This window comes from Danio aesculapii, chromosome 18, assembly GCF_903798145.1.
Source record: "Danio aesculapii chromosome 18, fDanAes4.1, whole genome shotgun sequence".
Lineage (NCBI taxonomy): Eukaryota > Metazoa > Chordata > Actinopteri > Cypriniformes > Danionidae > Danio > Danio aesculapii.
In genome coordinates this window covers 7950519-8022607 of record NC_079452.1, presented here as the reverse complement: position 1 = coordinate 8022607, position 72089 = coordinate 7950519, and the positions used below count along the sequence as shown (strand labels likewise).

The following is a 72089-nucleotide window of genomic DNA, read 5'->3' as shown; positions in this document are numbered from 1 at the left end:
GATGACAGGGTTTAAATTCAGTGAAGAACGGTTCCAGAAAGCAGGAAAGACAAAAACAGAAGGCAAAAATTAAAATAAACAAGTAAATAACAGGGTGAGAATGTGGTAAAATCTGAAAACTTGGTAAAAATCAGGCAAGGGTGTTTATTTTTCTGAATTGCTTTTTAAAACACTGCGGTTGGGTATAGGGAGTGGGTGGGCGGGTAAGTGGGTGCTTTTCAAAATACTATTGGTTGGGTTTAGGGAAGGGGGAGGGTGGGGGAATTGGTCGATTGGTCGGTCAGTCAGTGAGTTAGTCAACAGCAGCATCTGGTGGATTTACGTGAAAAAAGCATGCGCGAATGGCACTAGTGAGAGATATTTGAGATCTGAAAAAGCATACACAGCAGCCTCTGGCAGATTCGCGAAAACAAAAACTGCAAAAAAGTAGCTCCTGGTACGTATTTTGCTTTCTCCAGAAATGTATATAGGGGTATGTAATCAGAATGAGCCTGGGTTGTATTTCAAATGAGCTGAAACAACACAATTCTTTTTTTTCGTGACAACATAATTGTCTTATGTTCAATCCACTTAAATTTGTAAAAACTTAATAAGCTAACTTAATTCCTTAATGTTGTCCAAACACAAATCTACTGTCTTGAACCTAGCATTTTTAACAGTGTAGTTGCCATCCATTACCTTTTTGTAGGCAATTTTACATATATAAGTTCTTATTCAATAGTCAAAGTGCTTTCCTGTGAAAGTGATCTAGAGTTTATTTACAATAAGAGGAAAGGATATCAATGAAAAACAAATGCAAGTCTTAACAATAGACACATTTGAATGTACAGTATGGTAATACAAGTTGGAAACAGGGTTACTACCATTCTCATTCTACACGATTATCTTGATAATCAGAGTGCATGTGTTACATTCTTGTTCTGTTTTTAGACTGTCCGAGTTGTCTCCTTGATTGTTAATTACCTCACAGCCTCAGACATATTCCTTTTCTTCATGATTACGTGATTAGTGGCTTCAGTTACAAGTACAGTCTCATTTATATTGAAATGTAATTGTTGTTTTGATTCTCGTGCACATTTTCTCCAAGCATTAAAGGTTTTTGGACTGTTTTTGTGCGTTTTCTTACACAGCCCTTCCTCTTCCTAACACTCCCTGTTCATTAGTCTTAGCTCTGGTGGTTCTTATCGGTCCCTTAGGTCATTTTCATTCTGCTCCTTCCTGTGGTGTAAATCCATCTAGGTTTGCCAGCTTCATCTTTGCATGTGGGGCCCCTGTATCAATCTCCATCCTTTTGAGGCCTTAAACTCCATGTGGGTCCCCTAACCTGACAGTTCTTATTCACATTGGCACATTGGCTTCCCCTCCTCCCTCCATCCCCATGGCTTCACCAAACTCCTCACCTTTGCCACCACTGTTGTTTGCAGGCACTTACTCTGACTCCAGTCTCCCGGGTGCCTGCCTCCACTTCATCCAGCTCTACCAGGTTTTTACCTCTGCTTCATTTAGCTCTGTCTTGTACCTGCAGTGTCACCCTGGCAAATTGGCTCTCTTTCTGTGCCTCAACCCCCATTGGCTCTCTTTCTGTTAATTGTCCCTGTGGTGTTGTCAACAAAATCTCCACCATGCCTTATTCATCACTTGAGTCCACTGTAGGTTTATGTCCTCTATGTTGCTATGTTGGTCTCTATCTGGCTCTGTCTTCCTGCTGCGTTCCCTGGTCGCCCCTGCTCAGTTTTTTTCTTGATTATGAGTGTATTCACACAAGTCTTGTTTGGTTTGATTGAATCAAACTCAAATTTGTTTTCTGCTTACCTGCAGTGTCACCCTGGCTAATTGGCTCTCCGTCTGTGCCTCAACCTCTATTGGCTCTCTTTCTGTCATTTGTCCCCATGGTGTTGTCAACAAAATCTTGACCATGCCTTCTTCATCCCTTGAGTCCACCATTGGCCTATGTCCTTGTTGCTATATTGGCCTCTATCTGGCTCCATCCTCCTGCTGCCTTCACTACCCTGGTCGCCCCTGTCCCTATTACCAGTTCCCTGTCCCTGCCATTCTCTTCCCATTTACCTGTCTGATTTATTTAGATATTTTCCTTGGTTGATAATTCACTCACACTTGCTCTTTTTCTTCTTGATTATGGGTGAATTACATCTGTCTTGTTTGGTTTGATTGAATCACACTCATATTTGTTTTCCACTTAGTTTTTCTTTTTCTGACTAGATGTGAATACAGCAAAGTGCTCTCTGGGGTACAAATGAACCAAGACCCAGTTGAAAAGGTAGTCTCAGCTTCGAAGTGAACACTGGAAGGGTTAGTTTAAGGTGTGAATATAATCTTACTGTGTTTGTTTACAATACACATCTCATGACGCCCTCACTCTAAGTTACAGCAAGAGTTTGGTCAACCAAGGGTTTGTTTCCGAAAACCATCATTAGCCAACTAAGGTCAAGCTTCGCCGTTACAAGCATAGTTCGTTGATTTGTCGTTTCCAGAATCCATCGTTCCAATGAACATTCGCAAACTGCGTAGCAAACTTGTGCTTGCAACTACATCTAGAGCTGTAGTTAGAAGCATAGTTCCAGGGTGTGTTCTATTCCCAGTTATCCCCCTATGCCCTGTTTATTTAGATCGTTCCAACATTTAAATTCGGAATGATTAAAAAAAAAAACATTAAAGTCATCTCTCATAGGTGTAATTTGCTTTCAATTTTTTTTCTACAGTTCAGTTTAAGCGATCTTCATATTGACTATTGCGTTCCTTTTGTTGTGCACTTTGAAAACATTTATGCCATTTTGAACACAGCCGTGGCTCATGATGAAAGCTATGGCTGACCTATTATTTAAAAGCAGAATTTAAGCTATGCCTTCAAAGCTTGTGAAAACAAAAACATAAAGCATACAATAATAGTTTTAATATAAAGTAGGTTATTTATTAAGAAACATATCTGTATTGTACATGACATGATCCTTTTGGTTAGAACATTTCTGCAGTGGATTGAATGTGTCAAGTTCTAAAAGTAGACTTTCAAAATAAATAAATAAACAATATCCTACCTAATGATAATAATAAATAATTAAATAATAATAATAATTAATATTTATTAATTTATCATTATTATTATTATAAGGGAGGATTTTTTTCTTTTCTTAATAAAAAGCTGTATTTATGTATTATTTACAATTTATATGATTTATATATGAGGTTACAACATGTGTCAGCTAACATTTTTTAGACAACATTTTGAATTTGCAGGTTGATTACACATTATTGTGACAGATAGGACATGAGGTACTAAAACTTGCTTGTAATCAAATGGCATACAACACTTTTCCAATGTTTCTTGTTTAAGATTTGTCTAAGACCAAGTGATTTGCTTTGATACTCTGCCTCTCCTTTCCTCTCCTGTCATGCATCCAAAGTCTACAGGAACAATCCCATGAGATTTCAAAGTAGGCTACGAAACCAAACAGCCCTCTTTGATGCCCTAAACTAGTGTTACCGCACTCTTTTGTAACCAGAGCTTTGTAATATTTGTGTCTCTGATAAAAAGTCAATCTTTTTCAGGATAACAATATGTGTGTGTTGCAAAACCAGAAGGTTATTATGCCCATAATACCTTTTTGTACGTCACGCAGTATCACAGTTTAAAACCATCATTCACATCAAACAAAGGAGCAACACTTTTTTTAAATGAGTTTCCTAGAAGTGTGTTTCAAATGACACCGTTACGCCAACGTTTACTGATGATTAACAAACGTTATGCAACTTTTTTAGACAGTGTGTATTATTGCTGAAAACAACTGCTGCTAGCGGTCACCTAGCGGCTCAGCCCTGGTCATTTCTTTCAGTGATTACAATCAGTGTGAATCAGGGGAAAAATGTTTCCATGTTACTGCATAAACACTGTGAAATGAGAGCCAGAACAATCTCTGCATCTGACATACTCTGTTATATCACAGAGTAAAAGAAGTCAATAGGTCATCTGGAGTGACACAACCTGGAATTATGTTGTATGCATAAACCAAAGAAAATGAGGACTCAAAGTTTGGGGCTGGTTAAATTCATGTTTAAGTGATTGTGTGATATGTTTAGGTCATATAAAGTGATTGTAAAAATAAGATTATTTAAAAAAAATTAATAAATGTGGTTATTTTGCCTGTTCTATTTACCAAATTTATATATATACATATACATATACATATATATATATATATATATATATATACATATATATATATATATATATATATATATATATATATATATACATATACATACATATACCTGCCTCCCCATCCCTTCCAAGCTCCCGCAAGCAGTACGAGTGTGAGGACGCCTCAGCTCCCTGCTCAAAACCCAGCTCCTCTAATTCCTCCTCTTCTTCCCCAGGTTTTTTCAGGCCCCGACGCAAGTTCCAGCTTGAGGCCGCCTCCGCTGATGTCACTAACGTCGGCAGCCCCTCCTCTCTTCTCTTTTTCTCCCACCGGTGATCCTAGGGCCAGCAGCAGTGCTAGCATGCCTCCGCAAGCGGCCCTAGCTTACAACTTTCCTCCAGGCCCCGACGCAAGTTCCAGCGTGAGGCCACCTCCGCTGATGTCACTAACGTTGGCAGCCCCTCCTCTCTTCTCTTTTCCTCCCACCGGTGATCCTAGGGCCAGCGGTAGCGCGAGCATGCCTCCGCAAGCGGCTCTAGCCTCCAACATCCCACAGCCACTTCTTCACACTAAGTCTTTTTCTCTGTCCACAGCCACGCCTCTACCCATTCCACCCAACGCCCTCGCCCTGGATCCTCCACCCGTCTCCAACACCATCAGGAGCCAGATCCTGTCAGGTTCGGATGTAGATCTTTTTTCTCTCCTCTCACCCATTTCACCCACATCGGCAGACCGCCAGATAGATTGCGGCCAATTTTCAGTAACCTTAAAAAACACAGCTAACATTCAGTCACGCATCTTATCATTCGCAGAATTTACAAAAGCATTCTCAAGATATACAGACGTCATTTGTTCAGTCTATCCCCACAGGAGGCGTGAGCTCAATGATTATCTCGCGATAGTCGCTGAGCTCGCGCTCTCATACGGAGGCTCTCATTTCTATACGTACCACCGCCTTTTCTCCGCTAAATGCGCCATTCGCATTTCACAATGGAACCAGACCCCATTCTGGGGAGCCATAGACACAGATCTCCATAATAAAGTCTTTCTCGGTTGCCGCAGTATATCTTGCGTGGTCTGTCGATCCACCACCCACCACAAAGAATCATGCCCATTCATAAATCCCATCCCTCCTCCCCTCCCCGACCCAGCCCAGCCCAGATCTACCAGTTACGTCCCTTCAAACCCAAATATTCCGCCCCTTTTTTCTGATCACCGCTCTTCTGTCCCAGCCTCCGCCAGCCCATGCACCGGCTTCAGTAGCGGCAGGTGCTGGAGACAGAAATGTCGTTTTTTGCATGTTTGCAATTTCTGCGGCGGCGCTCACGCCCGCACAGTATGTCCAGTGAAAAAATCTGTAAATAAAAATGCTAGAAAGTACCTATCGACTCCTGTGAATGTTTCTAGCCTAAAATCGGAATTGCTCCAACATCCCGATCCCAAATTCACCGAATTTTTATTAACGGGTCTGTCTTCAGGTTTTCATCCAGGTGTCATTAGCCTACCCACCTGTAGTTTTATTTGTCCAAATCTTCAGTCCGCTCTCGCCGAACCCGACGTCGTCGACCGTCTAAAGTAGACGAAAATTTCATGATGGGTCCTTTCTCTGCACCTCCTTTCAGAGTTTATCGCGTCAGTCCTATTGGCGTTGCCACTAGGAAATTCTCCGATAAAAACAGCTTAATAATCGAACTTTCCGCTCCGTTTCCTAGTATCAACAGTCTCATCCCTCTCAAAGAGTACTCAATGATTTATCATGACATCGACCAAGCTATTTCATTAATTAAAATCGCAGGTCGCAGCGCATGGATGGCTAAAGTCGACATAACATCCGCCTTTAAAGTCATGCCCATCCACCCTGGCTTTTGGCACCTTTTCGGCATTCTTTGGCGAAAAAATTATTATTTTTCCGTCCGTCTAACCTTGGGTTGCAAAAGTAGTCCAAAGATTTTCGATACGCTGTCGGAAGCAATCTGCTGGATCCTTTCCAACAACTTCGAAATCCCGCATCTAATCCATCTACTAGATGATTTCCTAATCATCTCACCACCAGACGCTATCCCAGCCGCGCACCTTTTGACAGTTCAGAAGGTTTTCGCTGAACTCGGGATTCCCCTCGCCGAGGGAAAAAACCGCCGGTCCAAGCACTTCAATCGAATTGTTGGGCATCAAATTAGACTCCAATAAATTCCAAGCGTCCCTACCAAAGGAAAAAATTGATCGAACGATCCTGGTAGCTTCCTCCCTATTAGACAGCCCCACCTGTTCTAAGCGCGAGCTATTATCAATTCTCGGCCATTTGAATTTTGCAATGCGCATAATTCCCCAAGGCCGCTCGTTTATTTCTCATCTCTTATTTCTCGCGTCCTCAGCTCACGGTCTAGAGGATAAAATATCCATCGATGACAATAGCCAAAACGAACTCCGTTTATGGATACTATTCCTCAAACAATGGAACGGTCTCTCCTTCTTTTACAGCGTCCTAATATCCTCCCCAGCAGACATTAATTTATTCACCGACGCTGCACCGTCAATCGGATTCGGAGGCTACTATTAAGGATGCTGGTTCGCATCCAATTGGCCGCCCCAGCTATTAGACCTGCCGCAACCACTAAAATCATCGGCGCTATTCGAGCTATACCCACTAGTCGTCGCTGCATCCCTATGGGGTAAAGAATAGTCCTCTTCCCGCATCATAATTCACTGTGACAATGAAGCAACCGTTCACTGTATAAATAAAGGCCGTTCAAATTCGCTAGCATTAATTCCCCTACTAAGACGCCTAACTTGGATCTCAGCATGTGACCAGTTTATTTTAACTGAAAATCACATTTCTGGGTCCAAAAACCAAATTGCTGACTCTTTCTCTCGTTTTGCCTTCCAGAAATTCAGACATTTGGCACCAGATGCGGATTAGTTTCCAATCCAAGTCCCTCCTTATTCAGAGCTGATTTTCCCATAGATCATCCTTTAAAAAACCTGCTTGGAGCCTCTCTCGACTTTATCCTTCAGGCAGTGGCACCTAGAACCCTGCAGTCATATTTAACAGCATGGAAAAGCTTTAAAACATTCCATGCATGTTATAACATACTGTTTCCTGATTTTTCCCTACTTTCCATTTCATCTTACATATCCTACCTCACAATTATCAAAAAACTCCAGATCAATTCCATTAAAGGCTATTTGAGTGGAATTCAATTTTTCCACAAACTAATTTACGGCTCCCCTGCACCTCACATAGCTAATTTGCAAACAACTCTTCTCTTGAAAGGCATACAGAGAACCCACCCCACACGTCAAGACACCCGACAACCCATAACACTGAAAACACTCACTAAATGCATATCCACTCTTCGCAAAGGATACGAATCAATCCACACAGCACATACTCTCGACGCCATGTTTATTTTAGCCTTCTTCGGATTTTTAAGGTGTTCAGAACTCACCGTTACATCCTAGTTCAACCCAAACATTCATCCCACCATATCCGATCTAGTAACGCTGGATAACGAAACCATTTCTTTTCTCATTAAACAAAGCAAAACTGATCAAGCAAAAAGAGGCCATTACATTTACATTTTCAACCTTCAATCACCTATCCATCCATACCAAACACTGCTAGCATTTTCACATATCAGGAGATCACAAGCAACTTCCCTTTCAGACCCCCTTTTTACAGACGATAGCAATCGCCCAGTCACTCGTTTCTGGTTCCAGAAGCATCTTAAATGCGTCCTAATTAAGTCGGGCTTTCCAGCCGACAATTTCTCTAGCCATTCCTTCAGAATAGGCACAGCCACCACTGCAGCACAAAATGGTCTATCAGAGCAGCAGATCCAAACACTCGGACGCTGGTCCTCACAGGCCTTTAAGTGCTACATTCGAGCCGACCGCTCTCACATTAGAAAAGCCCATCAAACTCTTATTCAAAAACCCCTCTAGGATAAAAAATTTCACATCCACTAGAGCCCATCCCACCACATCTCGCAACACATTCCTTCATTGACAAGACACTTCCTTCGAAATACACTTTTATTATGCACCACCGCTAGCGCGGTGACCGCTCCTACGGGAGACGTACACCTTTATAATTATGCACCACCGCAATTGCGGTGACAGCTCCCACGGGAGACGTACATCTTATGCACCACTGCAAGTGCAGTGACCGCTCCCACGGGAGACGTACATCTTATGCACCACTGCAAGTGCAGTGACCGCTCCCTCGTGAGACGTACACCTCATTATTATGCACCACTGCTAGTACAGTGACCGCTCCTACGGGAGATGTACACCTTTATAAATTATGCACCACTGCAAGTGCAGTGACCGCTCCTACGGGAGACGTACACATTTATAAATTATGCACCACTGCAAGTGCAGTGACTGCTCCCATGGGAGACGTACACCTCATTATGCACCACTGCAAGCGCAGTGACCGCTCCTACGGGAGACGTACACTTTATAATTATGCACCACTGCAAGTGCAGTGACAGCTCCCACGGGAGACGTACACCTCATTATCATGCACCACTGCTAGTGCAGTGACTGCTCCTACGGGAGACGTACACCTTTATAAATTTTGCACCACTGCAAGTGCAGTGACAGCTCCCACGGGAGACGTATACCTCATTATCATGCACCACTGCTAGTGCAGTGACCGCTCCAACGGGAGACGTACACCTTATAATTATGCACCACTGCAAGCGCAGTGACAGCTCCCACGGGAGACGTACACCTTATTATGCACCACTGCAAGTGCAGTGACAGCTCCCACGGGAGACGTACACCTTATTATGCACCACTGCAAGCGCAGTGACAGCTCCCACGGGAGACGTACACCTTAATTATGCACCACTGCAAGTGCAGTGACAGCTCCCATGGGAGAAGTACACCTTATCACCACTGCTAGCGCAGTGACCGCTCCTATGGGAGACGCCCGTCTCCTGTGGGAGCGATGACTCCTGCTGGAGACACTTAATGCATCACCATCAATACAGTAACTGCCTCCTCCCGAGACACACACCTTATAAAGCACAACCATCAACTCAACAGCACCCCTCCAAATTTTTAAGATCAGCAAATTTTGGGGGGCTCACACACTTGTCTGGCTGCTGTCCTGTAACCAAATAAGCAATTTTTGGGGAGCGTTCTGGGGCCGGGCTAGATACTTCGCTCGAATCCCTATTCCTCTTTGTTTCCTGATAAGAGGAATAACTCGAGTTTGGGTGTCTTCCCCGAGCTCAGAGCCCTCTCCCCGGACAGCATGCCAAATACGCTTTATTCTGAAACTATTGCAAGTGTGAACTCGTGAAGTGATGTTTTATAAACAAATTTCGGGAGGAACACGCGCAGAAGTTTCAGTATCAAATACGTCATTGACAATTATTCTATTATCCAATCAGTTCTTGACCAAACCCCTATATATACCAAAGCTGTCTTACCTGCAGCATCTTACGACTTTAGCATCCCTCCACCACCCCGTCACCTCACCTCTTAAGCATTACAATCCCGGGGGGAGCGTTCTGGGGCCGGGCTAGATACTTTGCTCGAATCCCTACTCCTCTTTGTTTCCTGATAAGAGGAATAACTCGAGTTTGGGTGTCTTCCCCGAGCTCAGAGCCCTCTCCCCAGACAGCACGCCAAATACGCTTTATTCTGAAACTATTGCAAGTGTGAACTCGTGAAATATATATATACTTACAAGCCACTTTATTAGGTACACAAGTCCAACTTGTAGTCCAACTCCAACATGGCAGCAACACAATGCATTTAGGCATGTAGACTGGGTCAAGTTCAAACTGAGCATCAGAATGGGGAAGAAAGGTGATTTAAGTGACTTGGTTTGAGTGTTTCAGAAACTGCTGATCTACTGGGATTTTCACGCACAACCATTTGTAGGATTTACAGAGAATGGTCCGAAAAGAGAAAATATCCAGTGGGTGGCAGTTCTGTGGGCGCAAATGCCTTGTTGATGCCAGAGGTCAGAGGAGTATGGCCAGACTGGTTCGAGCTGAGTAAGGCAACAGTAACTCAAATAACCACTTGTTACAACCGAGTTATGCAGAAAAGCGTCTCTGATAACACAACACATCAGACCTTGAGGCTGATGGGCTACAGCAGCAAAAGACCAAACGAAGTGCCACTCCTGTCAGCTAAGAACAGGAACTGAGGCTACAATTCTTACAGGCTCACCAAAAATGGACAATAGAAGATTGGAAAAAACGTTGCCTGGAGTCTTGATTTCTGCTGCAACATTCGGACGGTAGGGTCAGAATTTGGCATCAACAACATGAAAGCATAGATCCATCCTGCCTTGTATCAACGGTTCAGGCTGGTGGTGGTGGTGTAAACGATATTTTCTTGTCACACTTTGGGCTTATTAGTACCAACTGAGCACTGTGTCAATGCCACAGCCTACCTGAATATTGTTGCTGACCATGTCCAGTCTTTTATGACCACAGATTACCCATCTTCTGATGGCTACTTCCAGCAGGATAGTGAGTGGTGGAACGGAAGATTTGCATCATGGATGTGCAGCCGACAAATCTGCAGCAACTGTATGATGCTTTCAAGTCAATATGGACCAAAGTCTCTGAGGAATATTTCCAGTACCTTGTTGAATCTATGCCATTAAGGATTAAGGCAGTTCTAAAGGCAAAAGTGGGTCAAACCCGGTACTAGAAAGGTGTACCTAATATAGTGGCCGGTGAGTGTATATTTCTACAAGAAAATATTAGTCAGTGCAGTTGTTTTCAAGACTGATAATGATTCATTCATTCATTCATTCATTTTCTTTTAGGCTTAGTCCCTTTATTAATCAGGGGTCACCACAGCGGAATGAACCGCCAACTTATCCAGCATATGTTAAAGCAGCGGATACCCTTCCAGCTACCCATCACTGGGAAACACCTATATATTCTCATTCACACTCATACATTACGGACAATTTTGCTCACCCAATTCAGTTATACCACATGTCTTTGGACTGTGGGGGAAACCGGAGCACCCAGAGGAAACCCACCGGAACACGGGGAGAACGTGCAAACTCCACACAGAAATGCCAACTGACCCAGCCGAGGCTCGAACTGACCTTCTTGCTGTGAGGTGATCGTGCTACCCACTGCGCCACTGCGTCGTAAATCATAAATACCCAATAATTTTTAAATCATTTCTAAAATCATTTCATAAAAAGATTATCTTTGCAATTGTTTAATATTTCACAGCGGAATGAACCACCAACTTATCCAGCATATGCATCCTTCCAGCCACAACCTAACACTGGGAAACACCCATACACTATGGACAATTTAGCTTATTCAATTCACCTATAGCACATGTCTTTGAACTGTGAGGGAAACCCACGCGAACTGGGGGCTTGAACCAGTGACCTTGCTATGAAGCGATTGTGCTACATTAATTATCCTTCTATATTACTAAAATATATGTTTTATGTTTTATGATAAATGATCTTAAATAAAACAAATACATTAATACACATGATATAAGTATATCATTTCACTCACCTGGGAAATGGAGGCCACTTGAATGGTTTGTAAACACAATTATGTGCATACAGCATGCCATATCATCTGATAATTGTGAGAAATAATTCCAAAAAGCAGCTGACTGTGTAAAGCCACATAAAAGATAACAAAAATACAATGTATATGCAGAGTTCAGCAGCTAATCAACCGGAATCAGCTGAGGTGAAGTGACGGAAACCTAGCTGTCACTCAAGTGGCCACACCCTTAATTATGCAGACTTAATATAACTTAATTTAAACTAAACAGATGAGTTATAAAAAAAATTCACCCCCTCACAGTTGTCATGAATGGTAATATTAGCTACATGAAACAAAACCGTTCTTTATACCAGGCTGTAAATACCTTTTTTCTGCTGTAAAGTTGGCCATATTAACAGTGGGGTCAATAAAAATGTACTTATTATGGAACCAGGACTAGCGGAATTTGGATGAATTGTAGTTTCAGTTACTTCCGTATTAGCTTCTTAAGGGAGAGTGGGAGGTTGCCACTTATTAAATGCAAGCTTAGTTACAGCTGTTAATTTATACTGTTGCAAAACGTGGCAAAAAGTTCTACATGATGGTAATAGTTTGATTAAAGTGTTTATATGTCTGTACTTCACTTCCATAATGCGACTAAAATCGGCATACTCCACATGTCTTAATTCGATTTCTCTTTAGTTCGATTATGACCTTAATCTGTAAATCAAAAATCGCTGTTTACATGGTAGACTCTTAATCAGAGTTTTGTCTTAATCGCATTAGGATAAAATTATTGGTGTCCATGTAAACATACTCATTGTTTTCAACAGCACCAATTGACCCACCCACCCTCTTCCCGAAACTAAAACGAAAGTGTTTTCAAAAGCAATCAAGAAAAAGAAAAGCCCTTGCAGTTGCATGGTTTTTACCACATTTTCACTTGTTTATTTTATTTTTTAGCTTCTGTTTTACCTGCTTTTTTGGAACCGTTCTTTGTTCAACTCAAACCTTGTCGTTGCAGTCAACTCCATTCTGCCTTCCAAGTCCATTGATGTGCATGGCGAGCCACTGGGCAAACCGATAACACCAGAAAAGCAGTCCACATTGAGGCAAGCGGTCAGCTGGTAGTGTGAAAAGGAACAGAAGCCTTTGGCGGTGTCATACCACCCCGTAGCATTTGTTTTAAATACATACCTCTGGGCTATGGGAATGAACCTCCAACTTATCCAGCATATGCTTTATGCAGCGGATGCCCTTCCAGCTGTAACCCATCACTGGGAAATCCATACACACATACACTATGGACAATTTAGCTTGCCCAGTTCACCTATACCATGTCTTTGGATTTGTGGGGGAAAACAAAGTACCCGGAGGAAACCCACGCGAACATGGAGAGAACATGCAAACTCCACACAGAAATGCCAACTGACCCAGCCGAGGCTCGAACCAGCAACCTTCTTGCTGTGAGGCGATCGTGCTACCCACTGCGCCACAGTGCAGCCCAATTACATTTTACAATGTATGCCAAAACAAACTTTAAATAGCTGAAAAGAACACACAATTTCTATATAAAAACACTAATAAACAGGCCTTTCATTTTACCATGGAAGAAGTTCAGTTGAGGCAGATGAGCATTTACATCTGATATTAACATATATCAGAATTTTTGCTTGTATGTTTTTTCTCCCAGTTGAACATTTAATATACTAACAAGCATTATGAGAACTCGCAGTGGGGACTAGTCATGAGTCATGAAAAACAAGTGCTTCTGTCTTCTGTGAGTCAGAATGGGCTAAAGATAAGAGCCGGAGGTTAGATGAGTAAGTCTGACTTGTAGCAACTAGCTTCGAGTCATTGACCACAGCTAAATTCATGTCTCGCTCAAGACAATGAGCACAAGTCAATGACTTGATTCATATAATGTAAGATTCTACATTCTATAATAATATAAAATTCTATAAGTCCTAGAGAAGATTCATTGTGAAAATATGAAGGGTTCATCTAAATGCAGCCTGCTGTGAGTGAGTTGTTTGTTGCACCAGTGACAATATGTTTAATTCTAATACATTCTTCAGTTGCAATTTTGGCGGTCCCCTTTTCTGGTGACTAGTTAATTATCAACTAGATTTCAATTAAATGTTATTAGGGTATTAGTAGAGTATTGGTAGAATGTAAGCTTGGGGCTAGTAGAATAAGTTGGTATGCTTGCAAAGCAACTTATAGTCTGCATTGGGGAACCATGAAAATAAAATGTTAGCAGATACCATATAAGGTAGGCAGCCTACTCATAAAAGTGGACTATTAATATATAATTTTACTGATACTTCTTGTAAAGTATAGCTTAATTAGATCTGTGACATCACATAACTTGTACAGGTTAAAAGCAAATAAAACTCCAGGATTGTGATGTACTCATGGTAAAGCCTTGAAGATTTGAACAATCTGATAAGACAATCACTGCTAGTGGAGAGCAGGTAGACAAGTATGGATCACCACAGCCAGAAGACCTCCAAGAGCTGTGGACTTCCACCATCTGCCACAGGTAGGTTGGGTTAAGGCTAGATGGGGTACATCTGCAGCTACTGGGTATGCGCACACCAATATAGTGTCGTTTATAGTGAAAGCGTACAACAATTACTGTTTTTGAATTACTGTAAGGGCTAGGTTTAGGATTGAGGTAGGTGTAGACATTAACAAAACAAGTGTCTGTAAGAGGAAGATTAAGATTTGGTGTAGGTGTAGATGTTATTTAAACATAATAGGTTGGACTCCATATTGTCTGCAAGACATTAAATAAATCTATCAAAAGACCCAGGAAGATTGTATAGCCTGTTTGGAGTTCAAGTCCCACACATTTGGAGCTGACTCTGAGCTCCGCTTACTTATCTCTGTAACATATTCAGCCCAGTGATGGATTTGGACTGGGCTTCAGATTTCCAAATTTATCCTAAGACATATTTATATGACATGACCTTAACCTATTCCTATTTTACCTAAAAAAAAAAAAAAATGACTGAATCAACCACAGTTACACTGGACACATATGGATACGTTTAATTTCTACTCTATCAGTTTTACATTAAAGCACAGAAGGCCATAACGGAAGCATTACAGAACAGAACATGCTGTTCTAGGTCCATTTCTACATGTTGCTCACTGGTTTAATCTATTACTACAAAGCTTGTTCCCATCTGTCCTGGTTAATGTGGCGTAAAGTGTTGAAATCCATACAACTTATTGATACACACCAGGCATTACATAGTTGCCTCTAAATACCAGCGAATGACCCAGTCACATATTGTTCAGGGCAGTGAAACATTCCTTTAATGGATGGCAGACAGACGTGACAGCAGTGTTTATAGCACAGTCCACTGGGTTCATTCCAGTCTGCACTGTTCTGAGAGCACCAAAGGCAATGTTATGCATTAGCTAAGTTAAACGTTTTGTTCGTGGATGATTATTGAATGATTTAAGAATGGACTACATTAAACTAAAATAAGATTAAGACTTCCAAGAAGAAAATAAAAACATTAGCTCATGAGGCTCAATGGAGTTGTGTTTGATTACAAGTATGAGTAAACAGGTATATAATGAATGTGGAGAGGTCATTTATGTGATGTGATGTGAATGTGACACAGGTCATTTAAGGCATTTTTTACTGCATCTTATGGCTCACTCTTGTGAGCTTTTCTATTGCTTTACATTCCTAGTACCTGGTACTAAATTATCCTATTAGGAATAATAAAGTAGTCTGTCCAGATGGAGACCCTTTCAGCCATAACAAGAGAAGTTGGTCAATACAAATCTGTGATTTTAAATTGTCACTAAGTCATTCAAGTCTCTCATAAAGGTGGGTTGTACACGAAAAAAAAAAAAAATGAAAAAAAGTACAGGATAATGTGATGAATCTCAATAATTGCTTGCCAGAATTCATCAATAAACAGGGTTAGGACCTTAGTGTCAAGTTTCTCAAAGCTGAAAATATTGAAATAATAAAATGACCAGAACAGAGTTCTGATGTTAACATGAATGAACATTTTTGAAAAATTACTAAAAAAAGAACGTTATGGAGGAGAAACCAACCACGAAACAATTCAAAGCAAGGGCATGTACATTAAAATGTCACTAAGTCATTCAAGTCTCTTAAAAAGGAGGGTTGTCCATGAAAGACAAATGAAAACTATGACAGGATAATAGAATGAATCTCAATAATGCTTGCCAGAATTCAGCAGTAAACAGGGTTAGGACCTTAACGTCAAGTTTGTCAAAGCTAAAAAATATTGAAATAATGAAATGGCCAGAAAAGAGTCCTGATCTAAACATGACTAAACATTTCTGAAAAAGGACTGTTATGGCAAAGAATCCCATCACGGAACAATTCAGTGCAAGGGCATGTACATTAAAATGTCACTAAGTCTTTTAAGTCTCTTAAAAAGGACTGATGTCCATGAAAGACAAATGAAAAAGAGGACAGGATAATGTGAAGAATCTCAATAATTGCTTGCAGAATTCATCAATAAACAGGGCAAAGATCTTAGTGTCGTTTCTCAAAGCTGAAAATATTGAAATAATGAAATGGCCAGAACAGAGTCCTGATCCCAACATGACTAAACATTTCTGAAAAATGAATGAAAAAAAAGTTATGCTGGAGAAACCCACCACGGAACAATTCAAAGCAAGGGCATGTACATTAAAATGTCACTAAGTCATTCAAGTCTCTCAAAAAGGAGGGTTGTCCACAAAAGACAAATGAAAACAGGATAATATGAAGAATTTCAATAATTGCTTGCCAGAATTCAGTAGTAAAAAGGGTAAGGATCTTGAAATAATGAAATGGCAGAACAGAGTCCTGATCTAAACATGACTGAACATTTTTGAAAAATGATTTGGATATGTACATTAAATTAAGGGCATGTACATAAAAATGTCACAAAGTCATTCAAGTCTCTCAAAAAGCAGGGATGTCCACCAAAGACAAATGAAAAAGAGGACATCATAATGTGATGAATCTCAATAACTGCTTGGCAAAATTCAGTACTAAACAGGGTAAGGATCTGTCTTAGGTTCAAGTTTCTCAATGTTGAAAAAAAATTGAAATGAAATAGCCAGAACAGAGTCTTGATCTGAACATGACTGAACATTTCTGGAAAATGACTAAGAGTTAAGACAGAGAATCCCATCACGAAACAATTCAATGCAAGGACATGTATGCTTCCTAGTAATTTTTGACTGCAGTAACCTTCTGAAATTGCCAATTTAATAGTAAAATATTCTTTGTGCTACAATCATCATCATTCTCTAATTCTGATCACTTAGTTTTCCATGAAACAAACTTCAGATGTATGTTGCTTACACAAGTATGTGGGTTCCAGAAAGCAGTTTTCATTCCCCAGAACCCAGCCAGCAAACCACTCTGATTAAATACTCTTACTTTAGTTTGTTTTTTTCTGCATTGTGTTTGTGATTATATTGGCAATAAAACAGGTCTAAAAGATGAGGGACAAACCATGGAATCTGGGCAAAAGAGCAGTGCTGCTCTGACAGTGATAAAGAGAGAGAATTATGTAATCGGCCCTCAACGGGCACTCTGGTGCAGTTTCCACGGCAATACTACAAGCATCACCAAAATTTACATGTAGACACGCACTTACGTAGAGGTTTCAAGCTCAAACAGAGATTGCTCTTCAAACCCAAACACTGCTTCTGTATAAAAACAACACACAAATGTTCCGTTTATATCTTTCTGTCAGACTTAGACAAAATGAACAAAGACTATTCATGTAATCTGTCTTACCATAAACATGTTTGGTATACTTGTATACAAGCAGATTTTGAGAACTCTGTGGTCAGGTAAAGCTGGAGGCTACAAGGGTGTAATGATCATCCCGATATAAGTGCTGACCAAAACATTTAGGCCCATGTTTATTATTTTTGTCTTTTTTTTTCATGAGCAGTTTCTTATTAGCAACGTTTTTTTGACATTCATGAGCATGTCAATGACAACATCAATGGCACTTACTGAAAAACAGAAATACCCCAGTACTCAAGGTGGCATGTGCAACTTTATGGAAATCATCTGAAACTCCAGCCTGATCTCACGAGAAAACGTAAGTATTTTACGTTTTGTCAGTTTAGTGGCTAATTCGTACGAGTTCAGTCATACGAAATTGTACGATTTTAAAGAGGAGGCGTGGCACCTAACCCCATCCCTAAACCCAACCGTCATTGAGGGATGAGCAAATCGTACTAAATTGTACAAATTAGATCGTACGAATTCGCATGAATTAGCCACTAAGTCAAAAACTTACGAATTGCCGTGAGATTGTGTTGGAAACTCAAGGACAGCTGCACAGAAGAATCCTCATGCTTTTTTTGTGTGTATTTAATGTGTAATTTTTTTCACTTCTGTTTAACCTCCTCCAATACAGCACTCAAACTTTTGGTTAAGAATTTGTGGGAAAAAAAGTTACAAGCCATGAAAGAAAATTATGTGAAATTAAACTTACCACAGAGTCCAATTTAATCTGCAATTTCTGTGTTCTGGGCTACCACTCTGAGCAAATGTGCACCACAAGGCTGTGTGCTAAGCCCACTGCTGTTCACGCTGCTGACCCATGACTGCACTGCTAAGTTCAGCTCCAACCACATCATCAAGTTCGCTGATGACACAACAGTGGTAGGTCTCATAAGCAACAATGATGAAACGCACTACAGAGTGGAAATGGCACAGCTGGCTGAATGGTGTGGCAGTAACAACCTCTCCCTCAGTGTAGAGAAGACAAAGGAGGTTGTGATGGACTCCATTGACCATTGACAGCTCGACTGTTGAGAGAGTCAGCAGCACTAAATTCCCGCGCGTCAGTTCGCGATCATCACCCCTCTCCCCCAAAATGTCTCTACCATAATCTATGCAAAATTTATTGTACTCCAACTGATGAGAGGTGCTATACAAGCCACAGGGATCGATCATTGTGTTCATATTTCACTATTCTTTTGTTTGATCAAACATAATTCACTGTGTTTGGACCATGTCAGACATATAAAAGGATTACTTATGCACATCATCTCAAAAACAGAGGAGAAATGGCCCTGAAGCGCACAGCATAAGGTAAGAGATGACACCTGTCTGTGCTATCTGGGGCTGCTTATTGATCATAAATGTATTGTTTTCATTTCTGCGCCATGGAAACACCGCGATTCATTCGACAACTGTTTGATATGTGAATATAATTCAGTAAAAAGAATGCTAGAACCATATGAGCCCCGGCAAGAGCTTTCATTTGAGCTATAACTTGTACATGTGTCAGATATGAACCATATGAAAAAACATGAAAATGAACCAATGTTCAATACCCAGCTCGCGTATCCAAAATACTGTACCCGTATACTGTACTGGCCATGCAGTATTCATTTTTGACCAGTGTACACATCTTTTCATGGTTTGTACATTGACAAATTTGCTGCAACTGTGAAGCCATCATGTCTATAAAGACCAGAATCTGTTTCAAGTACAATGTTTCCTGCATATGTTCCAAAAAGGGGTTTCTGAGGTAAAATGAGGTCCACCCTGGTTCTAGCAAAGTGTACCCAATAAAGTGTCCAGTGAGTGTATGTTGGCAGAACACCTGAGCATGTTTACCACTCTAATATTAGAAAAGTCATAAGTCTTCGACTGTGTATCTTGACCCCATACCGACTTGTGACAACTCATCTCATTTGACATTGAATACATTGGGTTAAATTAAAATCATTACAGCTGTAAAAACTGTCTCATCAGTGTACATGGCTTAGCTGCAGAAGCTAAGCTAGCCAACGGTGTGTCAGTATCACATGGCAGCGCTGTTTGGAAGGGTCAACACTCGCAATAAACAACTGAATCAGGCATCAGAATGGAACAGAGGAAGATAAAGCCTGCCTGGGTATGACTGCCAAGTATTCTCCCTCTCAATCTCTGAGAGGGGATTGTCCAAAGGCTAAAGAAGCTGGACTCTCTACCTCTGTAGGCCCCTTTGCTTAATACCTGTTTATAAATTGCATGGTTAGTAAGTGCAAATCCAGTTACATCACAGAAAACCCAGATTCTGCTGTGTCCCAAACTGCACTCGACTGCAGTCAAGCATACGCAAGGACATGTTGTGACAGCAATGTCTGTCCCCAGGCAAGACAGACAGTAGAACACTGTTACGTCACATAACCCAGTATCAGCCAACAACTCATTCACACAATACACTGGCCCCAGTTTCTGCCATAACTAACAGAGACATCTACCTCTGACCGCAGATCTGTCCCTGGTAAAGTCTCACCATCAATATTATAGGCTCAGACAGCTAATCCCTGACCCAAACCTGCCCTTACACAATCATCATCTATTCTTGCAAAGCCAAACTTCAGAATAGCATAGAATGTGGTTCACTTGCAGCTCTGCTAAAGAAGCATCTACTTATAGAGAGGAGATTTCTGATTGACATGTAAAATGTCCACGGTTTAGTTGTTTGTGCAATTTGGAAAAGTAACATATAAACACACATAATATATAGATACACAAGCTGTGAGGTAGCCTTTCAAAAAATACATATTTGAACCACTTTCCTTTGCTGTTCTTTGGCTTAGTCCATGCCTTTTCATGGGTCACCCAATGAACTACCTATTACTCTGGCATAAGTTTTACCTGAAAATGCCATTCCTGACATAACACAGCATGCGAGTGCTCTCATACACACTGGAAAACATCTATATAGCATCTCATTGAAACAAATTCATATACACTGCCCAACAAAAGTCTTGTCGTTGATCTCAGTTGTAAGAGCAATAAATAATAACTTGACTTATTTTACTTTACGCTTATTTTACCAAAATAAAATATATTCATGCCTCAATTTTTAATTATTCAATTAGGACAATAAGGTCTGACTTTTGCTTAGACAAAAGTTTTGTCACATAACAGAAATAATGTACAGTATAGAATACAAAGTCATGGTGCAGTGGAAAAAGAATTAATATTGTGTGTGACACGCATGAGCTTGGACGACTGCATCCATACATCTCTGCAATGACTCAAATAACTTATTAATAAAGTCATCTGGAACGGCAAAGAAAGTGTTCTTGCAGGACTCTCAGAGTCGATCATGATTATTTGAATTAATCTTCAATGCCTCCTCTTTCATCTTACCCCAGACATGTTCAATAATGTTTATGTCTGGTGACAGGGCTGGTCAATCCTGGAGCACCTTTACCTTCTTTGCTTTCAAGAACTTTGATGTGGAGGCTGGAGTATGAGAAGGAGCGCTACCCTGCTAAATAATTTGACCTCTCCTGTGGTTTGCAATGTAATGGCAGCACAAATGTCTTGTTACCTAAAGCTGTTGTGTCATGGGTCAGGTTTGATTAAGACTTCTCTGTTCTATGTTTCAGCTGTTTCTCCTTACAATTAAGCGCTGGGGCCACGCATTACTCACCTTTTGCCATTTGGTCTAATTCACCGCTCTACTTATACTTGCCCTGTCTTGTTACTCATTGCCAGATTATTGTGTTCATTAAACCTTATGGACACTCTCTTGCTCCACAGTGATTCAAGAACCCTTTGCTTTTTATATCCAGTCTAGTCCAGTTACTTGATTTTCTATTTAACTTTGTTCTGCTCACCTCACTGTTAAATCCAGCTCTTCACCTGTGCTTGCCAGCTCCAGCACTCGCTCTGCTCTGAGGGAGCCGAGGCGGATTTTCTGTTGATTTTCTGTTCCTTCTTCCAGTCTGCGTTCTCCCACGGGTGGTCGGTGAACAGCAGCTGCCTCTTTTCTTCATTATATTGAATAAACTCTCAATTTGAACTGCAAACCTCTCTGTTTTCTGTCCTTGCCTTGACATGTTGATGTTGCCGTCCACTCTGCACATGCCCCATACTGAATGTAACCCCAAACCATGACTTTTCCTTCACCATACTTGTCTGATTTCTCTGAGAATCTTGGGTCCATGCAGTTTCCAATAGGTCTTCTACAGTATGTGTGGTGACTGGGATGCAGTTTAACAGATGATTCATCTAAAAAATCTACCTTCTGCCACTTTTACAAATGATCAACTAGAAGTCAAGATATTATTTGTTGCTTTTACAACTGACAAATGCATAGGTCTTATACTGTACTATAAATTATAGCAGTAAGCACCTTAAAATCAGCATTAAACAAAACTTTATACACTCTGTGGCAGACCTGCCAGTGTGGTTTTAGCATCGCCATGAACACAACCCTCTCACCTCAATCTGCATGCCGATCAGGGTCAGCTGAGACTCGGCACTCCACTCTCCACATCGGACCTGCACAACTTTGAACTATGGCTGCACAACAGACATAATAAAAAGTAAACAGTAAACAGCCCTTCAGGGATTTCACTCTCGGTGTCTGTGTGATGTCTCACCTGCAACAACTCTCAGAACAAAAGTACAAAAGCTACCTTTTCAAAACATTTATACCATAATTACTTAAAGGCCCTTTAACATATTGAAATAATGAAAGGGCCAGAACAGAGTCCTGATCTAAACATGACTGAGCATTTCTGAAAAAAAAATGATTGCAAACTTTTGTGAAGGGCACAAAGTGGGGTAGTGCCCTTTTATTCTAACACTGTATCAGTATATGTGTAGTGTAAATAGTAAACTTTCTTCTTTTGACTTGTGTGGGACATGTCAGATTCAGTTTACGTGATTACATCCCCTGCAAACAAGCATTCATTTGCCTCTATTTTTGAATGCAGCAACAAACCTGTCCCTGGAGGGTCACTGACCCGCAGAGTTTGGTTTCAACACTATTGAAACACAGTGAAACTATCTTGTCACAGACTTCAGACTCACAAAACTTCCAGACAAGGGTGTTGAAGCTGGTGGGAGCTAAACTCTGCATGATTTTGGTCCTCCAGAAGCAACAGTGATCCCCTATTGAACCAAGAAGGTGCATTCATATATTACTTTGAAGCTGACAATTATTAAAAGAGACATTGGCATCTAAAAAAAAATTCAACAATCACTACGTAGAACATAGATGTAGTCCTCACATGGTTTTCTTTTTCAATAAACAGTTACAGCAGAGTTTCTCAACCACGTTTCTGTAGGACCACCAACACTGCATGTTTTGGATGTCTTTCAGGTCTTTCAGTCTCTGCTAATGAGCTGATGAACCGAATCAGGTATATTTGGTTAAGTAGACATGGAAAATATGCAGAGTTGGTGGTTCTCCAGAAACATGGTTGAGAAACACTAAGATACAGTATGTCACAATAGAAAAAAGAATCATTGCTACATAATATCACAACTTTAAAATGACTTCCCCAGTTGTATTTCAGACATTGAGTAAAGCCAGTCTATTAGGGTGTGTGTTTCCCAAAAGTAACTAGTCACAAGTTACATCACCACCAACAGATTTTAATGAAACTTGCAACAACAGTTAGCTAACATTCATTTTGGGAAATGCACCCCACATTGGAAATTGCAATTTTGACATCAAAATGTATTAAATTATTATGTGGGAATGCTGTCTGTAGCTGAAGACCACTTTTTCCCAAAATCTAAAGAATTGGCAGCAATTTGCCAACTTAAAACTTAATGTTTCCACAGCCTATAAGACAATAACATTAATTCCAAAATCATTTGGCAATGACTGGGAATCATCAAATTTTGACACATTCACTCGTTAAAATAGATTCAGACAAACAGGCTCATTGGGAATACACATCCTTCAATAGACCTTTAACTGCAGTTTTTTTGAGGAAAGAAACATTCATTTTCTCTTGGATTAGTCCCTTTATTAATCCAGGGTCGCCACAGCGGAATGAACCGCCAACTTATCCAGCACATGTTTTACGCAGTGGATGCCCTTCCAGCTGCAACCCATCTCTGGGAAACATCCATACACACTTATTCACACTCATACACTATGGACAATTTAGCCTACCCAATTCACCTGAACCGCATGTCTTTGGACTGTGGGGGAAACCGGAGCACCTTTAGGAAACTCACACAAATGCAGGGAGAACATGCAAACTCCACACAGAAACGCCAGCTGACCCAGCTGAGGCTTGCACCAGCGACCTTCTTGCTGTGAGGTGACAGCACTACCTACTGCGCAACTGCGTCACCATTACACCAACAACATTTATTTATTTTTAGACTAAGGATTTTTACAAGGCAAATTATTGTCTAATAAAAGATTATTGTCATGAAGTTCATTGCAAACTTATCAATGTCTATGATTTGTAATCAAATACTTTTCTGATGTGGTCATTCTGCTCAGTATAGCCAAAGTGTTGAAAGAACCCTTTAAGGCAAGTCATTTCACTCGGCGGCCATCTTTAAAATGCCTCTCAGGCCGTATGCTCGGGCATTCTGTCTGAATCGAGAAACATCAAACTCTACAAAATTGCTTGCCAAGTTTATGATTAAATTTCATTTTAGGAATCACCAATAAAATTAAACAACAACTGTCTCTTTTCATTTCTAAATGTTCTAATTACACAAAATCTGCAGAAACTCATGGCTGGTCTAAACCCTTCCCCCAGAGATTTGTCAGTCTGTAGCGATCGCTGATTGGCTGCTGTACTAGAAGGCGGGGCTTTGTTTGCCATGTTGTCCTTTACACTTTTCCGCATTCAAAACTCACTTCGTATGTCTTGCACTTGTGATGCAGAGCACTCTGGTTACAGTCTACTAAAAATAATGTAAAATCAAGGTAAAACTATGCGGTCTCAGTGCACATTTCTGTTGTACGGTTCTTTGTGAGGGAAGAAGAAGACAGGGTCGGCGTAAGGTAGTAACAATGTTTCTTTATTTTTATTTCTTTTCCGGGCATCAACAACAACTCCTCAAGGTGGTTGTTGCTTCGCTCTCTCTCTCTCTCGACTGGTCTCTCTCGCTCCCTTAAGGCGTCTCTCCGACCCAATCACTAGAGAAAACAGGTGTTATTAATTATTTCTGATTGGGCTACTGACCAGCCGCCGGTGTCTCCACTCTCTCTCTCCCCCTTTCGGGTGTTCAGCCACGGTCTCCCCACCACAATTTCTTTTAAGTTTTCTTTTAAAAACACTAATGGTTGGGTTTAGGGAAGGGTTTAGGTGAGTGGTTTGCTAGGTGATCTGTATGACAAGCCCCGCCTTCTCGTAGATGTGTACAAGATGGACATGTAGCTGAAATCTATAAGAAAATGTACTTTAAGTAACATATTTCAGATTTTCAGCTCTAGTGGATTTGTCATCTGAAACATGCAGTAAAATGTACCCGGAGCAATCTATTTCACATTTGGCAAAAATGTAGTCTGAGGCACATATTTCCACTGAGCCTGGGTCGGACATTTGACCTAAAGTAATATCTTTCTTTTTTTCCTTATTCAATACAACAGTTTAGTTTGTTTGTTTGTTTAAAAAAAAACACTGTAGGTGTGAAAGCAAAGTTCTAGTTTGCTACATACATCCTACAGATTGTAGTATATTGATAAACGAATTGAACTCTGTTTAAGTGACCTCTACTCCAGTTTATGGAAAGAAAAACACAGTTGGCGGTTCTTCACTCAGTCTTTGACCTCCTTAAACAGTTTGCCAAAACACGCAAATTCATGGAAGTTGTCTCTTATTCTTGGGCAACTGTCAATCAGTCAAAGTCTGTTCGTCTGAACCTGTGATGTGTCATTCATTATCATCAACAACAGCAGGTTTTGAACCATAGACACAAACACTTCAAAATTGAATCATTGACTTAAATTCCTGTGAACTTGAGGCTATCAGCATATTTGGATATGAGATTTGGTTGTTGTTGTTTTTTGTCCATATGTGCAAAAATCTCCAATTTTTTCAGTTAAACATTCATTCTCTGCTGAAAGCTTTGTGCTCTCCGATCCCTTAATATATAAAGGAAGGTTTTTAAATCACTGACAGTGGTCTGAATAGTAATGAGGGGCTGGTACAGGCTGGTATAGTCCACACTGACTCTGCAAATGAATGATTCACCCATGTCATTAGGGTCCTGAAAGAGCAACCTATTTCTGATGTCAATGCATAACACTGTCACATAAAGTGCTTACTCATCCTCATGTCCTTCCAAACCAGAAACAATTTCTTTCTTTACAAAAGGGTAAATGCTGAATAACTCTTTTCATTTGGGTTTGTTATGAGACTTGATGTTCCTTTTTCTATTTAAATGTATATTTTTTAAAATGCCAAAATTTTAATGAAATACAGAAGATATACTACAATTGTTGGTTTATCATAATAAATTATGAGATTTGGAAGTCAACAGAGTAGAATGTTTATCCGTTTGTTGATAGTCGCTACTAACACCTCACATTTACTAATCTAAAGTTACTGCTAGTTTATTGATGGCATATTGCACTTGTGGTATTTTGGCAAATTATTCTGTGGTAATTGTTTGTAAGCTTGTCGCTATGTTTGTACTAGGCCTGCATGGAAAATAAGCCTTAGCATTCTGCTAATTGTGCCAAATTACTAGCACATTAGCAAACAAAATGACTAATATGTTAACTGTTCAACAAATTATCAATTATTTGAACAGTCAAACTATTTTTATTTTAATCATATATGACCCTTAAAGGTGCATAGGTGCGCTGTCAAAATGCTAACCGGTTTGCATAATATCTTTGAAACAGTCCCTTTTAAAACAAACCTTACCTGTCTGAATGAAATACTTCAGCCATGGTGTCATCCCTACTAAAAAAAAGGTTTAAACCAGCCTAAGCTGGTTGGCTGGTTTTAGCTGGTTGACCAGCCTGGTTTTAGAGGGGTTTTGGCCCCTTCCAGGCTGGTTTCCAGCCATTTCCAGCCTGGTCTTAGCTGGTCAGGCTGAAAAATGACTAGCTAAATATATATTGGCAATAGATGTATTGGCAATAGCCAAAAAAAAAAAAAAAAACATAGCTATGGGTCAAATTACAAATTTTTCTTTTATGCTAAAAGTCAAGATCATTAAGTCAAGAAGACATTTTGTAAATTTCCTACCGTAAATATATAAATCTTAATTTTGATAAAATAATTTGGACGCCAATTTTCTCAATTAAATAGATTTTTTTTAAACCCTCAGATTCCAGACTTATAAATACTTAAATCTCATCCAAATATTGTCCTGACTTCTAGTTGATTATTTGGAAAAGTGGCAGAAGGAAGATTTCTCCAATGAATCATATGTTGAACTGCATCCCAATCATCACAAATACTGCAGAAGACCTATTGGAACTTGCATGGACCCAAGATTCTCAAAGAAATCAGCCAAGTGTGTTGAAGGAAAATCATGGTTTGGGGTTACATTCAGTATGGGGTTGTGAGAAAGTTCTGCAGAGTGGATGACAACATCAACAGCCTGAGGTATCAAGACATTTATGCTGCCATTACATTACAAACTACAGGAGAGGGCAAATTCTTCAGTAGGATAGCGCTCCTTCTCATACTTCAGCTTCGACATAAAAGTTCCTGCAAGCAAAGTAGGTCAAGATACTCCAGGACAGTCACCAGACATGAACATTATCGAGCATGTCTGGGGTAAGATGAAGGAGGAGGCATTGAAGATGAATCCAAAGAATCGTGATCAACTCTGGGAGTCCTGCAAGAGCGCTTTCTTTGCCATTCCAGATTACTTTTTAGATAACTAATTTATTTGAGTCAATGCAGAGATGTATGGATGCAGTCCTCCAAGCTCATGAGAGTCATACACAATATTAATTCTTTTTCCACTGCACCATGACTTTGTATTCTATACTGTACATTATTTCTGCTAAATGACAAGACTTTTGTCTAAGCAATGTAAGATCTTACTGTTCTAATTAAATAAGTACAAATCAAGGGATGATCATATTTTATTTTGGTAAAACTAGCGTAAACTAGAGGCGTTTGCCTTTCATATAAGCCACTTCTGATACTAAATGATCAACTAGAACTTAAGTTATTATTTGTTGTTCTTGGATAGGCCACAAGACTTTTGTCAGGAAGTATACACTTATGACTGGTTTTGTAGCCCAGGCTCACTTTTATATAACTGGCTAATCCTATGCTAAAGTTGTGAAATATATTATTAGGTTACAACATAGCTACATCAAAATAGTACATTTTAGATTTTAGCGCTTAGTTTATTTGCTATCTCATTACTGAAATTTGTGTTTTACCTAACTAGCCTTAGAACTAAAACTACTACCCTTAAAACTAACTAGCCTTAGCACTCAGAATTACCTGTTTTATTCGTCATGCACGTAAACAGGTTGACAGTGACTAAACCTTCAATGTCCCTGTGGTAATAAGACACATGTTACGGGTTCAGTGCCAAATATTTAAAGCCTTTTATTTTGATAGCATCCCACCCTTAATACAAGTGGAAATGTTGACATCATGGACGCACAAAACACATGCTTATAGAGCCACATGGCATGACAGGAATGGAGAGGGAAAAATTCATCGATGATTAGCGAGCGGTATAGAGGGATGAAAAGAGACTGATTTCTGCAACATGACACACAAGTCCCCCCCCCCCCACACACACACACACACATATAACCTGTAACTTTATCACACCCAAGTATTTCTCTCCTGTAAACATCCAAACGTGGCAGACGTTTAGAGCCCCCTCTGTGGACCCACACCTCCTGTGCTTAACAAAATAACAGTACCATCTCAGAGCTGCAACCTTCATAGTATCAGGTGTTTGTATGGTACTGAATGAATACCAAGTGGATTAGCATTGCATTTATGTGTACTTCAAACAAATTACAATGAGTTTTCAGTACCAATGCACTCCCTAGTTTCCTTTGAAGTGAGTTCCCACACCTGTTGTGACTTTCCATGATCTTTATAGCTGTTTTTGATTACTTGACAATACATTATAGAGCTGCTGAGATGGGTTTGGATTTGTTTGTCTGGTAAAAATCTTTGGAATAAACAGATTTAAATTTAAAATAAATGTTACATATTTGTTATATGAATACACTTACATTTTAAGTAACCTAAATGTAATTATGTATTCAAATATTTTATTAATATAACTAATCAGGTCACCTAAATTTATATGCTCTTGAAATGAAATTAAGTTTCCAGAAGGGGAATTTTACAGTGATTTTATGTATTAGTTTTAAAACGCTTACATTTTGCTACATTACGCCATCCATCCACACTACAGCATAGTTTTCAAGTCAATTTTAAAACATGGATGGGGGAAAACTGAGACCTCTGAAAATGGAGGCATGGCTGCAGACATTCGCCTATCTGATTGGGGCTTTTTTTTTAAATAATAAGTAACCTACACAAAGTTCAGTCCTGCATCCTTTCCTTGTACATTCAGATGCCGCTTTAATCATAGGATGATCATAAGGAAAATCAGATGAACAATAATCCTTGGCTAAAAATTGCACCCGATGTTTTTCCACCATATATTGGTTTATTGGTAACACTGATGTATATATTACCATTTTGAGTTTAAAACAATTCAATAGTTACAAAACCATAATCAGGGGTGTCCCCAAGGGGTGGCCACCCCTGTGGCGCCCCAATATGATTTTGCTGATATTATTCATTTAAATGTACTTAGGTAAATTCACTATTTACTAAATTAAATAATTAAATAAATAAATAGCAGCCACTAAATTATTGTTCATTAATTGGTTACACTGATGTAGCTGATTCACTGCCCCTCCCCCTCCTCGATCGTCATTGACACACACACCTTCAATAGACAGCAATGGCAATTTAATATCTAAAGGCAATTTAATAAGAAAAGTGTTTTTAAACTAAATAGACCTATCAGTTTACAATATACTGATGCCCTGTTTTTCTAGGTTTTTTGCTAATGATAATGGTCAGGAATGTTGGACCATTATTGCCTTTTTAGCATATAAGTAGAGGACAGAAACTAGCCAGTTTTGATAAACTTTAATAGGTAAAATTGTCCAAGATATGAACAAAAGCAAGTGATGCAACAAAGTTTGATTAAAAGAAGTCTTGAATGGATATAAAATTCCTTTATAAATTTTAATAATAATTTATAAAAAGAATAAAAATAATTACTTTAAAAATCTTCAATAATATTAAAGATGTGACATAGTTCCGGAAACTTTATAATTTGTTTATCTGTCTGATTTTACAGTTAGTTTCTTTTGACTGCCTTCTGTCGTTTTAAAAAAATATCACAACGGCAAACACATCAAGTATAAAAGCCTCGTCTGTTTCGTGAGGTGCACGAGCAGTCAGTGGAGGTCCGCGATGCGATGCGATGCCAGGCGAAAGTATATATCAGGTTTCAGAGTGTGCCTCAGTCTCCGCCTCGGCTGCGTCAGATAAACAGCGCAGTGACAGACAAGAAGGAAACAGATCTCACGTGATGTTTGTGAGAAATACTACAGTAAGAACTTAAACAGGGATTATTGGATGTATTTGTTGTGGAGTTAATTCAAGTCTTTCTGTAACGAAATCACACACACACACACAGCGGACACACACAGTGCGCGTGTTTAACTTAACTAAGCAAATGTGACAGGATACACATTAATATCCACTGCTGTATGGATATCTGTTATGTTAATGTACAAAATAAACCTGATTTAACGTCCACAAACTGGATTGAAGCGTCATCTTTTATAATTGTACTGACATGCAGCTGTGGTGAAAAAGATGGAAAAATCGCTGTAATTCATTACAAACATGCACTGTTTTAAAAACATTTTAAACTTGTAAAACTCATTCTTGATCACATTTGATGATGACTGATGATCACAGCGAGCTGAACAGATCTTTCAATCCTAGTTTCTTTGCGCACATCCTGTCTTGTTGAAATGATTATACGCATTACTAAAGAGACATGTTAATGTCGATCAATTCCACATTCCTACATCACGTTGCGGTGGGCCTCAAAATGGGAGGGATTTGGATCCAATTTTAATGTCAGGAAGTTTTTAAAAAGAGGCTTATTGTCTTTATATCATCTCAATATGAAGTTGTCCAAATTAAGTTCTTAGCTAATCAAAAATTCAATTTTGATATATTTGAAGAGTTTGGGATCAGAATCAGGAAGAGCTTTATTGGCAGGTATGTTCACACATACGAGGACTTTGTTTTAGTGACAGAGATTCTACAGTGCAACAGAATGACAGAGACAGGAAAAAAAAACAGATAATAAATATATTTTAAAAATAGAAGTAAGTAGTGACTGCAAATATACAAATTGACAAGTGTATGTACAGGTATATTACTATCTACAACGTCATATGTGCAGCTATTATGTGCAATTTGGCATGTAAAGTGTGTTGTTAAATAAGTAAGTATAAATGTGTACAAAAAGTAGTGATGTTTGCTTCACAATTACTATCGTAAAGTGTTCATGAGTTGGATTGCCTCTGTATCGGGCTGTTCTGGTGCATTGTGCTTTGGAGCGTTGACCAGAAGGTAAAAGTTCAAAGAGGCAGTGTGCTGGGTGTGAGGGGTCCAGAGTGATTTAGATGCAAAAACCTCTAAAAGCCATTTAATATTTTCTTCTAAAATTAGCATTTTCTCCTAATGTGTGTAGGTTCAGTAATTTTAGTAAATTCAGATGGTATTTAGTGGTTTTTGCATCTGAACTCTTCATTTATAGTAGGAAATTTACAAAATACATTTTCTTTACTTACTATTCTGAGCTTTTTTGTCATAAAGAAAAATCTGTAATTAATGTATTTTTGGCTATAAACAAAAAAGTACCCAGAAGACATAGAGTGGATCTGGAAAGTATTCATAGTGCTTCACTTTTTCCAAATGTTTTTATGTTACAGCCTTATTCCAAAATGGATTGAATTTGTTTATTTCCTCAAAATTCTACACACAATACCTCATAATGACAATTTGGAAAAAGATTTTTTTGAAAATTGTTGCAAATTTATTGAAAATAAGAAACCTAAAAAGTCACATGTACATAAGTATTAACAGCCTTTGCTCAATACTTTGTTTATGCACCTTTGGTCGCAATTACAGCCTCAAGTCTTTTTGAATATGATGCCACAAGCTTGGCACACCTGTCTTTGGGAATTTTTGCCCTTTCCTCTTTGCAGTACCTCTCAAGCTCTTTCAGGTTGGATGGGAAGTGACGGTGTACAGCCATTTTCAGATCTCTCCAGAGATGTTCAATAGGATTTATGGGCTCTGGCTGGGCCACTCAAGAACATTCACCGAGTTGTTGTGAAGCCACTCCATTGATAATTTGGGGGTGTGCTTTGGGTCATTGTCCTGCTAAAAGATGAACCGTTGCCCCAGTCTGAGGTCAAGAGCACTCTGAAGCAGATATTCATTCAGGATGTCTCTGTAGATTGCTGCATTCATCTTTCCCTCTATCCTGACTAGTCTTCCAGTTCCTACTGCTGAAAAACATCCCCACAGCATGATGCTGCCACCACCATGCTTCACTGTAGGGATGGTATTAGCCTGGTGATGAGTGGTATCTGGTTTTCTCCAAACGTAACGCCTGGCATTCACTCAAAAGAGTTCTATTTTTGTTTCTTACGGCCCTGATAGGTGGATTGCTGCACAGATGGTTGTCCTTCTGTAAGGTTCTCCTTTGTCCACAGAAAACGCTGGAGCTTAGACAAAGTGACCCTTATGGCCCTTATTGCTTGAATACTTGAATACTATGAATACACTGTATGACCACATAGTTTTGTGGTTCAGGGTGACAAAAGTTAAAGGTTATTCACCCTCACCATCCATCAATATCAGCTATTTTTAAGATATAGACATGACTGGAATAGCAATCCAAAGATAATATTTGTCCTAGAATTGAAAATGACTAAAATATGAAGAATTTACTCTTCATGACAAGTAATGACATTGCTTAACCTCAACCAAAAAAAAGACAGATAACACAGAACAAGTTTTCTTCCCAGTAGAATATTAAATCAATCATGACACCATGAATAATGAAAGTACCTATGAACAGTTTTGTTTTCATTTTGATTGCAATGTGGTCAACAAGGTGATACAGTGGCACAGTAGGTAGTGCTGTCACCTCACAGCAAGAAGGTCGCTGGTTCGAGCTTCGGCTGGGCCAGATGGCATTTCTGTGTGGAGTTTGCATGTTTTCCCTGCGTTCACGTGGGTTTCCTCGGGGTGCTCCAGTTGCCCCCACAGTCCAAAGGCATGCGGTACACGTGAATTGGGTAGGCTAAATTGTCCATAGTGTATGATTGTGAATGAGTTGTGTATGGATGTTTCCCAGAGATGGGTTGCTGCTGGAAGGGCATCCGCTACATAAAACATGTGCTGGATAAGTTGGTGGTTCATTCCGCTGTGGTGACCCTGGATTAAAAAAAGGGACTTCTATTACAGTACATGTGCATTATTATCATTAGTCAGTGCGATATGAAAACCAAAGGGTGTGTCTGTGAAATTAATAGTTAATTTGAACTTTGCTACTGTAGAAGCACAGCAAAATCAACTGAACTACAGTTCTGCTATTAGTGACTGGCAGTATTGTATTTAAACAATATTTTAATTTTCATATTCAACTTGAAACTTGAAGGACATTTTAGAGATATTACTCTTCTTACGTGCACTGAACACATAGTTAAGGTGAAAAACACAAGGACAAATGCATAGTGTGAGAGAAACAAGTAGGTATTAAATGAGCAAGAGAGTCCGTTTGAGAGAGAGCGTGTAGAGTGACCTGTAATAGGACTAGAGCTGGCGCTGACTAACAGAACCTTACAAAGAAGATACCCCGCCCCCTTCCCTCCTCCCAGCCTATAACAGCCCACTATGGAGCCCATGTCCAGAAACAGATGAGTGTTCCTTCACACCACTATCACTCTGGACACCCTCTGACTGCCTGCTTTTAACCTTTGCTTTCCTGACCTGGACACTTTCTTTCTGGATACTTATACTCACTTCTTGGACACTTTTATATGGATTATTGATTTTAAAATGCATTCCCAGCTGTTGTTGGACGAATTCAGCCATGGTAAGTTACCTGTTCTTACCTGACATCACTTGCAGGACCTTCATTATAACTTTCTTTTTTATTTGACTGCTGTTTAAGACTGCTTGTTCAAACTACTTATTTAAAATGGTTGAAACAATATAATTCTTAAGTTGTTTTGGGGACAACCTAATTGTTTTATGTTAAATCCTCTTAATTTGATTGAGTTAACTTGATCGATTTGTGTTGGGACAACATGACGGAATTGTGTAGGATTTTTTCACAGTATGGGAATGAAATAAAAAATGATAATTGCATATTTTATTGAGTAAGTATGTTCTTGCCTGAGTTCATTTTAAAATTGTGACCCCTACTGATATTCTGACTTTTATAAGAACACTGGAGAACTTTCAGGAGACCTTTTCTCCTGGATGTTATATAGAGACTAATGTTCTAGGGTTGATTTATGATGACAGGCTGGGAAGGCTCCCAGAATCGGGCAGCTTCAGGATTTAGGAGTGACAACAAGATCCTGGCATGGTTTACATGTGCATCTCGTAACCAGAAGTGCATCAGCAACTCCAAAGAGTTTATAGCACATCAGCTTTCTCCAAACACAATTAAAGAGATAGTTCCCCCAAAACTGAAAGTTCAACACCTTATCCACCACTTGTTCTGAGATTTTGTTTTCTGTTGGAGATAAAGGAAGATATTTTGAGGAAAGATGGACACCTGTAATCATTGACTTCCATTCCAAATTGATTAGCTTAATTGTTTTGCAAATTTAAGTGGCTTGAACATAAAACAGTTAAGTTGTCATCAAAATAAAATGTTAAGACTTGAGTTGATTCAAATCCTTTTAAATAAGTAGTTTGAATAACAGTAAACATCATTTTTGAATGTAATGGAAGTCAATAGTTAGAGGTATCTTCCTTTGTGTCCAACAAAATAAACAACTCATAAAGGTTTGGAACCACTTGCGGGAGACTAAATTTCATTTTTGACAAAACTATCCCTTTAATTGTATGGTTGTAACCCTTAGTATATTGCCATCTAATTACTAGGCCCAAAAACATCAACCATTTGATATGAAGAGTGTTGTTTTTCCAATAAAACTCTAGACAGCATGTGCACACAAACAGTAAACAGAATGGTACATGGGCTCCCAGCAAGGAGAGTCGTGAGAGGGTGTAGGAGGCTCAGTGGACCGTAATAACTGGCTCACTGGATTACGTAAACTATATATCATGGGACATTCCTCCACAGCTTTATTGTTTTGATCAGCAGTTTCTCAGTTCGTGACATCTAAGATAACTCCCTTTAAACTCCAGTATGCAGGTGTCTGTCATCCAGAGGTTATGTAATTGGTGTCAGTGTTGTAGGGCCAGCCTACTGGTTAATAGTCTGCTTACACAATGGTTGCAGGTTGATGCCAAGCAGTGACCCGGGAAGCTTAGAGCGAATGGTCATTGTACCCTTCAACAGCTTCCCTAAGGGAATTACTTCACTGGAAGTTGTTTTAAATTAAAACACATGTTAAATGTTGTGTAAAAGTTTTAACATGGCAGTTTGTTCTGTTACTGTATTAACTGATTATGTATTCAGATTGTGGATTAATAATCTTGTTTGCACATTGTCCCTTGTTCAAACTACTTATTTAAAATGAGCTTAGTTGTTTTATGTTCAATCCACTTAAATTTGCAAAATCAATTTAGTTAACTTAATAATTTTGTGTTGGGACAACATGAAGGATTAGTGTGGAACCCAGCATTTTTTACAGTGTTAAAGGAAACAAATCACATCTGGCTTTATTCGCACCTATACTATTATGTAAAATAATATAACAATGCTTGATTTTATTTTTATTGCAAAGTATGACTAAATTATTGCCAAGCTCTTTATAAAAAGTTGCATTCGTGTATTTACATACATACAGTATGTGTAGAATCATTAATGTAGTAATTGTTTTAACTGTAAAAGCTATATGATGCTGGGTTTGGATTGTGTATAATCTCTGTTGTGTAATGGTCATAATATCCGAAAATTGAGCATATATTATTTTACAGCTCACTCTAACTCTGTATATTTGCTATATATATTATATAGCACATCTCTAAGCTTCTTAAACAATATTATCAACCAGGTCAAATGAGCTAAATCCTACTGTAAAGGTTTATCACAACAACAAAGAAAATAGCAAATCTGAACCACCTATTTTTTTTGTTCTTAAAGTATATTATCAAACAAGTCAAATCTGCTAAATCCTACTATAAAGGTTTATCTCAACAACAATGAAAAGTATAAAGATAGCGATAGCTATAAAATCCACACTAATGCCTGATAACAATCTGTTTAATAAAAGCGCACAATGCAGTTTTGTCATCTACCACTTGAAATGGATTTTAATTGGCTGTCTGTGTTTTTATTGTTCATCAGCTGCACTGTTAGCGATTTTTGTAAATTACACAGTATTTAACTGTTAAATGAAATATAAATTTTACTGTAGAACAGTTATGCAGTATGCTACTGTATTTTAAAGTTGCATTGTGAAAATTAGTATATATTTTAAAGTAAAGATATACATACACTTTTGCAAATAAATATACAGCAGTATAAAAATACAGTATTTTTACAATTGAAAATGATTTACAGTAAGTTACTGTAAATTCTACAGGAAATCTAAAACTAAAACTGTTTCTTAATTGTTATCTTCTTATAAAGCTTATATATACACAAAGTCAATGGTCAACCATTGGGCTTCGTCAGACCGTCTGTCATTCTAGTTTGTTTGGTGTATCACATCGCCTATTGTTGGCCTCACTTTAGAAAGTTTTCCTGATTCAGCATGTAGAATCAGCGTCGGTGAAGGAGAGCACTGACTGGCTGTTCAGCTATAAATCAGATCAGGAGAACAAAAACCTGAAGTGATGAAACTAAGCAAAAGACACAAGTCAAGAGTGCTGTTAGACTTTGCCGCAATTTTACAGTTTTTTACTGCGAAATTGCCCAGTAAAATACCATGTACATTCTTTACAGTTCACTGTATTGTGGGTCATTTGAAAACTTTTACAGTAACTTACTGCATATAAGGAATTTGTGGTGTTCTACTGTAATCAAAGTAGTCAAGTACTCCAAATTATAAATTAACATCTTATATCACAAAATGTATTTAAAATAGATTGATGAATGAAAATTCATTTAAAATTGTTTTAATAACAATAAACTATACAAATAATGATGTAATAATTTCAATAGTAAATACTAAAATTAAAGGCGTTGTACTGAAATGTAAATAAATTACAGTAAAAGTAATGTAAAAATGTTATATTGTAAAAAGAAAAAGTGCTAAAAGGCATTTTAAAAAAGAAGTTGCAGTTAAGGTTATTTTACTGTAAAATGAAATTGCAGTGGGGCCTTTAACACATTTACAGGTAAGTTACTGAAAAGAAGCAGTTGCGGTAAATTGCTGGCAACAGTCCTTCCAGTGAGTGACTGCAAAAATACAATAAAATGTCTAACAGTAAGGGAACACAAAGAAGCCAGCTGACATGTCGTCACATCGTCACTCTTAAATTTTTGCAAACACTATAGATTATCAGACATATTTGTATGAGCAAATCCCTCTGAGGTGAGCAAGAATAGTGAAAATAGTCCGTACAGTTTGTATGTGTGCAGCACTAGTTCTGGTTTCCCTTTGTGGAATGACCATACAGATACTGCCACCTGTTGGTATTGAAAGATACATCCACTTCTGCAGGTGCAGAGCATGCCTTCTGGTTTGAGTCAGCTGTCATTCATTTGGTCTGTTAATGCTCAGTTTTTTGGTCCATGGACACAACCAGATGGTGCTGACGCGAGGTGTCACAGTCGCAAATAGTTCTTTAACTTAAGCTTGGTGTGTCCTGGGCTTAAACCACCAAAATGCTTGTTCATAAGGTGTTTTGAAAAGTTGCTAAGGTGTTGCGAAGTCATTAACATGAAAAAAATTACATATCTGTATAAATATCTGAAGGATTTGAGATATTACTGATGCACTGTATACTAAAGAAACTTCTTCCTGCCTTAAATTTTTTGTTGAATCAAATGAACTTTTTTAATCATCTCAAATAAATCAAACTGGCTAAAAATATTGGGTTGAACTTATAGCTAATAAAATTAAGTTGAAACCTGAGTTAAAGTAACAAAACATTTGTTGTCATAACTTTTTCATTATATAATTTTTCACAGTGTACCTATGGCACAAGGGGTGTGCAATACTTAAATAAAAATCAAGTTGTTGTGCTACTTCCTAATTAAATAAAATAATAATTAAATAAAACTTTTAAAAGTGGATAAGTTGACCTATAATCTAGTATTGTATCCAAAGGTCACGCGTGATTGTTGTCACTTTATAAATGATAAATGTTGAGTTGGGAAAGTAGGTTATGAGCATCTGTTTGTTTAAGACTGTCTGGTGACATAGAGGGTCATAAACCTCAGTGTTTGATGTGCATGAGGCAATGACGATACCCAACACCTACTGTTCACATGCTGCGAGTAGACACAAAGTCCACATTAGCACACCACTATAGCTTGTGTTTATTTTTACTCTTATTCAAATGAATTTATTTGCAGTCACAGAGGTTTGCATAGAGAGTTCCATAGGTTGATTTGGGCTTCTAGACTGGCTGACCTATAAGGCTTTTAGTGTGAAAGAGGGCTGTGTGAAACTCTTCCATCTTAAAATTTTAATGAGAGGTAACACTAGATGTCTCAGAGTTACACAATATTGCCACCAACATGGGTAACCTCTTAAAATGTTGACATATGTAGAGTTTGTCACTTAAATTAGCCTCAAGCCACAGTCTTTGAGGCATTTTAATGGTAAAAATTATTAGCCCACCTGTGAATTTATTTCTCTTTATCAAATATTTCCCAAATTATATTTAACAAAGCAAGGAATTCTTCCACAGTATTTCCTTTAATATTATTTCTTCTAGAGAAAATCTTATTTGTTTTATTTCAACTAGAATTAAAGCAGTTATTATTATTTTTAAATAATTTAAGGTCAATATTATTAGCCCCATTGAGCAATATTTTTTTTTTGATTGTCTACAGAACAAACCATCATTTTACAATGATTTGCCTATTTATCCTACAGGTCCGTAGCTAGGGAGAGTTCGGGTGGCTAGAAAGACACCCCCCAACCCCCCACTGACAGAGTCCAGAATTTGACCCCTACTAATTTGACTGCTATGCCATCATAAATTGTGAAAAGTATAGCTAGAAGAAGGCTTTAATAAAATTAAAAAAATGTATTACAGTTTTAATTAAGTGGGAAAATTCTGACTTTCTTTTATTTGCCCATAGGCTACAGTGTTTATTTTAAAACAAGTTTTACCAGATTCATATTTTTTAGGAACAACAAATAATAACTTGACTTCTTGTTGATCATTTGGTATTAGAAGTGGCTTAGAAGGCAAAAGCCTCACGCTTTACCAAAATAAAATATGATCATGGCTTGATTTTTAATTATTTAATTAAATTTTCTTGGGATGCAGTTCAACATATGACTCATCGGAAAAATCTACCTTCTGCCACTTTTCCAAATGATCAACTAGAGGTCAAGTTATTATTTATTGCTCTTACAACAGGGATCCATGACTCTTTGACCATATGGCACAATGCAACATTTTATTAGAATAAAATTACCATCTCGTCTATGTTGATCTTTTCTGTACAAAGGAAAATATATGAAATGGAGCTCCAAAAAACCCTTTCAGTGAATAACAGCTAACTATTTCTGATTCAAGCAAAGCTGCTTTTAAAAGACCTGAAATAGACTGCAAGTGCACTGCTTCTTTTTATAGTCCCTGGCTTGTTTTTATCCATCATGCCTACCCAATTTATTATCCACCTATACCCAAGTGCAATTTCCTTGCTTGACTTCCTCATGTATTCAGTAGCAATGGAAAACAACTGCATCATCATTGTTGCAGCCACATCCCGGACGTCCTATAACGAGCCAATCACCGGGTGCATTGTTTCTGCCTTTCTTTTCCCTTTTTTTAAATTAAGAATGAATACGTGTGAGCTAATTAACGTTAAAGGTGAGGTTAAAACAAAATCTATCCTAAAAGCAGCATGGTGTTTGCATTTTATTGCTGCACAAGACAATCTATTTTCAATTAAAGTCACATTTAAATTCAAAATGTAGACATATATTTTCAAATATCTTTGACCTGTTTCTTCTTCAGACACAAAACAAATGTTTTTTTTTCTGTCTAATTTAGCATTTCTGTGTCATCAGGTGCATATTTAGACATTGAGGTCCACCCTATTTTACCAAGGTCCACATTAATTAAATAGACTCACTCACACTGGAATAACCTGTAGCCTACAGCACACGTTGCATTGGCTTTTATTTTTAGTTTTGTGTTTGTTTTTATCCATAATCCTCATTTGTTGTGCGTAAAGGAGCAGCATGATCATTTTACTAGGATATATATTTAAAGCCTTAATATTCAAGATGCATGTTTTACATTTTCATTTTTTGTACTGTCTGTTAATTTTATATTAGCCTGCTGCATGTTTTATTGTTTTTGTTGTTGTTGTTATTATTCTAAAGTAACCTTAAAAATTTTATTTATATAAAAATATAAATTATTTATTATTATAAAAGTATAATATAATACAATTTATTATATAAAAGTATAAATGTACATACATTGTAAATAAGATAAATGACAATAATACATAAAAAAAAGAATTATAATTAATGTACATTTTTGATCGTAATGTATTTATTTATTTATTTATACGATGTGCATGGCGGCGCAGTGGCGTGAGTGTTACTCTAAAGCGCAGTCGTAGTGCGGCAAAGGCGGCGAGCACATGGGGATTCACATGCTGATGATGCTGCGCTGCATCCATCCATTCATTCAGCTCTGGCGCAGGACTTACAGCCCTGGTCATTCTGTTCCGGCTCATGCTGCTCTGCCCAGCTACATTTAGCGTTTTTAAACCGTGTTGTAAGCGTTTGTGGGGATCCAGATGCCTTACTGTGGCGATGTTGCAGCATCATCATGCGTCCAGCGGTCAGACCTCTCTGCTCGTAGCCACATGAAGACACTCGGATAATATAATTATAACGTGTATTTCTGGAATAAGAGAGACGAAACGGGGAGGGAGCGACTAATCGACCCGTCTGCAGTGAGTAAAGACAGATCAGAACATGCTGTCTACATCAGATATGATTATGTTCTGGTTGATGGCTGCAATGGGATGATGTTCTGTCCTCAAGACTGCTGAGTTATGGTGTTCTGTTGCTTGTTTTATGCTGTTATATAAGAGCAGTTTAGGAAATGGCATTGCTGTGAAATATGAAAAGATGAGATAATGATAACACTGAAAACGCATATACATGATAAATGTAAACATAAAAACTTGAACTTCTAGATGTATTTCATCACTACAGGTACATATGTAAGCGTCAGTTAAAGGCAATAAATGTTGAGGGGTTCGGGAACATTGAGATCTGAAGCAGTCTGCCCCTACTGGCAGATCCGGTTTCGAGGCTCTTTAATTGACAGGATGCAGGCTATAAAGACCAAACCGAGCTTAGGACAGAACAAAACGACTCTACTGACCAGCATCTTAAAATAAGCGTCACCTAAATGAGCAATCATAACGTCAAAATGTTTATTAAGAAAGATATTAGACCAGGCTTAAAGTGGAAGCTAGTAAACATTTGGTATGATTCCAAGATTAAACTGAAACTGTGGTGTTTGGTAATTCCATATACCAATTCAGCTGTCTTTCCCAGTGTTGGGTTGCGGCTGGAAGGGCATCCGCTACGTAAAACATATGTTGGATAAGTAGGCGGTTCATTCCGCTGTGGCGCCCCCTGCTTAATAATCGGACTAAGCCGAAAAGAAAATGAATGGATGAATGCATTCAGCTGTCCTGAGTGTTCACAACAGTTTTTAGCACAAGCTTCCATGTGACGTAACCTATTAGATTTGTTATTATTATTTTTATTATGTAGAGGGGATTGTATGAACCAGATATCGATATAAATGTTAATCAGATTAAGTAAAAAGAAAATAGCCTACATTGTAAAAATATATTCATTCATTATACTTAGGCTTATTCTCTTTATTTATTAGGGGTTACCACTGAGACACCCAACTATTTCAGCATATGTTTTACACAGCGGATGCCCCTCCAGCTGCAAACCAGTACTGGGAAACACCCATATACACTCATTCAAACACATACACTACGGCCAATTTGGTTTATTCAGTTCACCTATAGACCATTTCAATGAAAATTTTCTGCTTGTTATCAAACTATTTCATAACTGTAACAAGATGCAATTCAATCATAACTTCATGTAAAACAGCTGTCATATAATTATTTATCAATATGTGGCTCTTTTTGGATTCTCGGAAGCTATAGAAATTCAATGTGTAAAACAGAAAATACGTTGGGACTATTGTGTTTGTTTAGATCCCTCAAAATGGTCTATAGCACGTCTTTGGACTGTGGGGGAATCCCACATGAACACTGGGAGAACATGCAAACTCCTCACAGAAATGCCAACTGACTCAGCCATGAGTCGAACCAGTGACCTTCTTGCTGTAAGGTGACAGTGCTAACCACTGAGCCACTATGTTGCCTATGGTAAAAATATAGATTTATTTAAATTACGTGAAAAAGAATAGGCTAAATTCAACATTAAAAGTTGAAAGCTGTGCATTTGTTGTTGCTTCATTAAGTAGTATTTTTGATTAATTTGATTGATTAGATGTTTATTGATTCATGAATTTAGTTTGTAACATTTTAAAGTCCCAGATGTTTTGGTTATTGCAGTACATTTTAATTTAATGACTTTAAACAAAGTAGGCTATCAATAACTGATATTTTTTGCTAATTATTTATTACTTCCAGAATTTATTTGTGCAATGATTAAAAACAGTCTGGTCCCTGTATATATTTTGTGGCTAAAATTTTTATTAAAATTACATTTAAAGTAATTTTAATTAAATTATTCTAGTGGAAATCAAGTTTGAATAACTGCAAACTTTCCAGATTATCTAATAATTTCAGAATTTACAAAAAAAAAAATATATATATATATATATATTTATTTATATTTATATATATATACATAGCTACTTATTTAAAATGAACTGAACCAACTCAATTCTTTAGGGGTTTTTTTAAATTGTTTTATGTTCAATCAGCTTAAAATGGTAAAACCCATTGAGTTAACTTAATCGATTAGTGTTGGGGTGACATGAAGGGATTGTGTGGAACCCAGCATTTTTTGCAGTGTATGTTTTGGTTATTTCAGTAAAGTTTGATTTAATGACTTCAAATCAGTTTGATTAACTGCTAATTTTACTAAATTATGTATTAATTACTGAATTGTTCATTCATTCATTTCCTTCAGCTTAGTCCCTGATTATCACAGCAGAATGAACCCACCATTACAGAATTACATGTGCAATAATTTCAAATACTCTGTCACTTACATCAACATATATATTGAGTGTTATTGCGTTCAATTTAAATGTAATGATTTCGAATCAAGTTATTATTATTATTGAATTAATTATTACATTTAATTTATGAATTAAAAATTAATGAATGTGAATGCGGCGCGATTTACATAGCAATTAAAGAAGCGGGATGAGTGCAAGAGTGTTCAGTGCCCATGCGCTTAACAGAGCGGGGGATTCACACAGATGGAAATAGAAGCACGCATTAATGCGCATGCGTCGCAACGCTTATTCACACTGATCTTCAACACAAGAGCTTCACTCACACACACAGCAGTCTGCGAAGAGAGCGCGCAGGTAGCGCACACAAACCTAGCCCGGAACGGTTAGGAATAAAATATACATGACACCAGCGAGAAGAGTAAGTACATGGCTTGTCTCTTTGCATTGTATATAAGCGTGTCTGAAAAGTAAATTTGGTCGTTTTGCTGGGTTAAAGGGTTTATTTTAACGCCAAATGGGCGGCTTGGGGACTACTAGCCTCGGCACAATAACCTTCTTTGTTCAGGTATCGCGTCGAAGCGCCGTAAATACATAAAGGAATGACTCTTAAATCGTTATAATACATTGTTTACTGATGTATAAAAGACGTTATAATACTTAATAAGGTTATTTAACACTAATAGCTTGTTTATTAATCCTTTGTAAGGCGAGTTGGTGTATATGTGAATTATCGCGCTATCATAAAAATAATGTTCGATTTATGCTAACGTGCAGTTTGTAGAAATTTTCTATATGGGAATACTTATATTTTCACTGGGGAATTAATTCAGTTTAGTAGCTTTTGAATTTGACCAATGTTTCGGCTCTGAGCCGGTTAGGTATTAGCTTTAGCATGTAGCCGGTAGTAAAATGGAGGACCGAAAACGTCCAATAAACCGTATAAACACGCCGATTAACTGTAAACTTTTACAGAGCGGCAATAAAAGCAAACCGCGTGTGTACAACAAAGCTAAGTTATTGTTTGCGTCATTATTGTTTTTTTTTTTCAAAGTTCTTAAGCAACCCACGTTAATAGTTAATGAATTATATATATTTTTGTTCATAAATAATTTTAGTATACTTACTTTTTGTGTTTGGGGTGAGTTGGTAACCATTATCCGTGAACGCATTTAAACATGTTTTAGTGGTAAATCCATAAAAGAAACATGATGTCTTATTATTTAAAGCGCTTTCACTTTCTCATAGTGTAAACGGGATTAATAGGTGTTGGTTTAATGTCACTACTAGACTGGTTTAGCGTTGATTGGCTCCCTCCTTTAGTTAACAAAATGGTCGGCCATCATTTCCCCCACACACTGCTGCAACGTGGCTGAATCACCAACAACCTTTGTGTTTCCACAGACCGGCCGGGTCCCGTGTTAATCCATTACATGTGTGTTATGATCACTGTGGTGTCTTTTACAGTCATTGGGTGGAGAAACGGGAACCCATGACATCAGATAGTGTAGTGGCGTCATGAACATACGCGCTCACACACAACACACACACACAGGAAACATTGCCGAAGAGGGATGCCATAACCGTGTATGATTTTTTTTCTTCTAAAGCAGTTTCATTTAGAAAGTTCAGAACAGAATAAGTGTTTTGTATTTCATTGTACACTCTTGGTCCTTAAAATTAGTATTTTCAGCCTAGAATGTTGCACTCTATTTAGTGTCCGTTTGAGCTTTACACAGATCAGATCCATTCTTTCATTTGTAAGCACTAATGCACATTTATAAATTGTTCGTCAATGGAATTGTAGTATGCTTGAAGATTTGCTTTTTTTGGCCTACATTACACTCCTAATCTTTTTGTTTTTGTGCTGTTTTGCAGGGTATACCGGTGTAAAATGGAGGATAGTTTTGATTGTGACTGCGGTGAGCTGGAGCCGCCTGATCATTGAGAAGGAAGTGTCTTGTTGAGAACATCAAACATTTCAATTTCCCGTCATCAGGCATTTTATAAAGGAACAAGGAAAAATTGTACATTTGTCACCATTTACTAGGACCGTTAATAATAATAATGCTGCTCAGGGCCAGTCGTACACTGAAAATTTCTTCACTGTGACAATGGTTTTATATGTAGTGACTTCAGTTATTTCAGTTTCGTTCGGAGAGATTTGATTGGCCACCAAATTCATTCCGTTACGCCCTATTAGACATTAAAATAAATCAAATTCCCATTTTAAGTAAAATTCACAATCTTGAAAAAGCTGCTGGAAGTGTTGTGGATGATGACCACATATCTTGGCAACATATCCTTATCAGTTCCTGTCTCTCAGTATACGCTGTAACAGTAGGTCAGGGGGAAAACGCTCAAGTCTTACTAGGCTTGGGTGTTGTTTAAGTTAACTTTTCTCTTGAAACTTCAGATTGGCTGCATATCAGTTTAAATCAGAAATACTTCCTGCTATAATATCTGCACAGAGCTGCTCTTCTAGATCGCAGAATGGCAGAGAAATTTGAAAGCCTTATGAACATTCACGGCTTCGATCTGGGGCCTCGCTACATGGACCTGAAGCCACTTGGCTATGGGGGCAACGGCTTGGTGTTTTCCGCTGTTGATACCGATTGTGACAAGAGGGTTGCTGTGAAAAAGATTGTCTTGACTGACCCACAGAGTGTCAAACATGCATTGCGCGAAATCAAAATCATCCGCAGGCTTGATCATGACAACATCGTGAAGGTGTTTGAAACTCTGGGGCCCAGTGGCCGGAGGCTCACGGAGGACGTGAGCTCTCTGACAGAGGTCAATTCAGTGTACATCGTCCAGGAGTACATGGAAACTGACCTCTGTAAAGTACTGGAACAAGGCTTGTTGTCTGAGGATCACGCACGGCTGTTCATGTACCAACTGCTCCGGGGACTCAAATACATCCACTCGGCAAATGTGCTTCATCGTGACCTGAAGCCTGCCAACCTCTTTGTCAACACTGAGGACTTGGTACTAAAAATTGGAGACTTTGGACTCGCCCGGATCATGGATCCCCACTATTCCCATAAGGTATTTATTCTTCTTTTCTATCACTTGCTCAGTTTTTGCACGTTCAGTGTTCTGCTTCATCGTACTGACAACCATCCAGATGGCGTCTTGTTTGGCTGAGATATGAATGGGATTTTATTTCATTCACTGATTCCTTATGTCACAGGAAGTAAACAGTCCTTGAATTGGCACCTCCGACTTCCTGTTTGTGACACCCTTTCCTGCATGTTAGCTTTCTGTACGGTTGCTGCATATCCGGTTGTGCGTTTTAAAAGGAAGCTGGCAGAAAAATATTATGACAAAATTGCACAGCTGTCTCTTTACTGACCTTATTCTTTGACATGAAAGCTGTTGCAGCCATTAGAACCTCATTGGCTGAAGACTTCCGGTCTCTTTCACTTTCATTGATGTTTAGCCATAAAAAATGGCTTATTTATTTTGTAAACTGGTATATTTCTTAATGTTTTTATTTATTGTCATAATAAGCATGTTAGGATTTTCAGCAAGTTGTATGACCGGTTTCTGCCCTTTGTTATTCCTAGTCATATCCTCCATTAGTAAGTTAATCAGATGTCCTAAAACAATCACAAAAGCACTAGGCATGGGCGCTGTATAAGATTCTGATGGTATGATAACCTTGGATAAAATATAATGGTGTCACGGTATCACGTTATTGTGATTACTGCTCTAAAATATATTCTTTTAAATGTCTGTGTAATAAACAAAAACTTTTTTCCCTTTGAAAACAATATATTCTATTTTTTGAAAGATTTATGATATTTTGAAGCAGTTAACATGTCAAGCTATATAATTCAAATGAATCATTGACTTATGCTGTCTTCATTTGTTTCAAAAACACAGATTTCTTTACAATTTAAAAAGGCCTGTAAATGGAAAAAAATGTAAATAAGAAATCTTACACATACCTTAGCAACGGTATTACAGAATTTTTTTTTCGGTTTTAAAACCTTGACTTATCCAAACCACGGTATACCTTGAAAAACGGTTATCATCCCATGCCTAAAAACGATGTACTTCCGCAATGCAGAATAAAGTGAATCAAGCCAGAATGGAATATACGTTGTTTTGACATGAAGTCATTGCATAAAATTCAGATGAAGGGCAAGTGATTCTTCTACATGGCAATTGCAATCAGAACATTAAATGTTTCTGTTATGTGTTGTTTATAATTGTTTAAATTGGCCAAAATAAGAAACGTCGAACAGCTTTTATAGACTTTCAAAAGTTTTAGCTCATAAAGTGGAGAAAGTTGAAGAAGCTGGCTGAAAAACAGAAGAAAAGGCAGCATCAAATAATCATTTTTTTCAATGCATCCATGTGTACAAGCTTTTTTTGAACGCGATAATTTGTTTGTCAGCATCAAGAAAGATTGTATATAGGTCTAGCTATGTGTATAAATATGTTAACATAAGGGTTGAGTGATAAAATCGTTATCAATGTTTATTGACCGAACACCATTGTCAATATCAAAAAAAGTTTGTATGCGTCCATGCTTTTGTATGCGTTCATTTGTTAATTTGTGATATCTGGAAGATATCCACATGTTGAGAAACTATAGTAAAGCTGTAGCATAGTAAACCGATTAACTGTAACATTAGTGTAAACTGTGGTGCATTGTGATTATAACGTAGAAACTGAAGTCTATTGAATAATTTGTTGATTACTAGAGTTGTGTTGTACCACAGCCACGATATAATTAACTACGACAGTTTAATACAGGTAATTATCCATATAGTATCCTTCCAAACACTTAGTATTTACTATAGTATTTTTTTTATGTAATGCAAGAACCACGAACCATGTGATTGAAAACAACCTATTGTCACATCCTCAATTGGGAAATCTGATAAAGATTGCAGTTTCATTTACTGTTGATAATTGTGTTTTTCTCCTCGTTCTTTCGTTCGTTCATCTGTTCAGTTGTGTATGTGTGGATGATGTTTGGGTTGTGGCTGGATCTAAGTGTACACGTGTCACAAATTTGTAATCCCTTCTCCTTTGTGGGCTCACATGATTCATATGCCAGCCAGATCTGCTTGCACACATGTGCTGAGATGCCTCCTCCCGAGTCTTTGAGAGAAAAAGCACTGTTCCTACTTAAGCTCTATGAATAGCTGCTGTCACTCCCCCACACATATTCTGGTCTGGGTTTCTTCTACAGGGAGCTAGAAAGCTGAGAGACTGTATCAGACTCTGGTCCTGTAATTATGAAGCCGGCTGCTCTACTGACTTGAGATAACTTGCATAAGTTTGAGAACTAAAAGTTAAGGATGAAGGGGAAAACCTTTTGGGATGACACTTGAAAAAAAAAAGTTTATGGCAGTTTAAGTAGACATTTTTTTTGTAAAAGTTGCTAAAAATGTGTAAAACCCAATCATGGTTTTGGCTAAATCGTTGGCATCTTCTGTACACTTTAATCATTGTATTCTCAAGGTGCATTTTCTCTTCTAGCTGTTTTTTTTTTTTTTTTTTAGTTTAATATTAGAAAACCTGAACAATATATATTTTCAGTTATTTCATTTAAATGAATGGAAGAACATTAATTTCAGTAAAATACCTCAAAGCATTGTGACGCTTTTCCCATGTACACTCACTGGTCACTTTATTTGGTACACCTGACTAGTATCGGGTTGAACCCCCTTTTGCCTTCAGAACTGCATTAATCCCCCGTGGCATAGATTCAACAAAGTACTGGAAATATTCCTCAGAGATTGTGGTTGCTGCAGAGTTGTCAACAGCACATCCATGATGCGAATCTCCCGTTCCACCACAACCCAAAGGTTCTTTGTCGGACTGAGTTCTGGTGACTGTGGAGGCCATTTGAGTACAGTGAACTCGATACACCACCACCAGCCTGAACCGTTGATACGAGGCAGGATGGATCCATGCTTTCATGCTGTTGATGCCAAATTCTGACCCTACCATCCGAATGTTGCAGCAGAAATTGAGAATTATCACACCAGGCAACGTTTTTGCAATCTTCTATTGTCCAATTTTGGTGAGCCTGTGCGAATTGAAGTCTCAGTTTTCTGTTCTTAGCTGACAGGACTGGCACCCAGTGTGGTTTGACGTGTTGTGCGTTGGTCTCTTCTGCATACCTCGGTAACGAGTGGTTACTTGAGTTACTGTTGCCTTTCTGTCAGCTGGATCAGGTCTGGCCATTCTCCTCTGACCTCTGGCATCAACAAGGCATTTGTGCCAGCAGAACTGCCCTTCCCTGGATATTTTCTCTTTTTCAGACCATTCTCTGTAAACTTTAGAGATGGTTGTGTGGGAAAATCCTAGTAGATCAGCAGTTTCTGAAATACTCAGACCAGCCTGTAAAGTGGCCAATGAGTGTATGTATAACATTTACATATGTTGTAATCTTGTAGGCACTTATTTTTACTTAATTGCTCCATAAATGGAGACTTCCTTTTAAAGCTGAACTTGTTAAGAAGTATTTCTGTATATTTCTTAAGAAGCTTTTTTAATAATTGATTTAAAAGAACAGAATTTCCCGATTAGGGTGTTGAAATGAAAAGAGGCTTAACTAGATGTATGTAAACATCCTGTTACATTTTGTAAAAAGCTTATTGAGATGTAGAGAAATATGCAGAAATTTGTTCCTCACTTTGCTTCTATTCATTCGACCCCTTTCTCTCGATTTTTCTCTCTCGTTGTTGCGGTGCATTGTCAAACTGCTGTGTGCTCCCTTTAGCTGACCTGTTAAAGCAGTTTTTGTGAATTGATAGATGGAGAAAGTGTGTGTGTGTGTGTGTGTGCCTCTGCGAATCAACCCTTTCCTGCTGTCAGCATTTCAGTGGTGGCTTTTGTGGGAAGCAAACCTCAGACGTGTCACTGTCTCTTGCTTTATAGTCACAAATTTATTTCCTTTGCCAAAACATCTGTTTTTCCATTACATCCTATTCCCATTTTCCAAAGATTATTAAAGCAATAGCTCACACAAATTAAATGCATATTGTCCATATTAAAGTTGAGGCTGCAGGATTTATCTAAAAATTATCGTTATTGGCATGACATATGTTAATATCCATGTAGCATATAGTGCAATAAATTAGCTATCAGATGTGACCTTTAATATCTTTATCCCCACCTCCCCAGAGGGTGCTGTTAGATGAACCTAGAGCTGAAAATAAATACTAACGAGAAGGGATTAAGTTATTTTAAGATCTAATTAGCTCACAAAAATATCTGTTACCTGTTTGTAAGTATGATTGTTACAAGAATGTGTGTATTATTTGTTTAATTGCTGATAAAATGGTTATATCAACAACATTGTATAATTTCTCAGTATTTTGCAAGCCTAATTAATGTTTATCATTATTATTATTATTTTTTTTCTCCCCACTCACCTCCACGCTTTTCTCATCCAACAGAGTGGTTTTCTGCTTTTAAGTAGCTAAGACATTCCCCTAAACATCTTTTCGGTTTGATTGTGTGCCAGTCATACAAAATCCTCTGCTCAAAATAAACTGTGAGTGAAGGCTGTCTTGTGAAGTCAGTATTTAATGTGGCCATCGTCCAGTGAGACTAGGCTTCTTTCCATGCAAATGGGGTCACTTTTGAAGGGCTAAATATGACCTAGCTGCAAGCTATAATTCAGACAGGCTCTTTAAGTGCTAAACATATGCTAAGGCTCTCTGGCTGAAAGTCATTGTTTGAAGCATGGCAGTAGTCAGAGCTGGAGAAAGTGTAATTGGTGTATGTTTCATCACGTTTTCTCAGGCAAGGAGAGGTAATGATTCACTTGTGTCTGGAAGCTTTGAATTAAACCTTTCCACACAAGAACATGGAGTTGTCTGGAAGAAGGTTTTTGGTGGATTTATTGTAGTTTTATAGTTTTTTTTTAATTTATTTTTTTTTTTTAATTATGGAAGTAGTATTATATTTAAATGTGTCTTTTCTAACGAGTTACAAATTGTAATTAGTGTTTTGACTGCTCATTTAAACCGCTCATAAATTGTCCTGAAACATAACATTTACCTTGGGGGAAAAAAGCCACTCAATATTAGTCAGCAGAAAATGTATCCAGAGAGTATCATTTGCTAAATATGTAATTTAATAATAAAAAAAATTAAATATATTTTAATGTGTTTGTAATGAAAATAATAAATTTACTGATTATATGATCCAAAGTTTACCCACAAGACAAATTGAAGTAGAAAAATGTTGCAATTTAAATGCTTAAAGGTTATTTTGTTTTGTGTGCAGTTCTAATTTTTGTGCTAGGGCTGTAACAACTAATTGATAAACTCGATAATTATTGAAACTGAAATTCGTTGTCAATTAAGGCTGTTACTGATTAGTTGAGTGCGGCAAATGGTATAAAAAAAAAAGTGCTTTTGTTTAAACCGTTTGCAAACTTTGGAACATTTATGCTAGATCTGTTGAATTGCAATTTATTAATTAAATGACACTAGTTTAAATTAAATTGTGCAAATAGTGCGACTGCGCACATTTAAAATCTGCAAACAACAGCAGCAGTAGAATTGGTCAATATTGTGTTTTTCAGTGAATGTTAAATTTACAGTTGCACTAAGTAGTGAAAATGTTTACCTTTTGATTTCTACCAAGATTTCAAAATTAAATATTTGTTTGTTTCTTGATTTCGGCAAGTTTAGGTCCTAATTTCATAATTTGAATATAATAGTTAATAGTACAACACCTGGCTTTTTTTTTTTTCCCAAAACAATTTTTTTTTTTATTTAAGGTTTAAAATGTGATAATTAAAGATCATTATTTTCTGGCTTTTGCAATTTTAAGTATACTTTTAAATACGTGAATAATACCCCGATTTATGCTTTGTAGTTTTAATAAGCAAACCATAACGTCAATTAACTGGAAAAATTGTCCAACTAATCGATTATCAGAATGACTGTTACTTGCAGCTCTAGTTTGCACAACAAATAATCTACCTGCTGTTTTCAACACATGATTGCGCATTTGAGAGCTAATTAATTTTGCAACAATTAAGTAATTAATGCTATTACTACTCAACAAATATTAGTCAAAATATGTAGCTGTTTGCTGTATTTTGTCAACAAAAGTAGTCCCAAAAAAGCTTAACCAGCTCAGAGGATAAATTATGCACTTATTAAAGCTTGTCGCCATCTACTGGCATTAGACCAACACTTAGTTCCATGATGATGACTCAATTTAGATTTTTAGGTGAACCGTGACTTTAGCTCTTGTGGTTCTGCTAATATTATCTTTAGCTGAGCTGCTCTGCCCTAGAAATACGACCCCGTTTGAGGAATGTTTGGAATTCACGTGCAGAGCGGATCAACCCCCACTTTGCTTCACTCCTCCCTTCCCCCTCTCTCTTGTCTTTGTCTGTGTTTGGCTGAGTGCTTTGGATTCTGGTCTTTCTCCAACTCCTGCTTTTGATGTTTGTCTGTGTCATTGGGTTCAGACTTGTTCTGCATCGTCTTTGCAGCCATTTGCGGTTTTAGAGTTTTTGTCACATTACCAGAGGCTTCCCCCCCTAACCCCATTGAGCTGTTCATAGTGCGCATGCACTTTAAATGTAGTGTGAGATGAGCCTGTGTTTTTGGTGTAAAGGGACCTTTGAGAGGCATAAGTTGGACTGTGAGTGTTATTTCCCCCCCTTCAGCTCTATTTTTCACATTGACTCTGAAACCAGTCTAAACTGACATCTTCACTCCAATTTGACCCACTTTGTTGCCCTCCCATGACCTTGTAACTAAAATTGAAGTTTTTATTTTTAACTGAAGGAGTTACTTTGTCATATAAATGGAGATGTGAGTTTCATTCATGTGGTATAAAGAAATGTATTTATTGCTTTTTCCCAAGCTGTGTGTTTTTGTTTTTGTGTAATTTAAGTCTATGTTGCAAATGGTTCAAGATGAGTTAAGTCCCGTAATCATGATAAATAATAAGGCTTGCCTTGGCAATTGACAGCAAGTATGATGTGTGATTGAGTCTGTCAGTTCTGTATGACATTTAAACTTCATGCTGTTTGGTTTCAAGGCCATCTCACAGTCTGCATGAGTCATCTGCCACCTCACGCCACCAGTGACGGTGGATTTATTTAACATTCAAATCAGTTGCCTAAAATGTCATGACTGGCGTTGTTAACTTTTTCTAGAAGCATTTATGCAGACATTTGTATTACCCTATGAGTTGTCATCAATTCCTGTCTGAAAACATGCTGTTCTCTGATAGGTCTGTGGGGAAATGTAGTAAAAACTACAGACAGATCTGTGTGGAAGTAAAACTGTTTTATTATAGTAATCCCTAATATATCAATGGTCATTTTGGTGGCTAATAAATTCTACTTTTTGTTGTCATTATTTGATAAACAATTAGGATGATTTCTGATTAAAGCAGGTGAATAAATGAATGATTGATCATTTCCACCAGTTGAATCACTTCTCTGAGGGTTTTTATAGGTGCTTTCCATACCACATGACTTGTCGTATGTAATAGGCGTGCTTAAAGAGCTCATCCTAAAGAAAAAACAAGATCTTGGTGTGGGAGGTTTTCATCGAGTAAAGAGGGCATTACGTTTTTGTGTTTGTAAACAAGGAAGATCTAGGTATTTCCTGTAGTTACGTTTCACTAAAAACAGCTCGTCTCAAGACAACATTTTGTGGACCTATATGTTGTCAGTATTGTCATTTTCATATTGGTGATTTCCTCTTTTCTATTTTTGATCATGGGCTCTCCCTTGCCATATTATTATTATTTTTTTTTTATGCGCATACTTTTTAGAGTTGTACTTTTACTTCAATACATGGTTTTCAGGATCCCTAAATCTATATCTACAGTAGGTTTGTTGTTGCTAATTTGGGCATGTTAGGAACCACATTCCTGAAAGCAAAGCTCAGACTTTGTTCATATGTAAAATAAAGTTGAAGTTTGCCATCACAGGTCATGAATTTCTCCTCTGGTTAAGCTTCAGTCTTGTGTCTCTAGCAGGCAGAGGTTTAAATTTAATCCTTTTAGCAGGATCTCTCTTTTTTTTTTCACACAGTCTTTGAGTAGAATGTGATCTGAATGTTGGTAATCCTCATCCAGGTAATCTGCTCTCATTGCATTATATAACCCCCACACAAGACCTTTTATGCTGAATCTGTGACCATGACGATTGTTCTGTAATCCTCTATTATGGGGCTCATCCAAACGCTTGTGCTGTTTTAAGTTAAAGGTCACTGAGGTTTAGTTGTGATGGTGTGAGTTTATTTTATTTTTTTTAGTCTGTTTTTCATAGACCAATTGTGAACATACGGTCTGCTGTAATCTGGTTCCAGCAGCATGACTGAGACAAAAATAGCCCTCACACTGAACCGTGGTGTAATAACCGGCCTCAAGAATCACTAGGCTGTTTCTTTTGGGCATCTGGATAGACATTCGTGTGCATATGAGGGTTTTCCAGACTGTGAACTGTGACCCAGAGGTGTTGGTTGATGTCACAGTCGTGACTGTCTGTCTGCTGTGTTGGGCATGAGACAGATTATCCTAGTTCTTTTGTACAAAGGGACTGCTTATCTATCATGATCGATCTGTCTGTCCACTTGTTTCCTCCACTAGTCATTATCTTTTTGTATGTCCTACTGATCCTCTGGTCAGAAATGTATGTTTGATTTGGCAGAGCTTGTTCCTGTGGCGTATAACTGGGAGTTGTTGGGTTACTGTGATGTTTACAAAATCCAGTACTCTGGCAATAGAGGTACACAAATAACTGTGCCAACCAACCCCGAGTGTTGTTCAGTTACATCTAGATATAAACCTATTGGCAGTAAGTATTTGTGCTTGCCCCATAATGATGGTTAGCTTGAGGAATTAAAGAAGAATGGATCAAAGATGTTAGTTTATGCTGCTGTACACTGTAGTGCCCCATAAAGCATACTTTAATTTTGAAATTACTGTATCATTCATTTATCAAGGTTTTTGTCATAAGCTGGATGTGAAACTGAGTTGATAGCCCTGCAGGTACTGTCTGGAACAGCTGTCCTGTGTGTTTTATACATACCATGTGGTGCATGACCTCGATATGATCAAGAATTTTTAACCAGTCAAGCAGCAGACGGTTTCTTTTTTTTATTTTTATATTATTATAGTGCTACTGCCTAAGAATCTGTCTGACACTCTGACTTTGGTAACAAATGTGGTTTTCTCTCTCCCTTAGGGCCATCTGTCTGAGGGGCTGGTCACTAAATGGTATCGTTCTCCTCGTCTGCTCCTTTCCCCCAATAACTACACCAAAGCCATTGACATGTGGGCTGCTGGGTGCATCTTTGCCGAGATGCTGACTGGGAAAACACTCTTTGCAGGTATCAAAACTATTTACTCTGCCACTTTTTTTAGCTGCTCATTTTCATTTACATTAGCTTCTCTTATCTTACACACACATACATTTTTTTAGGTAGTTGAAGGTTCTTGTACTGTTAGTGTATTATATAAATAACTAGGACAGAATCTTTTTAAATGGTGGTAAAGAATTGAGCTTGTTTTGGAACTCAAGCTTAATGGAAACTAGGGCAGCACTGTTGACTTTCATGGATTTTAGTGCATTTAAGTTTGGTGCCAGTTTAGAATCAGTTTGACAGCTTGCCTGCTGAGCCACAGCTGGTTTATAGGGATGCCACTCCCATGGAAATATCTGACAATTTTAAACAGCTTGTTTCCATGTCCAAAAAAGTAATGGACATGTTTATTGCATCTAACTGTGTCTATAGTTAATATCAGCTTTTATATATTTCGTTGCCTATTAACTGAGTTAATTCTTTACGTCCATGTCTAGTAATCCTGATCAAATGGGGGAAATCATGGAAAATCACTGCTCAAATTATGTGGGATTAATGTCACGCAAGCCAACTCAAACGTGTACTCTAAACTAGGCCAGTGTATTGAGCATACAAGTGTGTTATCCCGAATATTGGCAGAGCATTTGCCCTGACTTTATTTAAAGAAAACATTTGTGTGTGCAGGAGCTCACGAGTTGGAACAGATGCAGCTGATTCTGGAATCCATTCCCGTAGTCCATGAGGAAGATCGACTGGAGCTCCAAAGCGTTATACCAGTCTTCATCAAGAACGACATGTCAGAACCACACACGCCCCTCGCCAAGTTGCTACTTGGTGTCAGCCCTGAGGGTGGGTTGCACAAGCAATATTTGCACAAACACAAACAGTTTTCAGAAGCTCAAATTTATGGCCGTTTAAATTCCTGGAAACCCTAATACCACTTCTTTCACGTAATATTTTCCTTAAATAATGAGTAAAAAATCTGTGTGGAATAACATTCAAACAGCAGCCAATATTTGATGATGTTATATTTTGCTTGCAGCCTTGGATTTCCTGGAAAAGATCTTGACATTTAACCCAATGGACCGTCTCACTGCAGAAGAGGCTCTTGCTCATCCATACATGAGCGACTATTCATTCCCTCTAGATGAACCAGTGTCCTTACACCCCTTCCACATTGAGGATGAGGTGGATGACATCCTTCTCATGGACGAGAGCCACAGTCATGTCTACAACTGGGACAGGTGAGTTCACACCTAATAGAAAAATACCCACATTGGTTCATCATTATATGAGAAATGGTAGAGTTTAGGAAGTTTTGTTTAGGACAGGGGTGCCCAATCCTGTTCCTATAGATCTAGCTTTACAAAGTAAAAATAAGGAGATTTGACTTGGTGCTCAACCCTGTTCCTGGAGATCTACCTTCCTGCAGAGTTCAGCTCCAAGCCTAAGCACTTAGTAAATATAGTCAGGTGTGTTTGATCAAGGTTGCAGCTGAACTCTGCAGGAAGGTAGATTTCCAGAAACGGGGTTGGACACTTCTGGTTTAGGACAAAGTCAAATCTCCTTGTTGACATCTTGCCTATGCCCTGGAAGCCTTTTTATCTTTAGAAGCAACAGTCAAGTATGGCTCCTACATAATTTAATGAGGAATGACCAAGATCTCATACTGCTTTTCAAGCTTGCAATTACAATAATTTCTCTAAACTTTTCATAACTGACACCAACTGCTTTTCTTCACTCCGTAGGTATCATGAAAGTCAATTCTCTGATCAGGACTGGCACCTGCACAGCACCCATGAGCTGGAAGATGTGCAGCGTGATCCTCGAGCTATGTCAGATGTGACTGATGAGGAGGAGGTCCAGATCGACCCCCGGAAATACATGGATGGAGATTGCGAGAAGTTCCTCGAAGATCCATCATTCGACCTCCCACCAGAGCACCTGTGGGAGCAGGAAGATCACCATGAGAACAAGTACTGTGACCAGGAGTGCAGCTACACATGCAACTATAAAGCTGTATCCCCATCCTACCTGGACAATTTGATCTGGAGGGACAGCGAGGTGAACCACTACTACGAGCCCAAACTCATCATCGACCTCTCCAACTGGAAAGAGCAACAGAGCAAAGAGAAGATTGACAAAAAGGGCAAGAGCAAGTGTGAGAAGAACGGACTGGTCAAGGCTCAGATCGCCCTGAAGGAGGCATCTCAGAACCACATCGTGCCCGAGAAGGATCGTGATCAGGAAAAACACCAGAATCACAACCAGGGCTTTGACTTCGACTCGTTTATCGCCAGCACCATCAAACTGAGCCTGCAACCGGAATCCGGTGACGTTGACCTTCTGAACGAGTTGAACACCTCCGTTTCACAGCTGGACACTCGCACTCCTTGTGGCTCCATGTCCAAATCCATCAGTCAGGAAAAAGAAGAGAAGTGCCTAGTCAACCTGGCACAGCTCGGCGTCCGGGCTCCGTGCCCCTGGGAGAGTTTCACGGACTGTGGTGTTGCCGAGAGCAGCCTTTTTGACCAGGCTTGCTGGGACGTCCGTAAAGACGAGCAGCTGCAAAAGGAAAACAGCAGCTGCCAGAGTAGTTACCTGGACCGTCTTTTCAGCAAGCGTGATGATGTGGAGCCCGAGATTCTCGAGCCTGTTGAGGTGGTGTCCACCCCAGAGAGTGACTTCATATCCTGCGGCGGAGAGATTGTCTTTAACATGCAACTGGAATCTCTGGCCATTCCAGGGTTCGAGGGAGCGGCTGACATTCCTCTGAAGTCCATCCAGGCCACGTTAACGCCCTCCGCTGTTAAACACTCCCCACAAATCGCCCATAAGACCTACAGCAGCATTTTCAAGCATTTAAATTGAAAGATTCACTCAATTCAAGCAGAGTCCAGCTTATTTTTTTATAGTATTTCTGTACTTGAATCATTTCTTATCTTTTTACATATGGTAACTTTTTAAGGAAACGTTGTTTCTTTTATTTTCTTTCTTTCTCTCGTTCCTTTTTTAATTTGTGGGTTAAATGTAAATTTATTCAGTTTGTAAATTCATCCAAAGTGCTGGACTGTGTTCCTATTCATGAAATGTTTTGCCCTCTGATTTTCATTTTCAACTCTGATATTATATACATATATCTATATAAAAAGAAACTAACGGCATGACATTTGCACACAGTGTACTGTAGATTCAGAATCCTGTTAGGGAAAGTCAGAGGAACGACTGTTAAGTAGAGAAACAAATGGTTTATTCATTGCAAGGAAAGAAAGAGGGCGGAATAATGCACTTATCGTGTGGGAGACGTCGCCACTGACATCATATTGTGACCTTCTGACTGACAGCCAATAGGAAAGACACAACGGAGTGTCTTGGCCTTTCTCTTCCTGTTGTTGTTTTTTTAAAGGCTCATGTATTTATTTGAACTTTTTCCATCTCGTTTCCATTTAAAAGTGAAGCCTTCTGTCATTTTGTTTATACTGTAAACTTCCTCAAACTTAATGCCAGCACAGTAAGCGTTGACCGTTGGTTTGCGATACGTTAACTGTAGGTTCGTAAAGGCGTTATCTACCTCAAGGTAACAGCAGAAGGTTTTGTCTCCCATATGTAGTGCTTTTAAAGAAACACTCAGCCTCTCGTCGAAGTAGTGCACATCAACTTCTATTTTTCATTTGCCATAGTGAAGTGTTAAGATCATTATTTATTTTTAGCAGATGTGAGATATTTATTTTAAGAACGTTGTAATTTTTCAATGTAAGGCATTAGACTTCCATTTTAGTCTGTTTTGGCACTCTGTGTTTAAGCCGTGGATGATCACTCATCTGAGTTTGAGTTGTACAGAAATTCCCAAGTTCCAGCGTTCATTTTCATAAGGATTCACCATGAGGTTTTATTTTTTACTTGTAGGTGCTTTCTATGAGTGAAATGCTGCTTTACAGCATTTCGTTCAATTAAAAGTCTTAATTAATTATATATATATATATATATATATATATATATATATATATATATATATATATATATATAATGCATAGAAGAAAACCAATGGAAGGTACATTTAAAATGAAGTTAATGGTGAAGTATATTGTAAGTCATTAATTTTATTTTAATTGTATGTTTTTATTAAAGTTATTTTTCCAAGCAAGCATGATTGAATTAGGTTCGGATATAGCATGTAGAACTTTTTTTTTTTTTGTTTGTTTTTTTTAATTTTGCCTTTAAATGCTGGTTTCTATTCTGTTGTCATTGGTTAAACTGTAAAGTAACATCAATAAAATGGCCAGCAAGTGTTTCGCTGTCATCTTGTCTTTTTTCCCTACACTACAAATGTGTTTATGTAAATATTTAACCCTCTACTGTAGGGCTGTGCAATTAATCGAAAATTTGGTTTCGATTTTGGCTTCTAACAATTATGAAAAAACTTTAGTAAAAGGACTTTAGTAGCTAAAGTGTTTTTCTTACAGTGAAGATGCTTAAAGCACAGTTTGTTTCATATTTTTATTATATTGTATTTATGTCCCTTTCCTTTGCAGGGATGAAAATAACTGTATAAATGCAGTTGAAGACAGAATTATTAGCCCTCCTGAATTAACTACCTTTTCCCCCCAATTTCTGTTTAATGAAAATATTTTTTTTTTCAACACATTTCTAAACATAATAGTCTTAATAACTCATTTCTAGTAACTGATTTATTTTATCTTTGCTATAATGACAGCACATAATGTTTTACTAGCTATTTTTTTAAAATGCAAACATTCAGATTAAAGTCCGATTCAAAGGCTTTATTGGGCAAGTCATTGTACAACGGTAGTTTCTTCTGCAGACAATGAAAAAAGACAATGAAAAAATATATTGCTTAAGGAGGCTAATGATATTGGCCTTTAAATAGGTTTCAAAATATTTAAACCTGCATTTATTCTAGCTAAAATAAAACAAATACGAGTTTCTCCAGAAGAAAAAATATTACAGGAAATACTGTGAAAATTCCTGAATCTGTTAAACATCTTTTGGGAAATATTTATAAAAATAAAAAAATTCACAGGAGCGCTAAAAATTTGGACTTCAACTGATAATCGTTTTGAATTAATTATGATTACAATTATGACCAAAATAATCAAGATTAAAATTTTTCCCATAATCAAGCAGCCCTACTCTACTGCACAGTGTCACCATATGGCAACAAGATGTCTATGTTCATTTCCCTGCCACTGTTTCTTTAAGAAAAACATTCAAATTCTTTTGTTGGAAAAGAAGACCTTAGTTCAGCCAGTGATGTGCTTTGGTTAAGTCACATGACATGCAGTGCTTTTCTGTAGATATCTGACAAACTGGTATTTATTGTGAATAGTTGCTAAATGCAAATGTAAACGTCAATAAAAACAAAGGATCAAATTATGTCAGATCCACTAAAAGTCTGAGACATCCAGTAAGTTATAATGGCATATTTACAAATCAAAAAAGTTTTTATTAAACAAGTTCTGTGTAAATCGATCAAATGTATGTGTTGCCAAATGGCAACACTGTCCAATAGTGGAATGTGCAATATTGCATTAGCTTAGCTAGCTAGCAAGGTCAGCTGTGATCTTTTAAGTTGTAACAATAACAACATAAGTGCTAGTAATGTAATGTTGGTTAGTTGTATGTTAATGGTATTTGCATTATGGATAAAATAAAATTTTAATGGCAATACTTTCAATTAGATATAAACATAGGGAACTGTGTGTTGGTGAGGACCACCATGTTCTATGTGAAGTAGAAGAAGAAAAGGACAGAACTGGCTCTTCCTGCAGATGAAAGTGAGGATGAGATGGGTTTTCGTGACCCTGAGAAGGATGCAGACTGAACATTTGATAGGAGCAGTGATGGAGACAGTTCAAGTAAGTTAGCTCAGAGGCAGATGTAGTATAGTATAATATAAAAATATTGTTAGCTAGTAGCTAACAGCTAGCATTATTCTGATGCATCTAGATATAGTAGACTTGGCAATACAATATGTTAGTTTTTAATAATATTCTGCAAAAAAGAATGGAATCAATAAAAATGATTGGAATACAGTTGTTGGGTATAAGGTGTCATTTATACGTTCTGTGTTAAAGCTTATAATACTGGAACACAGATTAAATCAAAACAATCAACACAATTATTAAATATAAGGAAAGTTCTAAATTTGAAATTTCTAAGTTGGATCCACTGTTGGAACATATCAAGTACCTTTAAAAGATTATCCAATTTCTTTTTTTTTTTTACAGCAACTCAAGTTAAGCCATTCTAAGAAAAGAAAATGTATATATATATATATATATATATATATATATATATATATATATATATATATATATATATATATATATATATATATATATATTTAATAGATTCATCATATGATGTGCTGTATAGGGTTACATTTTAAGTCAGGGGTTTTCCTTTTGTTGATTTTAAAGTGTTCAGCTTTGGTTTTTGTTTCATGAGCCTGGTTTATTTATATGCTATTGAAAAATTAAACGTTTAAATGTGATACTGAATACAAGCAGTACCAATAAAATACACAGAATGATTCTTGAGGGCTGCTAAAAGAATTTTGGTGGATTTGAGCTAATAAAAGTGACACGTATACAAAATGTCTACTTCAAAGTTAAAATATGTAAACTCGGTTACCTTCCTGCTTTTCACCGGTTGAATTTCCAAAATACTGGATCAGATTTTAATGAATAAAGTAAACAATGCAGACAAGTATTTTAAAGTTTTCATGAGTTGTTACCAGTTTGTTGACCGTCTATAGCATTGGATGTTGTCAAGAGTCTGCTGAGATCAAGTGACTTTGACAAGGGTTGCCTTTGGGACGGTGGTAGAAACTCAATCCCCTTGAGAAGGCTGTAATTAGCCCACTGCCGTAAAAACAGAATGGTTTTAACAGTTGAGTATGTTATCTCATTATTCCTGATCACAATCAATCCCCTAAATATGGTGTAAAGGTCTATAATTCACTGTTATATTTAATTTAATATGGCTTATTTCAAATCAGTCCATTACCAAATCTCCGTGGCATCTATTTTCATGTAATTATGTAAACTATAGGCCTCGTGTTCACTTGAATACTTAAAGTAAATTTAAAAAAAATGTTAATTTTCTAACATCAATCTGAAATAATATGCACAAGTTGAATTTGAACTACTTACAAATGAGGACTGTTCTCAACCTATCTCCATTAAAAAGTAGCTTAGCTGTGAGTTTTAGGATAACAGGATATCATGCATCCTTATGCCTTTGGCTCCTTGGGAGCATGAGCCACAACACCAGTGAAGTTACCATGTCCACGAAGCCTGTAGGGAGTTATGTACGTCTTATGGCACACATTAATCAGCTGGTTTGTTGAAGCTGGATCCTTTGGAGGACATTAACCTGAATTCCAGTCCACAGAGAGATGGGTTTCCATGCCCTTGCAATATATTACTCCACGCACAAGTTTATAAAGAAAATTCGTGCATCATTTTGTGTATATTTTAGCAACCAGAACCATATCTCACCATAATGGATCTAACAAATGCAACAGCATATGACTCTACTTACTTTTAATAAGTTTTTCAAAGGGCTTCTTTTATTTGGTCTTTTAAAAATTCTTCCGATTAACTGGAAGGTGTGCAATGAAACTGTAGATCACGCTTTACTGTGAGGTGCAATTCTTGATATAAACAAACCATAAACTACGACTTTTAGCTCCATCTCCTCCCCTTTAGCTCAAACTCATCATATGTTGCGTTTAAATAAGTATTAAGATAGTAGACACTAGAGATCACTAATTTAAACTCCCTTTGAGTCCTCCTTTGTACCTTGCTAAATTATCTAAGATGCTTTGGCAGATCCTGAATTTTTTAATCTTGATAACTGATCTCTGGCTAATTTGGTTCTCCAAACAAGTTTGTGAATTCGATTAAAATGTCTGAATGAACTGATCTGAGATCGCTGTCTATGTTGTGAAGGACAGATCCTTCGATCCTCGAAATCATGATCAGCAAGGCAATGAATGGCTGATAGCACAGCAGTGTAATGACATCATCTGATTAATACTCAATTATGTGAGCAAAAGTACATAAAATTTGTAGTAGACAGTTTGTTAAATATGATAAGCAATAACTTTTGAACTTTGTTGTGAGCTGCAGGCTTTACACTTTCATGTGTCAAGAGTATTTAAAAATTTATTTAGTTTAACATTTAGACCAGATTTGTCTTTATTATAGTAGCCTAGACCTATTCAAGTTTTGTAATTGGCATAATAAAAAACTGGCTCTATAAATTAATTTTGCATCAAAAAGCAGTTTGATATCTGTAAAGGTGTCTGCAACTTTTGTGACGCATCAAATCACCGAAATATTAGCTGTCAAAACATGTGCATGACTGCATAAATTATTATTCCTTTAAAAAAAACACGCCATGACTGTTAGTAATTTTATTTCAGAATGCAGATTGCATAATTTTTTATGTATATTTATTTTAAAACTATATATCACTAAGCAATATCACACAAGTAGCAATGCAATATGGCTGTATATCGGCACTGGTGGGAGGCATGCATTGGCTCGAGGTTGCAGGCCGAGTGCCTTAGTATCCCACCAGTGACGATACACAGCCACATCGCACTGCTACGAGTGTGATATTGCATTTATACAACAGTTTGACAGCATAATCGTGTATATAAAAAAGAAAATAAAACTTGGAGAGTCTAAAAACCATTTTGTATGAGGAACTGCTTTCTTTCGCCATTATTTAACATCTGCAGCTGAGGACAGAACAGCCATTGCTACTTCACAAACGTCACTTTAGAGCTAGAATTTGAATGATTCATCAGTGTAATGTTTAAAGTGATGACAAAACAAGTGATTTTGTACACATTTTAAGATTTTAAGGCTGAACGGCATGAAATGCCATCAGTCTAAAGAGATTTTCCAGTATATTTCCCTCCATTAATTATTCGCAAAAAAGCCAAAGCAGCGCCAACACTACCAGATTACTGTTGTTCTTGCGATAAGGAAAAACGATAAACACATGCATTTCTTTCTTTCTTTCTTTTTACTGGACTAGTCTGCATTAAAAACAGGAGACTCATTAGAAACAAACAGATGGCCAACCAAAATGTAACCCAGGGTTATACAAAGAGTACATAAAAAATACATACATTCCTGATATCTGAATACCATCTCACACTCACAACACCACAATTATATGGGATAAATACAGCACTACAACATAGAAGAGAGAGATTGTCACTTACCTGTTTAATAATGATTTGATCAGCTGTAGTTAGAAATGACACTGTTTATATTATGCGGTCTCTGTCGCCATCTTGTGGGTGAATAACGTCAACCGTCTTTGCTCAGATCAAAGACTAATGTCTCTCAGAAATGATAAATATTTAAAATAGGCACTATCTTTATAAATAAACTGCATAGTTGCAAACTAAACAACTTCATTCTCGTCTAAAAATCCTCAAAAGTACATTATGTTGTCCAACAGCAGCAATATTTGTCAAACTGTTGAGTGTCCTCTGCTTGTCACACAAGGGTGAAGGGTGAAGAGGCGGTACGAGGGCTGTTATTTGAGAATTCGGTACATACTTTCAGTAATACCTTTGCTTGAAAAGACTCGATCTAATCCTGTTTATAGGAAATAAGCCTGCTCCCGTACAGGTTTGCGCTACCAGACCTGTTGAAATGACAACATCTCTCAGATGAGTTTTGAAGAACAAAACAATCCTGGATCATGTCAAATCGTCAAAAACCAAATCTAGCTAATTGAGTAATCCACCTACAAAGAACAGACCATGGTCTGCTTTAAGTTTTAACAGGGTATGAACAGTGACATGACTGAGAAAAAGATCCATTCCACCAAATCAACAGATCTCTGCCTCTCTCATTTGTGACCTCTGCTGAACTGAGCCCATGTGAGATTATGCTTTGTGCTTTTTTCAATGTGTGCGTCTGATCCAAACCAGGTTTATGTCATTCATACACGAGCAGAGTGACCCTCGCTGACAATCGCAGCCAAACTGTCAGATGGTGTTAGGATAAAAATAATAGCCGTCGAGCCAAGGGAACAAAAGGATAAGCTGCTTTTGAAGGTAGTCAGCTGACAGCAGCTTAACAGAGAACTTGTTTAACTCAGGCTCGCAGACATTCGTTTTCACAGTGTACTAATTACAGCAGAGTGTGAAGGAGGAAGCCGTTACAAACCCTGAAAATACACAGAGCCTAGCAAACAGGATCTTTGACCAGTAAAAGGCTCTGAAGTAGCATCCGGAGGACATCATTGTGGTTTATTGGTGTCATAAATATTTTAAGATCCTCATCTAGCTCTGATAAAGACTTCAGTTTAAACACACTATCCTATTAATAAAGCTGCCTTTTTAAAGGATGTGAATACTTGTTGTTTCGCTAAACTAAAGATATATTGAGATTTAAGCTGCTATGAAACAAAGCGTTCCTGGTTTATATTTCCTGTCTTCGCTTTTGGTCAATTATTATTATTTTATTTAGCCTGATTTGATCAGTTGATTGCAAAAATCTGAGATTATCATGACAACACAATTGAGGCTTCATACCTCAAAACATATTCACCACAACTACTTTTGCATTACTGCGCTTGATCACATCTCTGACGTATTAAACCTCATTCACACTAAGGCCCAATCCCAATTCTATTTTTTTTTTAGCCCTACCCCTTCCCCTTGGCCCTTAAAACGTAAAAGTGTAAAGGTGAAGTGCTTCAAATTTACCCCTAAGAAATAGGACACCACTACAACACCTGCACACATCATATGTCATCGCAATCTCTAGCTTCATATGATCGTGACTGCTGTAGTTATTCCAGTTGTGTTATTTTTTGGTATTTATCTTCAGGAAATCACTGAAGGCATATATTGTGTTATCATAATGATATAATGTGGCAATAAGTTCGTAACTGTACTGTGCATTTACACCGTGGCCATCTTCATCTTTGTAAGCACACAAAAATAACATTGACATTAGGGTTAGGTAGACTAGACACTGTAAAAAGGTCATGCCCGGCCACTAGACTTTTCTGATAGGGTATTCAAGTGTCATCGAGTGACAGATGTGAAAGTATTTTGTGGGACTACTATATAGGAGTTATAATTATAGATTGTACATATTGAAATTTAGGGATTTTTTAAAAGCATGATGGTAAACCCAAATGGCGTTATGTATGTATTAAATTATATACTAGGTAATAATCACAAATAATACTTATATTTGTGCATCCCCTGACTCGCGTGTGCAGCCATGTTACCGTTGTAGATAGTGATTTTGGGGAAATTTTCGTACCCCTTGGTTTCTAGCGTGGTCCTGGAAAATCTTTGTTTCAAGGGCTATCTAGCCCTTCTACTTTACCCTTAGACTTCAGATAAAGGAATTTGGGAAACCCCTACCCCTTTACGTGAACATGCAAAATGACGGTAGGGGTAAGGGGAAGGGCTAAGGTGTAGAATTGGGATTAGACTTAAAAGTGACGCAGTGACATGCGACCATTCATTTCAATAGAGATCTAGCAACTTTTTGACAGCAGGAGCATCCGATCAGGGTGGGAGCACCACCTTGTGGTGCCAACACAGAGAGGCTAAAAGTCACTTTCTAAAACCTTTTAATTCAATGTTCCACGCATGTGGAATGATCTTGTCATTCCCACTTGGACTGCGGTTACACTGGTATCCTTCAAATGACAACTAAAAATCCATCTTTTCCGAGAACACCTGAACCCCAGTGAATAATTCCAAAACCACCTGTAGAAGCACTTCCTCTCTCTCTGCCTCTCTCATTCTCAAAAAATCTCTTACTTCAACACTAAATTCTCTGAGCACAAACAACTTACTTTAAATAACTAGCACTTCTTGCGCTTCTTCTACCTCTTCTTGTTGAATCACTGAATATGGAGATAAGCAGCCGTAATGACAGAGGACACTTTTTTATTGTACATCTTTGTAATTAAGCACTTCGGATTCCACTTATATTTAGTGCTTTACCTTCACAATGTTTATTTTCAGTAGCAGGTCAGTGAATATCATTGTAAATGTTAGCTAAGCAAGCTCAAGGTGGGAACGCCCACTAGTGACTTCAGTCTCCACCCAGGGCGAAAGGCAGTGACAAAGTTGATAGTCTTGTGAATGAAGCTTTATCTTGAATGCGGCTGTGGTTTGTTGTAAACAAGAAGTCACACGTGGAGGTGGGGTATAGGGGACATACATTAGTGCACAGTGCTTGTGCATGCATGTTCTATACTGACACTGAGGAGATGAAAGTGAGGTCTTATTTCATGAAAGGAGCTACAATAAACCTTCAGGGGCTGCAGTTCTGGAAATGAGTTCTGGAATTGTAGTGTGTGTGTGTCCATGCTCAAATGTCCCACAGAGTTTATAGGCCTGTCCAAACCTGTTCATGGACATATCCTGCTGAGCTCCTACCAAAATGAAAGACATCTGAATCCACTACATCTTCAGACATGCTAGAAACTTCTAAGAAACTTAGTTGGAGCTGCTTAGAGTTAAGCTTGGCCTTCCAGGAGCATGACAGACTTGCGTGGCAGTTTCTAAGTCCTTGAATAGTTTGATGTTTAATCAGAATTGAAGCTAAACTGTGCAGGAAAATTGTCCTTCAAGATCAAGACACGTTAGTGGTGAAAATTTTCTGCAGTTTCAGCAGGTTACCACTTGAGCGTCTTAATGAGAGTTGCTTTCTGTGTCAAAAAAAGAGTATTTTAATTTTAGTACCTAATTTACTAAGTTTATTTAATTTAACGCCTTAGCGTTCTTAGATTCCTGTAACCAATTGCAGGAGAGGCACATTGGAAAGCTAAGGAGCTAAAAATCATTTTGAAGACAGAATATATGCATCCTTTATGGCTTGTGATATTCCAGCCAGATCTCACAAGGAAACGTAACGTTTTTCCCAATTATGGAAATCCACAATATGACATAAGCACTCAAATTAACTATTAAATTTAACTTGTTTACAAGCAATCTCCATATTTGTATTTTTGCCTATTTATTTGCTTACTCCCAGTGCCATTTTCATCGAAGTTGATATTTAGCCGCACCATATTGATGTTTCGTAACATCTAGTTTTTAAGAGGTGAGATGTTAGCCCAACACTCAACCCCCAATCTGGAGAACCAGGACATACAAACATATACTACAGACAATTTAGCTTACCCAATTCTAATGTAGGGACTGTTTGACTTCTTTGAAACCGGCACGTTTCTTCGCTAAGGCTGCGCTCATATCCGGGTAAAATCGCAGTGACACTTAACATCAGTTCTCTTGGCCCAGTTAAGTGCCTTTTCCTTTTTCTGGAAACGGTGGAAGCAAACAATGATTGGCCTTGGAGATTACCCTGGTCCAGGCTTGGGGCAAAGCGCACGATGCGCGCGCTCAAGTTCAGGAGGGCTGTCAAACACGCTGTCCATGGTGTCTTTAAGCAGCCCAGAAACTTTTTTGATGTGGTCTTTTCCATCCTCGCTGCCTTCCGGAATGTTAATAATACGCAGATTAGATCTTCTAGATCTGTTCTCAAGATCATCAATTTGGGCAAGAAGAGATGAATTTTGTGCCTTCAAAGATTTAATCGTCACCTCTGCGACGACGAGTCTTTCGAAGTTTTCTCAGGCCAGTACTTCAGTAGACGAGAGTCGATGTTGGAACGAGCTTACTGTCTCAAGTAGCGGCGGTTTGACTGAATCTTGAATTAAGTTTGCCATGTCCTCTTTCAAACTGGCCCACTGTTTTGCCAATTCGGAGACTAGCTGACTCATTGACAAGTTATCCATGTTGACTGTTTCAGGGTTATCTTTGCTGATAGCGGTATAGTTCACCGACATAACTGCTAACTTTCCGGCTATGGTAGCACCTGAACACGTTGCTGGCTAGAGCAGTACCTTGCTTCTGTTTGGAGTTGCTTATTTCTCTTATTAAACTATATATAGTTGTTATGTTTTATTCTGTGAAGTAATACGATTTAAAAAGAAGTCACTTTTTATATTTAAAGCAAATTGGTTGGGAGTTTCTTGTCTTTGCTGCTCTCTAGCTTACCCAGTTCACATGCCGCACATCTTTGGACTGTGGGGGAAACCGTAGCACCCGTGGAAACCCACACGAACACGGGGAGAACATGCAAACTCCACATAGAAATGCTAACTGGCCTAGTCGGGGCTCGAATCAGCATCCTTCTGACTGTATATACCTTCTTTAAAATATAGTTGGTGTAGCGAATTAGCTCAAAGTGAATTGAAGATTAATTTGAACAGGGATTAAAAAGAATTGACTCTTTGACTCTGAGCAAACGGAACATCCAGCGATCATTCGAATGGACAGTTGACTTCAACTACAGCTATTGCTGTCAAAATAAAAACCCATTTATGTTTAAGCAGGGTAACAAGATCAAAGTTTAATACATTAAATTCATAAATATGCACAGGCACCTTTCTTTATACTAAATTTAACTTTATTGACTAACAGAAACTAACACCTAACACAAACACATTCATACAGGTTGTAGAAACAAGTAAAGGAAGAAAAAATAAGAGTTTGTGAGATTGTAATGATGTAAAAACCTTGGATTTATAAGACCAAACCAAGCAAACCTAAAATAATCAATTTAATTCAATCAATGTTTTATTAGGGTTACATTTAGTTTACACCAGTTCAGTGGTTGCGTTCCTTTTGTGATGTGAAGAACTCCCTCTGTTGAGCTGTATTCCCACATGGTTAGCTGGTGGTCAGTTCTTTGTCCTCATGAGGCTTGTTGTGGGGTGGAGTCTGGATTTTCAGTTGAGGCAACAAAAACTGTAGTCATGTTGACTTTTGTTTTCACTGCACACTAAACTTGAGCAGACTCTCAACAGAAAGAAAATACTGAAAGATATCCAAAATGGGAATGTCTGAGCTGTGCGGTTAACCCATTTTTGCCAGGGTCTAAGTCATTCCACTAGACCTGAAGTGAAATTGTGCCGGTCATCTTCCTGTTCTTGTCTGCTCTGGGTGTTCTCTGAGGTTCTCCTGGGTGACCTTAGTCACCAACTTATATAAGGATGGATTTGTACCACCCTCCAGATCCATGTTGACCAATGAAAAGTTAACTCCCCAAGGCACGTTTTATAGTCTTTTATTCCAATGCATAGTGATTTGCATAAGCATTCTGGGTGTAAGCTGATGCAGAAATGTTTAACGTTTCTTAAAATGTTAATTTGTTACACACTTATTAACATAAAATGTAAACATTTTGTTCAGTACACCAAAACAACTTTGCAGGGACATCAACATCTTGTTTAGCTGTGGTAGAGTTAAATATTAATTGCAGAAGTATTAAAATCATAATATTAATACAGGAGCAAGAGACCTGTTGCAAAACGCCTGATTACACATAAAGAGAGAATAAAAGTTTACATTAAAAGCATCAGTCTTGAGCGTGTGTGTGTCCATTTCTGAGTATTCCTTTGTGTTGTGAATACATTGGAATCCTATTACACACTGACCATCCAGTCTTTTCTGGTGTGTCATCTTATAAGTGGAATAAAGTAAAATAATGATGAGTCGGATCGGCCACATTCGTTACAGTTGGTATGATATGGTATGAATGAAATATTTCTCTTTGTGAAAGTGTATCTGAATCAAGATTTATTGATTTAACAGATAATTATACTGATGTTCAAACCTGTCAACCCTCCAGATTCTCCAGTATTGTACCATTTTATCCCGTTATCATCCCATTTAAGTATTTTCCCACATTTCTGCCATATTTTTAATCTTTTTAGGACAGTTGTGAGTAACATCAACACAGAGCCGATCTCAAGTGTGAATTATGCTTTTCATTCATTTTAAGCTTAAAAAGAACTTTGAAATGAATATATTCCAGTTTTACAACCCAATGTTGACAGATACGGCTGCTGTCAGTGCACAAATTTAAAGTGATAAGATTTTCTGAGGAAATAAACTAGAATCTGACCCCCCCCCCCCCCCCCCACAGGTTTTACATAACACTCTCTCTGTCCTCGCTGTGTGCATAACCTAAGTGAAGTGTTATTGTTCAGCGTTAACAGATATTAAAAACTGAAGCACCATGTTGAGTGGCCCTATTAATGCAATGCGATCTTTTGTTTGCTCTTGATAAAGCACTCAACAAAGACATGAAACACAGAAACCCTGAATGTCGTGGAAAAGGGTATTAAATGAAGGAGATCAAATAAAGGCCAAAACCCTAATCACAGACAATCGATGTGTTATTCCATAGTACTTCACACCACAGCTCTGACTATTAATAAAGAACACACAGTCCTTATCCTTGACTTTGTCTTCAATGAGTAGACAGGATGTTTTTCTTTTATGGATCTTTCACTCTGTGCTATTAAAAAAGCATTTTACTCTGAATTTAGCAAGCCACTGTTGTTCTAAATTTGGTGATGTATGTTCCTCACCACTGGCTTGCTTGTTTTGGGACTTGTGGAGCTGCGCATCGATGGATTTGCTATTAAGTGTTTGGACTTTCAGCAGTGAAATTTAAACTAAACTGAACTTCAGCTCTGAAAACTGGACTGATGCAGTTTGAGTTTACTAGAACTTCTATGTTAAGCTGATTTGACACAATCTACATTGTAAAAGCGCTGAATTCTAAATAGACAACCTTCCAGAACATTTTATAAACTCTTGGACTGGACTCAAGAGGTCT

At 38.0% G+C, this 72089-nt stretch overlaps 1 protein-coding gene across 3 annotated transcripts; it reads left to right on the top strand.

The window, feature by feature from the left end:
- The first annotated feature begins 33434 nt into the window (after positions 1-33434).
- On the top strand, positions 33435-59349 carry mapk6 (mitogen-activated protein kinase 6). Of its 3 annotated transcripts, none has more exons than XM_056477893.1 (6): positions 33435-33605; positions 44927-46096; positions 55251-55395; positions 56053-56217; positions 56411-56612; positions 57117-59349. In XM_056477893.1, the coding sequence occupies exons 2-6, from the start codon at positions 45542-45544 to the stop codon at positions 58237-58239; spliced, it is 2190 nt and encodes a 729-aa protein (XP_056333868.1). In that variant the 5' UTR covers positions 33435-33605; positions 44927-45541; the 3' UTR covers positions 58240-59349. The 3 variants fall into 3 exon arrangements, with proteins under 3 accessions (XP_056333868.1, XP_056333869.1, XP_056333867.1); XM_056477894.1 differs by lacking the exon at positions 33435-33605 and adding an exon at positions 40483-40754; XM_056477892.1 differs by lacking the exon at positions 33435-33605 and adding an exon at positions 43363-43469.
- Positions 59350-72089: the final 12740 nt, after the last annotated feature.

Coding starts and splice junctions, on each gene's coding strand:
- mapk6 (XM_056477893.1), top strand. CDS start 45,542: ATGGCAGAGAAATTTGAAAGCCTTATGAACATTCACGGCTTCGATCTG. Junction 56,218..56,410: donor ACTTGGTGTCAGCCCTGAGG/GTGGGTTGCACA, acceptor TTTTGCTTGCAG/CCTTGGATTTCCTGGAAAAG. Junction 56,613..57,116: donor CATGTCTACAACTGGGACAG/GTGAGTTCACAC, acceptor TTCACTCCGTAG/GTATCATGAAAGTCAATTCT.